Source organism: Lolium perenne, chromosome 5 (genome assembly GCF_019359855.2).
Source record: "Lolium perenne isolate Kyuss_39 chromosome 5, Kyuss_2.0, whole genome shotgun sequence".
NCBI lineage: Eukaryota > Viridiplantae > Streptophyta > Magnoliopsida > Poales > Poaceae > Lolium > Lolium perenne.
Window position 1 is genome coordinate 139240304 of NC_067248.2, and position 72089 is coordinate 139312392.

A 72089-nucleotide genomic window follows, 5' to 3' on the forward strand; every position below is an offset into this window, starting at 1 on the left:
GTGAACTGTGGACCCTGGTCCTTTCCTTTACACTGATAAATTCATGTACTGAAATCCTCTTCTTTTTTACTTACTACAATTCATGTTCTCTTTACTTACTGCAAACATCTCTTTCCACTCGATACATCTAATCCTTTGTGTTCAGCAAACTGGTGAGATTCACAACCTCACTGCAAGTTGGGGCAAAGTACTTTGGTTGTTGTGTGCAGGTTCCATGTTGTTGCTGACACTGGTAGTGCGTCCTGCCACTAGTCAGCTAGCAACACCTTCAGAAGTCACGCCTTTATCCTACTGGTCGATTAAACCTTGGTTTCGTACTGAAGGAAAATTTGCTGTTGTGCTCATCACACCTTTCTCTTGGGATTTCCCAACCGCTTCCATAACAACTGCCAACAAGATTGTCTGGCGCCATCACCGGAGTACCATCAAGATTTTCTGGCGCCGTTGCCGGGGAGAAAGAGGATTTCTGCATGGGAAGTCTCTCATCTCCAATCTCTTTACTTTGTTTGGTTGCTTTATTATATCAAAAACACACAAAAATTAGTTTCCTTTTATAGTCATCTTTATATCAAAAACAGAAAAAATTAGTTTCTTTTATAGTTGTTATTTTGTTTCTAGTTCATTATGTTGATCCCTAAGTACCATCCGAAGGACCTATCTGTAGGTAGTGGTTCTATAATTGAGAAATATAATATTGAAAATTCTTCAATCATGTTAGTAAGCATAAAGATATTGAGGATAAATCCCTCGTAGAACTAGCTCCTAATTATGAAACTGCTGCAACTTGTTTAGTTCAAATGCTGGAGGCTAGATTTGTTAGCCTTAATCCTATAATGCAGCAAATGTTTCTTAAACACCATGAAATTGAGGATGATGAAAAGACTTTATCCTAGAAACTTTGCTTAGAGAATTTAAGAATGTTGTTATAGAAGCTAGGACAGTTTTCGATCGGTTTGAGATGCTAGACTCATGTGTAGATATCTTTGGTACACTTGAAAAAATACACCAAACCAAAAATATGAGCGAAAGTGAAATACCAATACCTTTCAAATTAGTAGCAATGCATGAAGCTTGGGAAAAGAATTTTGATTGGATTGTTCCTGAAAATCCATTTGATGAAAGTAGTGAACCTAAAAGTGCGGAGAAAGGGTCTTCTAAAACTTATATTGATAAAATACAAATCCTTGTTGAAAAGACTTCTCGCATTGATCTTGATGCTTCTTCACTTGATAATACTTGATGCTCGCTCTTTTTCTGCGCCTAGCTGAAAGGCGTTAAAGAAAAGCACTCTTGGGAGATAACACATGTTTTATTTTCTGTAATTTTTCTTTTTGTTGAGTCTTGGAAGTTATTACATCTGTAATAATCTGTCCTTATTATTTTATTTTGTTTTTGTGCCAATAATGGCCTCTAATAGGAAGAAAGTAAGATTTGGGGAAGTTGCTGTCGTGAAAACAGATTCTGTGCTTTTACCATAAAAATTATTAAAAATAGCCAGAGTGGAATTTTGAGCTGCCATTTTTTATGCATATTACCTAGGTTATTATATAACTTTCGTTAGTTAGCCACGTTTCGAGATAAGCAACAGAGGATTTTATAAAAAATCGATCTATACCTGTTGTTCTGTTTTGACAGATTTCTGCCACTATTTGCATTTGCCTCTTAAATCTCTTCCTTTTTTAGTTCTTTTGATCAAATTGCTTTTTAAGAGTTGCTACAGTAGCTAATGCTTTAATAGATGTTTGATATATGTTATTGCTTATCCCAAGTGGATTTTTGTATTTTGATTGTACTAATGCTGCTAATAGAGAATTGTGTGAAGTTTTGTATGAAGGAAGTTTTCAAGTGTAGGGAGAGAACAATGATGTGATGAGATGAAGAATGGACAAAAGCTCAAGAGTGGGGATGCCCCTGCACCCCAATGAATATTCAAGAGGTACAAGCGTCAAAGCTTGGGGATGCCCAAGGCATCGCCTCTTCATCAATTGTCGAGGGTACTCCCCGGCAATGCCCTCCGGTTGGGGCTTAGAGTAGATAGAATCTTGTAGGCTGACACGAGAAATCGGTTATCAAACAAGCGGGGAGAGCAATTTATCCAGGTTCGGGGCCCTCGATGAGGTACACTCCTTATGTCATGCCTGTCTGATCTTGATTACTGAAATTATCGGGTTACAATGGGGTGCCGAAGGCTTCGACTATGGTTTCATCGAGAGGCTAAGTTCTACGATGACATAACCCTAGAATTACGATGGTTATGGCTATTATGATTGTGTGTCCCTCGACAGACCCTCTCCTGGCCCTTATATTGGGAGCCAGGTCTCGAGAGGTCTGTTCGGGTACGACTAGGCTACAAAGAGTCTTATGTCTAATCTTTCCTTGTTTTCTTCATCTTCTTGCCTTGCTTGCCAAGACTCCTTTCTTGGAACTTACGTAACGGCCCACCTTGGTCGACAGATATGCTTCATGGGCCCCTGGCTGGTCCGTAAGAGGTAGCGCAAGACTAGTTACCCGAAGGGTAATGCCCATATCAGTAGCCCCCGAGTGACTGGCCGAAGAAGCTTCAGGCAGGGACTAAAACTGTCTTCTGTCGAATGTTTACAACACCCGAAAAATCTTGATTCCCTTGTAATAACAATGCCTTCTATATCGGGTGCGCGTTCAGTGCTCCCGATGGGAGTAGCTCCCAAGTCCAGATACAGATGCTTGCAACCGTGTGTACACTCAAGTTGCACTACTCGAACGTTTTCTTCTGCCGATGTTTTCTGCAAACTCTCGGGGTCATCCTATATATTTTCATATATCGGGTCTTCAATCCTTCCGAGTAAGGTTATGCTTGTTGGTAAAACGTAAAGGATGTTGACTAACGTGCCCAGCTTTACTCGATAGATCGATGATGGTTAACTGCCGATGGTAAAACAACATTACTCTACTTAGAATCAAGTCCTCGGGCATGATTCTGGGCCGTGCGAAGTCTTCGAGTCCATAACTTTTATCGGGTACACGTTCAGCGCTCCCAATGGGAGTAGCCCCCGAGTCTAGTCGCGGATGCTTACAACCGTGTGTAGATTCAGACCAAGCCACTCGATTGTTTCAGTTTTCTTCGGATGCTTCATGCAGAGTCGATATTACATACGACATCATTGATGACGCAATCACGGCTGCGGTTTGATTGACAAGACACATCCTGACGGGTCCACCCTACTTCTGCGCAGTCAGTTTTAGAAATGACCAGTGCTTGCACAGCAAACAAGACGCCTCCTCGATTTCCGCGCGTAGTGGAAAAAAGGTTCCTTGGTAAAATAGACATAACGACACATGGTGACCTAGTTCCAAGTCTCCTTTGATTAAACTTTTAGTTTATAACCGTGAGGGACAAAATTTATCCTTTCCATTCTCTCTTTTCACGGTCCTTCTTTCTTGCTCATCCTTCTTCCTCAAAACCGCTGCGCCGCTACTGCTGTTCTTAGATCTCCCTCCGATTCTCTCTACGATGGTGAAGAAGAGGAACCTCACCCTCGTTGCCAGCGCCACGACCAGCGGCGCCGCCGCTAAAGCTACATCTAGCATGCCAAGAAAGAGTGCATCGGAAGTTTCCACCCCTACTCCTGCGCCGCCCGCGCCGGAGACCTCCGCCGCGGGACCTGCGCCCGGTGATTGGCCAGCTTCCAGGACGACCAAGCGCGACGAAAAAGAAGCTCGAATCCTTGGCATAATTTCGGCCGACGAGGGGACCGTCATTCTCCCAGGTTCGTCTTCACGCCCCAATCCTCCTGACGGCTTTACTGTGATGTTCATGTCTTTTTATATCGCAGGCATTCTCTCCCTGATCATGAGTTCCTCCGCTGTCTCCTCCATGTGTATGAGATACAATTATGGCAATTGACTCCCAACTCGATCCTTCATCTTGCTATTTTCATCACTTTGTGTGAGGATTTTTTGGGCATTGAGCCTTCTTCGTAAAATGCTATAACTGTAGTAGTGGTTCCTTCGTCACTGGCGGAGTTGGATTTATTGTCCGCAAGGAGGTGAATTACTCCAACTTTCCAATGAGAGAGTATGTTCAAGGGTGGAGGCTGAAGTGGTTCTACATCAAGGACTCAACTGCATCCAACATGCAATTGCCGAAATTTGTCAACGTCCTCGAGGTCGTGCCCAAAAGATCTTGGAAGAATATTCTGTCAGCCGAAGAGAAACCAGCAATCAGTAAGTTATTTGATAGAATTCTTTGAATCAAGGAATCCAATGGCCAAACTATGATGGGTACTGAATTAGCAGCCGTTTTCTTGAAACGCCGAATCCAACCAGTTATGTCCAGAGCCCACCCGATGTGGTTATATTCAGGCCCCATGGACGAAACCAGAGTAAACATCACCGAACTGTCTGAAAAAGAATTAAATGATGAAGTTTGGCATTTGACTCACTTCAGTCAAGAAGATTCGATTACACTTTTATCTCCTCAATCACCTTTCGATGTCGACCACCCGCCGAATGAGGTAACTTCTCTTTTACATTAAATGTTGCACTCGAGTTATACTTGTTTCTTCCTTTTTTTTATTAATCCTTTTAATTTCTTTGACACGTCCTGTTAGCTCCCGAGCATTTCTAGGATATGTTGAATGACAATCTTGAAGAGAGAAGTTCTGTTATTCCTGTAGAGTCCCGTACTGAAGAAAATGTAGATCCAGAAGATGAAGACAATGACCCTGCGAATCCCGAAGCTTTTTCTATAGATCCTAGATCTTTTGCCAATGATACAAGTGACACGGCGGAGTCAAATCACGACGATGATGCTAATCGTGCTGCCTTTGTTGATGCAGCTGTGGAGAAGGCCAATGTGCAGCCCTCAAAGAGACCGTCTGGCGGTTTTGCCGAAAAAGATGATCTGTACGATATGCAAGTCTCTTCTTCTGCTCCAAGATTTTCTCTCGTACCTAATTCTCATTTTGTCTGGTTTACATGCTTGCAGTGATGAGGGCTTCATAGAACCCCCTCCAAAGAAGGATAAGACAAGTTCCAACAAGCTAGCTCCTACAGCTTCAGAAGCTTCGGCTCCAGCGACAATTCCAGCGGCTCAACTTTCGACAGCTTCTTCCCTTTCTAAAGGGAAGGAGATCCCTTCGATTGCTGCTATTACAGCTTCTCCTCCTCCTGGAATACCTGTAAGCTTTTCTATTTTGATAATATGTCTGCTTCTAACAGCCCCCGAGTCTTTATTAAACTATAAACTTTTGACGAGAATTCTACTGCTGTTAATAGCTACTTCTTTTTTACTTCTTTAGGATTTTCGAACGGTCATTTCCACTTTGGAGGCTTTTGCCTCTCAATTCACTTCGCTCGAAGCTGAGAAGGTTCGGCTTCAAAAAGAAGTTGAATCTACTTCCTCGAAGCTTGATAATGCAGTTAAGATGGCTGCCGAAGCTTGCCAGAATGCTGATTCTTTGAAGGAAGAGCTCGAGCGGCTGAGGAACAAGCTGAAGGATGAAGAAGCTTTGAAGACCGCTGCCGAAGTTCAGAGGAGTGAAAAGGACAATCTTCTTCGCCAATCCATTTTGGCCCTGCTCAGTAATTCTCATCGATTTAACTTTTAGTTTCCCCTTCCTTGGTTTAATTGCAACTAACAAATTCGTCTTTTCGTTCTTCGCAGAAGCCACCAATATTCCTGTGGACTCCTTAGATAAGCTCCTAGATAATTCTCCTGTCGATGCTTTGTCAATAACTCTTGAATCCAGCAAGCTCATTCAAGCCCTTCTCCAGAAGAACAAAGGAGTCATGTCGAGGATGCACTCGATGATTTTCCCTAAGGCCGACCAAAACAAAACTCTGGAACAATTGATAGAGGCTTTTGCCGTCGACACTAAGGAGATTATCGAGGTATTCAAACGCACCTCACGCACCTACGACGCTCTTCTAGCTTTTCAACTTATGATGGGTCATGGCTTCAAAGCCGATATGGAACAAATGTCCAAAGAACTGCCAAAGGAGCAAGATGGGCAACTTATCGACTTGAGTCTCTATAAATCTTCAGCGCGCAAGTGTGGGCTTCAGCTTCTTGAGTTGGTCTCAGCAAAAAAGTAGGCTGCCGGCCCAAGCTTATCAACTCAAACCCAGGCTCCTTGATTCCTTTTTATTGGGTTGTAATCTTGTTTGTTTAAAACAATTCCTTGTCACAAGACCTTCTTATTGTAATGAATCCTGTATTGGAAATGTTGTCGATACCCTTTTACTCTAATACTTTCAATGTTTTGATTTTACGCTCCCGATGGGAGTAATTCCAACTGAAAGACTCACATATTCCTTCACATACTTAATGGTATATCTTTGCAGGTGTTTCATGTGCCCTCTTTTACCAAAGGTCCTTCGGATGGCTATTCTGAGAATGATCGGCTCCAACGTATGAAGACTTGAATTGCCCAGATGGAAAAGGTTATGCGTGGTATTCACGCTATGGCCACCATTATAAAGAAGAAGGGTGAGCTGGCCACTGACGCGGAATGATACGCCCTCACTGAGTTGCAGAAAGCAACAAAAAGTTTGAACTGTAAGTATCTTCTTACTCCTTAGCTTCTTGAACACAACCAAGTATATTCTTCTGATACCACCTATTTCATTACTTCTTATAGTCATAGCCTTGAACTTTCCGGAAGAAAACCAGCGTGTTCATGAACGCGTAAATGCCTTGACTCACGTTTCATCTTTTGATGAGGTGTTTTGGAGAAACCAATCGAAAGCTGTCACTGTCGCGAAGTTTCAAGATCGGGTACAACAGGTGCACCGATTTTTTAACAAGTGCTATACTGGCTTGAGGGTGATATGGAAGATAATGTTTCCCTTGAATGAAGTCCCTCCTACTTTATTGACTTTGATGTCAAAGTTCAGTAATATCAAGAAAATCCGGGGATTCATTCGTGCACAACTTATTGCTGGAGCTAAAGCTGCCTTTGCCCTTGTACTTTCGAGACATCCTTCCGTAAATTTGATGGCCATTGCAAATGCCAATGGTGATGTAGGACATCTTTTTGCCGAGGCAGAGATTCCTGCCACCATTGTAATTGAAAGGCTTGAAGATATTTCAAAGGCAGTCGAAGAAGCGGAGATTCGAGAAGAAAAGTCCTGAGAATGTTTATCCTCCTGCTGTAATGATTATACTTGATCATTCGACGTCTGTTGCAGCCGATTGTTCGGGTGCATTTATTCCTGTGAATCTATCGAAGGTGTTTATATGTACCTCCTTTTTACTATACATTTCCCTTTAATTGTATCGTAAGCCATTGGCAAAATTTAATAGAGCAAATCTTAAGTGCTCGTTTAACATCTGTATTATGATGCTTATGTATGTAAGTTTGTCGGCAGCAAATTACTTGAGTGATCAACTCATGTTGCAGGTTTGTGAAACCCGTTGTAAGTGCAACTTGGCTTTTTAACCGCCGATGTATGTTTTGGCGGTAGCCCCCGAACGAGTCGATGGAACTAAGCCCGCCGATGACTCCATCGCTCTTTAGTACGTCTGTAGTTTAAATTACCGGTCATGGGTCTTATTTGTAAGTGTGTAGGTTTTACCCTTGTTATCTGTAGCACTCGCGTAATCTTGAGGCTTTTAGCAAAGGATAAAAGTAAGATTCCCGTTGATTTTGCCTTGTAGCACTTGTATTTTCAGAGGCTTTAGATGGAAATCTCAGGTGTAATTTCAAGTAAACCAATGTTCGCTATAGTATACGAAAAGGTTCGGATGGACTTGTTCGGGTCCTGGTTGCCGATTGATCAAATAAGCCGCAAGGTTAGCGGTTGCTCCTTCAACGGTTTTTGGCCTCAACGTACCCGCAGTGTCTGTAGTCATAAAGGACTTGGATAAGTTTGATGTTATTTCTCTTGCGTCATCCTCTGACAGTCGAGATAGCCTTGAACAATGCCTACCTGCACCTTGACTACTTCGAGACGCGCTTCCATGTGAGGCCCTCCGACGCTCACTAGATTGATCTGCCGCAAGTAGACATCGATTGAGATTGGTATGCTCGTTCGATAATCGTACTCGATTCCTCTCCAAGATAGAGCGATACGTATTAAGAGTTCCAAACGAAGTTTCGGCGGGGAGAGGCATATTGTCGGCTATAGCGGCCCGAGCTGCTTCCCACTCTTCCTCCGCGATAGTGTAATCACTATCGTCGTTGCTGGCGCTGTTTTCTGAGTTATGACGCCTGCTGGCGCGTGGAGTGTGATCTCCTTCTTCTCCTCATGCGTTCCCTGCGTTCCATGCGTTGAGGATAGCATAGATCTGACAGTGCGCCATCCTCTAAGTGGCTGCCCTGGCGGTGATGTCGATGCTTTCCTCTCCTAACGAATATCTGGCGTTGCAGACGAACAGTGTATCGTTTGATCCCAATCAGTGTCTGGTATCGCAGTTTAAACAGTAATATGAGGTCATATTGGATGATTTAGAATCATTGGAACCGACCGACATGGTTGATATCGACCGAGGGGTTGATGGCGGAGAAGAGTTTGTTGAGGCCGTCAAACCAGCCGATAGATCGACTGATAACGACGCGGTCGATCTTGCAGTTTACGAAGATGGCTTCCTTGCTGATCTGGAGACGAACGGCTCAGGCAGCCGAAGGATCCCTTCCGTGTTGATGCTGTAGTGGACACTTCCAAACGTCATGCCCAAGCCTTCTTGTAGATCCGAAAAGGCCGGGCGGGACGAGTCATTGTGCGGTGTGAACTCGAAGGACCCGAATCGAATCGAGTTCCCCGAACTTGGTGACGAAGGAGCCGATGGAGCTGCCGGCGGTGTTGATGAAGCTGCTCACGACATGGTCAAAGCTGCCAATGCCGGGTCTTGTGCCGACAGGCTTCCCACAAACGGTGCCAATTGTCGAGGGTACTCCCAGGCAATGCCCTTCGTTTGGGGCTTAGGGTAGATGGAATCCTGTAGGCTGACACGAGACATCGGTTATCAAACAAGCGGGGAGAGCAATTTACCCAGGTTCGGGGCCCTCGATGAGGTAAAACCCTTACGCCATGCCTGCCTGATCTTGATTACTAAAACTATCGGGTTACAATGGGGTGTCGAAGGTTTCGACTATGATTTCATCGAGAGGCTAAGTTCTACGATGACCTAACTCTAGACTTACGGTGGTTATGGCTATTATGATTTTGTGTCCCTTGGCAGACTCTCTCCTGGCCCTTATATTGGGAGCCATGTCTCGAGAGGTCTGTTTGGATACGACTAGGTTACAAAGAGTCTTATGTCTAATCTTTCCTTATTTTCTTCATCTTCTTGCCTTGCTTGCCAATACTCCTTTCTTGGAACTGACGTAACGGCCCACCTTGGTCGGTAGATATCCTTCATGGGCCCCTGGTTGGGCCGTAAGAGGTAGCGCAAGACTACTTACCTGAAGGGTAATGCCCACATCATCAACAAAGCAACATGTCATCTTTCTATGCGCTATATTTTTATTGCTTCATACGCTATGTGTTGTTCTTGGAGCGTCTTTATTTCTAATTCAGTTTAGTTTTTTGTTTCTTTTCTGTAGCATATGTTGGATCCCGGCACATTTGTTTTGCAGAAAGACCCGCTCCTTTTAATTGCATAGAAAGCCCTAGTTTTCATTGTTATTGTTCTGCGAGTGTTCTAGTTTTCTAGTACCGGGTTTAGCTCTTGTTCTTTCACTTGAATTTTGTTCAGAGCTCGTTAGTATTCTTTATTTGTGTATGATTAGTCCTCTGGTCCATATTGAAAGATCGAGATGTCGCCTAGAGGGGGGTGAATAGGCAATTAAAAACTCTTACGGATTTGTCTTGTAATAATGCGGAATTAAACTATCGTTTAGTTTACAAGCACAAACCCTAAATATGCTAAGCTCAACTAAGTGTAACAATAGCAACTAGAGCTAAGCAAGATAGGCACAAGATATATGTAGCACAAGTGATAGCAAGATATATGTACTTCAAGCACGATGGCTATCACAAGGAAAGAGAGCTCGGGTATAGAAATAACCGAGGCACGCGGAGACGAGGATGTATTCCCGTGTTCCCTTCCTTTGCAAGAAGGTACGTCACGTTTGGAGGAGTGGAGGTCCCACGAAGGATTCCCCGCGCCACGAAGGCTCACCCTATTCTCCGAACCACACCCACGAAGGATAATGGCCCTTCCTTATGGTTAGCTTTTCCTCCGCTCCGGAGATGGCAAGCTCCACAACCACTTCACAAGCTCCACGAAGGAGAAGCCCGGGCCTCTTCACAATCTTCTTGAAGAGATCACCTGAGCACCAACCGCCAAGCCAACTAGGAGGTCTCCCTCCAAGAGTAACAAGCTCACGGTCTCTCACTCGAACTAATCATGGTGGAGAGCTCAACACTATACAATGATGCAAAGCAAGAACACTAGAGGTGTTCAAGTCCTTCACTCTCAAATCTCACCCAAGCAACAAATGCTAAGATGAGATTGGAGATGAAGAACAATGGGGAAAGTCAACAAAAGACTCCAAGATCTAGATCCCAAGAGTTCCCCTCACTTAGAGGAGAAATTGATTGGTGGGGATTGTAGATCTAGATCTCCTCTCTCAAATCCTCAAGAATGGGCAAGAATCAAGGGGGGAATCAAGAGGGGAAGCAAGTTCTTCCAAGAGCAACAATGGAGGTGAAGAAGGGGGAAGAACTAACTCAGCCCAAGGTAGAAGAAGGGCTATTTATAGCCCAAGAGCAAATATAACCGTTGGGGAAAGGTTGGGCTGAGTCAACCGTCGAGGAGGCCGGTCAACCGGTCCTGGGTCCGGGCCGTCCGGTCCAGGGCCCGGTCAGACCGGGCCACAGCCCGCACCAGCCGGTCCAAACCGGTCGGTAGGCCGGACCCCGACCGGGGTCACTTTGTGTCATCCAGGGGGTCATCCGGTTGGCGCCCGGTTGGCGCCTGGTTGGCGCCCGGTTGACCGGTCGGCACGCCGGGCCAGCCGGTTGGGAGGCCGGCTGACCGGAGCTAGTCCGGCGCATGGTTGGCGCCCAGCTGGCGCCCGGTTGACCGGTCGGCACGCCGGGCAGGCCGGTTGGGAGGCCGGATGACCGGGCGGCAGACCGGAACCGGCCGACGCATGGGCCGGTCCGACCGGGTCCCTGACCGGGTGAGCAGGAAAACATTTTATACAAAAACTGTGATAACTAATGCTCCCGAACTCCGATTGACATGAAACCAATTTTGTTGGAAAGATAACGATGAATAGAACCCCAAAAAAAACAGGAAATATGGAGACTCCTCACATAACATTTTAGATGATTTTAGAGAGGGAGTCTCCTACCGTCAAGAAACGGGTGAAGACGTCCAAACTTGAAAACGCAATAGAAGATGCATGCGGATTCCGTTTTCGATGAACTTGGGCTTGTTGTAAAGCTAGCAACGAGCTCAAGAACCTCACATAGAGAAACACCAAGAAGCTATAAGGATATGAAAAGTATGCAAAGGATTGTGCTCCCTAAGACGATGTGATCAAGTTACCGAACCAAAAGCCCCTCTTGATAGTGCGGCTATCTATCCTATAATCCGGTCTCCCAACATCCACCTTGAGACCGGTAAAAGGAAAACCTAGCAAGGCCATACCTTTGCCTTGCGCATCCCGCTTGATCTTGATGATAACTCTTCAAGCTTCATTCAAGCCGGAATGCCTCACTTGACCAATGTTGCTTCGTGAAGACTCACAAATGCTCCCCCATACACTATGATGGGAAATCTCCATTGATGCACATCTTCACATGTCCATTATCACCAAATGGACGACAAGTTTCAAGCATGTGATCCACTCAAGATGCTCATCTTGAACTTTCCCAACTCAACCTTGTATCTTCTCATACTCACTTAAGATAGAGCATGGCTAATTTTGAGTTCCACATAAGAACTCCATATTCATTTCATCTTCTTGATCATATCACATATGTATCTTTAAATCGATGATCTTGATGCCAATACACAAGGTGTATCTTTATATTCATGGCATCCATACTTGAATCCAACACATGGAATACAAGAAGTACCTATGGAATATTCCTTCATATAAACTCAATGAAAACATTAGTCCATAGGGGTTGTCATTAATTACCAAAACCACACATAGGGGCAATATACCCTTACACATATTGTATTTCATCTCTAAGAGCTATTTCAAATAAGTTGATTGGTGTTGGATACGAGTAAAATGTTTCATGACTATAGTGATGCAAAAGGAAGCTTGTCTAGACTGTGGCATCGACTTTGGCATGTCATGTTGGATGTTATTCTTGTGATATGCTTAGTATTTATTGTTGTATCATGACTTGTTTCAAATGGCTGAGAGTGCATAATGTGTCATTGAAATAATCATGTGTTGTTTCTATCATAAAAACATAATATTGTGGTATTCTCCTTTGATGCTTTATTGGGTTGACTTGGCACATGCTTATACCATGTTATGACTATAACTAGTCAACTAAAGCCTCTATGATCATTTAGTTTTTTTACTTGTAATATCACTTTATGCTTTGATTGATAATGTTTTGTCGCTATGCATGATTATGGCCATTATTGCTCTCTTAGTTGGTCGCTCCCAGTCTTTTGCTAGCTTTCGCCTGTACTGAGTATGAACTCTACTCGTGCATCCAACCACCATAAATCAAAGTTTGCCAATTGTTTCCACCATATCTACCTAGTATAATTATTGCTATTCCAAGTAATTAATCATGTTTTTTTATTTATCTTCCAAATTAAATTTTGGCATGGGAAAATTAGTTAGTAAAGCTCTCACGAACTTGATGGCACATTTACTTTCTTGCACTTAATAAATTTGATCATTATGCTTATCTTATGTAGTTTATATGGTTGCAAATTGCGAGTTGGGAGTTAGTATAACCATGCTTTCATGGGGAACACTTTCGACATTGCACTTAAATTTAGTTGATGTCATCTTTTGTTTACGGATGCCTAGCGGTGTGAAATAAATGGAAACTTGTAAGTCCATGGAGTTTGTATATGACTTAGGGAAACGCCTGGGCCGCTAATCTAAGCCATGCATCATTCAAGGTGGACATTTACAGGTAAACCATAGTGAGCATTTTATGAAGCATTTGCAATAAAAAGTTATACTCATAGTAAATAAAAAATGCTAAGATTCTCATTGTCTGTTTGTCTTGTCATTTTAGCAAGGGATTGCTCTTACAAGAGTACCTCCATATCATCGGGCAAGAGGTACCCCGTTGGCTGTTCTCAATGATACATGTATATACTTACAATGACAAGAACTTATTTAGGACATAAGTTGAGTAGCGTGAGGTTTAGGTACTCGCATTCAAGGGGCATGAGATTTTCAACTTGTGATTTGCAAGCATATATCTCATTTTTTACTCACATTAACTTTAACCATTCAAGATGCTTATGATAGGGGCAATGAGATCTCAAAGCTAATAAGTACCATACTATTTGGAAGGTTTATAAAATATGTTTATCTTGCTTACTCTCCAAAGAGTCTCTGTTTTTGCTATTATGTTCAGTCTTCATCTTCTACTTTATGCACCGATTAAGAGAGCATAGTTGTCATTCTTAGTGCAATGTGCATAGTCCCAAAATTATTATTGATTAATTCATGATTCTGAATGTTGCTTGTTCTTAAATTACTTGTACCTAGTCACCCTCTGAACTTTAAAGGTGTCCTAGCATTTATGTTTTGCTATTCCATAAAGGACATGTTGAGTACCACTTTGTTATGTTTTCTATGCTCATAAACAAACAGTTGCTTTCAATGCACTATTATTCATGATCCTTTGTTTGAGTTACTCTTCATGTTATAACATAGTTGCTAAGTTCTATTGAATTATATCTATCATGCCTATGTTTAGAGTACTTAGATCCCAACTCACAATGCTTTACATGCTTGATCAAGATTGTGTTGGCTTCATGTCACCTCAAAAATTATTTTTGTTATCACTTACCTACTCGAGGACAAGCAAGAGTTAAACTTGGGGATGCTTGATACGTCTGAAATTTATCAATAGTTTTTGATGCTCAATGCTTGTTTTACACCAATTCATATATGTTTTGCTTACACTTCGTTGCACTTTTATATGATTTAAGGCACTAACCTATTAACAAGATGCCACAATGCCCGTTCCCTGTTTTCTGCTGTTTTTGTATTTCAGAAAAGTTGTACAGGAAATATTCTCGGAATTGGATGAAACAAAAGCTGAAGTCAATATTTTACCAAAATGAAGACAGAGTCCAGAGGGGGGTCGAAGAGGTTCCATAGGCCCCCCAGGCACCCCACCGACCTAAATCCTCCGCCTATTTATACATCTTATCGGGAAAACCCTGGATACCCGAGCCTCCATCCACGAAAAGTTCTATCGCGGCCGCCATCGCAGAACCCATCATGGGGGGTTCTGAAGCTCTTCCCGGCACCCTGACGGAGGGAGAAATCATCGCCGAAGGCATCTACATCGCCATGCCCGCCTCCGAAGTGATGCAAGAGTAGTTCATCCCTGGACCATGGGTCCATAGCAGTAGCTAGATGGTTGTCTTCTCCAATTTGTGCTTCGTGTATAGATCTTGTGATCTGCCCTACATGATCAAGATCATCCTTATGTAATCCTACATGTTGTGTTTGCTGGGATCCGATGAATATTTTATACTATGTTGAGGTCGATTATATATTCATGTCATATGTTATTTGTGATCTTGCATGCTCTCCGTTGCTAGTAGATACTCTGGCCAAGTAGATGCTTGTGACTCCAAGAGGGGGTATTTATGCTCGATAGTAGGTTCATGCCTCTAGTTTTCTGGGAGAGTGACAATAACTTCTAAGATTGTAGATGTGCTGTTGCTACTAGGGAGAAAACAATAATGTTTTATCCGAGGGTAATTCTATTGTTTACTTTACACACATTGCTTAATGTGATAATCTGTTGCTTGCAACTTAATACTGAAAGGGGTTCAGACGATAACCGTAAGGTGGATTATTAGTGATAGACGCAGTTGGATTACGGTCTATGTATTATGTTGTAATGCCCAATCAAATCTCATAGTAATTATCTTGTCATATATGGTCGATATTCTATCAATTGCACAACTGTAATTTGTTCACCCAACATGCTATTTATCTTTATGGAGAGACACCTCTAGTGAACTGTGGACCCCGGTCCTTTCCTTTACACTGATAAATTCATCTACTGCAATCCTCTTCTGTTTACTTACTACAATTCATGTTCTCTTTACTTACTGCAAATATCACTTTCAACTCGATACGTCTAATCCTTTGTGTTCAGCAAACCGGTGAGATTGACAACCTCACTGCAAGTTGGGGCAAAGTACTTTGGTTGTGTTGTGTGCAGGTCCCACGTTGTTGCTGACGCCGGTAGTGCGCCCTGCCGCTAGTCAGCTAGCAACACCTTCATAAGTCACGCCTTTCTCCTACTGGTCGATTAAACCTTGGTTTCGTACTGAGGGAAAACTTGCTGATGTGCTCATCACACCTTCCTCTTGGGGTTTCCCAACCGCATCCACTACAACTGCCAACAATATTGTCTTGCGCCATCACCGGAGCACCATCAGGATCCCACGAAGGATTTCCCAACGCCACGAAGGCTCACCTTCTTCTCTGAGCCTATCCCACGAAGGAATAGCCCTTTCCTTATGGCTAGCTTTTCCTCCACTCCGGATATGGCAAGATCCACAAACACTTCACAAGCTCCACGAAGGACAAGCCCGGGTCCCTTCACAACCTTCCACGAAGAGGTCACTGGGATACCGACCAAACTAACTAGGAGGTCACCCTCCAAGAGATAAAACTCACGGCCTCTCACTCGAACTAGTTGTGGTGGAGAGCTCAACAAAGGTGTTGAAATCCTTCACACTCAAATCCCACCAAAGTAACAAATGCTAGGATGAGATTAGAGAGGAAGAACAATGGAGGAAATCAACAAATGACTCCAAGATCAAGATCCAAAGGGTTCCCCTCACTTAGAGGAGAAATGGATTGGTGGAGATTGTAGATCCAGATCTCCTCTTCCAAATCCCTCAATAATATGCAAGAATCATGGGAGGAATGGGAGGGGAAGCAAGCTCAAGAAGGTCAACAATGATGTCGAGGGTACTCCTCGGCAATGCCCTCCAATTGGGGCTTAGGGTTGATGGAATCCTGTAGGCTGACACGAGACATCGGTGAACAGACAAAGCGGGGAGAGCGATTTACCCAGGTTCGGGGCCCTCGATGAGGTAAAACCCTTACGTCCTGCCTGTCTGATCTTGATTATGAGAATATTGGGTTACAATGGGGTGCCGAAGGTTTCGGCTGCGTTCTCGTCGAGAGGCTAAGTGCTACGGCGACCTAGCTCTAGACTTCTGGTGGCTAAAGTTGCTATGACTGATTCTGTCCCTCGGCAGCCCCTCTCCTGGCCTTTATATAGGAGGCCAGGTCTCAAGAGATCTGTCCGGGTACGACTAGGTTTACAAAAGGTCTAGCTCTAAACTTTCCTTGTTCGGCTTCCCTCTTGCCTTGTTCTTCAAGGGATCTTCTCCTGCACCGTCCTAGTGGCCCACCTTGCCGTCGGGTATCTTCATGGGCCTCCAGTTGGGCCGCACAGGATAGGGCAATGTCAGTTACCCGAAGGGTAATGCCCACGTCAGTAGTCCCCGAGTGTCTAGCTGAAGATATTTCGGGTAGAGACTAAAGCATGCCTCCACCTAATGATCTTCTCCTTGATTGTTCTTTTCCATCTTGTAACAACATCATCTTCTTCTATCGGGTGCGCGTCCAGCACTCCCGTTGGGAGTAGCCCCCGAGTCTAAGTACGGATGCTTGCAATCCGTGCGTAGACTCAAGTTGTGCCACTCGACGTCTTCTTCTGCCGAAGTTTTCTGCAAGTCTTCATGGGTCATCCGATACATTTGCGCCAGGGCGTATTCTTCAGTAAGGTTTCAACACGTAAGGGATAATGAGTAACGTGCCCAGCTTTGCTGGTTAACTGCCGATGGCAAAACAACGTTACCCTACACAGAATCAAGTCCCCGGGCATGATCCTGGAGTGCAAAAAAGTTTTATCGGGTGCGCGCTCAGCGCTCCCGATGGGAGTAGTCCCCGAGTCTGGGCACGGGTGCTTGCGGCCGGGTGCAGACTCGAGCTGAGCATTCTATCCTTCTCTCCAAATATTTCTTCACAAGGGTAACTTCGAGGTCACATTTTATCGGGTGCACACTTAGTGCTCCCGATGCTTTTTGTATTTCTTCGGATGCTTCCGGAGGGCTTCATGGCGTCACTGATGATGTTACCACTGATATGGTCTGACTGACAAGACTTGACCTGACGGGCCCACCCTAGTTCTGCGCGGGCAGTTTTTAGGAAATGACTGTTGCGCGCGTGCTGACCGAGGCGTCTCCTCGATTTCCGCACATCGTGGGAATAATGGGCCACCGGTTACGTTCTCTTCTTGGGTGACACGTGTACGACCAATCTTATCCTTCTCCCACGATGTATATGGAGTTATGGCCACGATTTCCCATAAATCCAGTGGCATAAATAGGGAGCCTTCCCATTGTTTTTACTTTTACTTTTCCACACTGCTCATCTTCTCACCCATCCTTTCGTTTCACCTCTGTTCTTCTCTCAAGAGCTCCAGACGCCATGTGCAAGAAGAAGAGCACCAGCGCCTCAGACGCGGCCAAAGTCAGCCGTGACTGGAGCGCCTCCGCTATTTCCAACTGTGATGTGAACAAGCTGCGAGCTCTCGGTCTCATCTCCTCTTCTGACAACGACATTCGTCTCCCAGGTCCAGTTTCTCGCCCAAAGCCCCCGAAGGGCTTTACTGTTATGTTCGTCGCCTTTCTATTTCGAGGGCTCTCTCTTCCTGCCCACGAGTTTCTTCGCTCCCTTCTTTTCTTCTATGGGATCCAGCTTTGGCAGCTGACCCCAAATTCCATTCTCCATCTTTCTATCTTTATCACCGTCTGTGAAGCCTTCCTCGGAATTGATCCCCACTGGGGTCTTTGGAGGAAAATCTTATACATCAAGCGTCACAATGATAGCAATCCCCCCCCCCATCGTCGGTGGCGTTGGCTTTGTTGTCAGGAAAGAGGTTGACTACTTCGACTACCCGATGAAGGAGTCCGTCCAGGGCTGGCACAACAAGTGGTTCTATCTGTGAGATACCTCGGTGTCTAGGCGGCGCTCCAATCTCCCTCCATTCGAGGACGTCCTGGTAGCTCAGCCAAAGAAGTCCTGGCGAAACGCCCTTTCTCCTGAAGAGAGGGTAATAGCCGACAAGTTGTTCGACCAGGTCGTAGATCTGAAAAACAAGGGAGGCCTAACGATGTGTGACACCGAGGTAGTCTCAGTGTTCTTACAACGTCGGGTGCAGCCGCTGATGTCTCGGCCCCACCAGTTGTGGCTGTATATTGGCAAGGATGACAAGTCGAGGGTCAGCTCTGCCGACCTGTCGGCTGACGAACTTCGAGATGAAGTGCGTTGTCTGACGTGCCTCAGCATGAAGGACAATATTGTTCTGACCTCGGCTCGTCCCCCATACGATTTCCACCATCTTCCGGCTGAGGTAATTCCCACTGTTTCTTGCTCTTACTATTATCATTGTGGTGTTCTTTGACCTTTTGCTAATTTTGCTCCTATCGACAGGCTTCCACCGTGGCTCAATGTTATCCTCCTACACCCGAGAGTGGCGTGGAACCAGAGGATGATGATGATGACTCCGAGGAAACTGAGGACGCCCATCATATCCTTGAGGACAGTGACGTCCAGGAGGATGATACTCCCGAAGATGATGCCCTCACCAGGAGCAGGCGGTGCAAGAGGATAAATAAGGACCTTATTACAACGGCTGAATCAAGTCCTAGCGGACAAGATAATGATGCCGACGAAACCGCATCGCCTCCCCCTGCTGTGAGAAGCTCAACAGGTTTTTTTGCTGCCGAAGACGACCTGGACCTGTGAGTATCTACTTTTCCCTTCGTAGCTTATCCTTCTCCATTCTTCATGTTAATCATCCTCTTTTAAGCAGCTCTGATGATGACGATGAAGTTCCTCTTGCAAAGAGGGCTAAGTTGTTCTCCGGGAAGTCCAAGTTAGCCAAAGAGTCGAACCCTTCGCCTGCCAAACCAATGCCGCCCTCAAGGACGACCGTGGAAAAGGTTCCGGTGTCAAAGGTTATCCCTTCTGGCAACGCTCCCGCCTCGTCGACTGCTCGTGACCATGTAAGTGATTTATTTGGCTTGATTTCTTTCTTTCTTTGCTGAATTTCCTTGTTCGACTGAGTTTTCTTGGATTTCTCCCTTGCAGCCAATTTATGCCACAGTTGACGCTGTGGTAGATTTTGCCGAGCAATTTACCTGTCTAGAGTCTGAGAATGCTCATCTTCGGAAGGTCATCAAAACTTCGGCTGACCAGGTGCTGGAGGCCAACAGGCTTGCTGCCGATGCTAAAAATGAAAACACCTTGCTGAAGGATGAACTGAAAAAGCTGAAGCAACAAATGAAGGATGAGCAAGATGCCAGACGCGAGGCTGCAGTCGCAGCCAATAAAAAGGAAGGCATCCTCCGTGAATCCCTCGCGAATTTATTGGGTAAGTTCCTTGGCGCACAACTCTTCTTTAGTACTTTCCTCCAAGTTGCTTATCTGCCTTCTTCCAGGTGCTGCTGATATAACCGTCACTCGGGCTCGCATGTTTCGGGAGGACTCTACGTCTGATGCCCTGTCACTCGCCGCTGAGTCCAACGTCCAAGTTCTTGGACTTTTGCAAAGGACAAAAGGAGCGTTATCGAGGCTATACTCGATGATTTTCCCAAAGATGAAGCAAGACAAGACTCTTGGCGAGATGGCAGACGCTTTCCTCGTCAACCCTTCTGAACCTGTAGTGGTACTAAAGCGTCGTTCCCGTTTGTTTGGAGCGGTACTTACTTTCCAGCTGCTGATGGGTCATGGGATGGGCTCCGAACTAGTGAAGTTGTCTAAGGCATTGCTTGTAGATGACAATAATCGCCTAATCAACCTTGAGCCCTTCAAACAATCAGCAGTGACATGTGCTAATCAGCTCCTCAAGCTGGTTGATGAGGCAAAGACCAAAGCTGCGCCTGAAGATGCCCCTGGTTCATCGTTGGCTCTTCCTTGAATGAATGCTTGCTCTATCAGTTGTAATTAAGGCCTGATACAGTTTAACTCAACCCTGTTTTATTTTGGCTCTATTGCCAGTACCAACAATCTTTTGAATGTAATATATACACTCCTGCGCTCCTGATGGGAGCTTATATTAATGATGTTCTGAACTGAGGATTGTGCTGCAGATTCCTTCGTCCTCTTCCCGTGCCGATCCTTTTCTAAATCTTTCGGCTAGCGATGAATCTGATCTTGTTCGTCGTTTGCGTGATCAAATATCCCGTTTGAATAAATATATTACCACCCTTCATGCGATGGCGGCGTTGGTGAAAAGAAAGAGTGAGATAGCGACTGCCATTGAACAACATGCTCTTGATCGTCTCCATGTTGCTACTGAAAGCTTGAACTGTAAGTGCTTGCCCATCTGTTGATTTCTGACGAAGCTTGAATATTCTTTAACTGACATTTGTTTCTTGACAGTCGTAGCTTCCGATGAATCAGAGGAAAACAAGAGGATCCATGAAAAGATCGAAGCGATGACTGATGTCGCTCACCCGAAGCATGAGTTGTGGTCGCATCGACCAAAAGCTATTATCGTGGCGAAATTCAAGCATCGAGCAGACAAGGTGCACTACTATTTTGACAAGTTCCACGCTCATCTCACGATGGTCTGGAAGACATTGTTTCCTCTGGATCAAGCGCCCGAAACTCTGTCTGCTGTGTTTACCCGATTCAAGACCCCTGAGAGGATTCGACTGTTGGTGCGAAAAGAGCTCCTGGCCGGTGCTGAACTTGCCTTTGCTTCAGTGTTAGCATGTCATTCAACCTTAGATTTGGAGGCCATAGCAAACACCAAAAGAAGTTTAGACCAGTACTACGATATTGCTAGAGGTCCTGTGTATACCATCATCTCACAGATGGAGACATGTATTGAGAGGGATCTGAAGGCCCGAGAGAGCCAGGGAACATTGTCATGAATGTAATGTCCTTGTACCTGCAGGGGATAATCTTATGTAAATTCAACATGTGTTTTGCACATCATGTAGTTCTGACGAATTTGTTAATTCGATTAATGATTTATTGTCGGGGGCGGCCGAGTGATCAATTCAGCCTGCTCACCCGACGACTCCGTTGTAATTGCAAGTTTATTGTGGAGTCGATATGTAAGTTTTGTAGGACCGACACCCATCGAATAATCGAGGGATTTAGACGCTTGGCTTCGTCACGCGGTGCACCAGTTTGAGCCTTATTTTTTGATAGTACGTCCATCGACTGCAGCACTCGCATATTTTCTCAAGGCTTGGATGGGTTGTTTTGTATGTCATTAACCTTAGCTCCCGATAGGAGTATTTAATTAATGATACCGTGCGAGCGTGTTTTTGGCCAGCGCTCCCGATGGGAGTAAGAGCCAGTGACAGGGGCCCCGAACAATTTGTTCGGATGATGAGGCCTGGATCAATAAAAAGGTAGAAAACCTGATCAGAATTTTATTCATAATGTAAAAGCAAACTTAAGAGCTGCCGAATAATAGAAAATAATTGTATCCTATGCGTAGAACCGTCGCAAATGTGCGATGTTCCATGGATTCGAAGTTGGGTTTTTGAGCCGATAAGCTCCTCCTGGTATCACTTTAGTGATGATGAATGACCCTTCCCATGGAGATTCGAGCTTCAGGGGTCTCTCTTGCTTCAGCCGCAGTACCATATCTCCAACACTGAAGCTTCGATTGCGTATTCGCCGGCTGTGATAATTTCTTAACGCCTGCTGGTACACCGTTGTTCTTGCCAAAGCAATATCCCGAGCTTCATCAAGGAGATCCACGGCATCCTGCAGCGCGATGTTGGAGGTGGATTCTGTGTACGCTGTCACCCGAGGAGCTTCGAATCGAACGTCGGCTGACAAAACTGCTTCGGCTCCGTGTACCAGGAAGAACGGGGTGTACTGGGTCGACCTATTGGGTGTAGTACGCAAACTCCAAAGCACAGATGGTAATTCTTCGACCCAGGCTCCAGCCGCGCCCGTAAGGCGTTTCTTGAGGCCGTCCCCTATTAGATCATTGATCCTTTCCACCTGGCCGTTGGTCTGTGGGTGGGCCACCGATGCAAATTTTAGCTTAATTCCACTGTCGTCACAAAACTTTCGAAACTTTTTGGAGTCAAAGTTAGTTCCGTTGTCTGTGACGATGCTGTGAGGCATACCAAATCGACAAGTTATTCCCCTGAAGAACTGAACGTCGGTTTCGGCTTTCTGATTTCGAACAGGTACTGCCTCAATCCACTTGGTGAACTTGTCTACTGCGACCAGTAGATACGTGTGTCCTCCAGGCGACGATCTTGGCAGTGGTCCAACTTGGTCGAGTCCCCATTGAGCGAAGGGCCATGCCAGAGGTATTGTCATCAGATCTGTCGCAGGAGCGTGTGGTTTTGGTGAAAAACGCTGGCAGAGGTCGCACTTCATAACTAGATCTCGAGCATCCAATGCTGCCGTTGGCCAGTAAAATCCTGCCCTGAAGGCTTTTGCCACAAGGGCCCTGCTGGCTGCGTGGTGTCCGCAAGTTCCCTCGTGTATCTCGCGCAACGGTGCCTTTCCATCGTCAATGTTAATACACCTTTGAAAGATACCGGAGATGCTGCGCTTGTAGAGTTCTCCATTTACCACAATAAAGGCCTTTGACCGTCTGACGATTCGTCTTGCTTCTACCGGATCCTCTGGTAACTTCTGCTTCGTCAGGTATGCTAGGAATGGTTTGGTCCATAGTGGTTCGAGGAGGAGGACCTGTTCCACAGATCGAGGTGGAGATTCTTCGGCAGCCTGCTGCGGGTTTGCCTCTGATTCATCAGCCGACGATTTCGGAGGCGCCGATGCTTTCTCCTTTATCAATCCTTGAGTGATAACTTCATAAAACACTCCGTCTGGAATGGGGGAGCACATGGATCCGATATTCGCCAGAGTATCGGCTTCCTCGTTGTTGGCTCTGCCGATATGCTTAAGTTCGCACCCTTCAAATTTGGCTTCCATGTTTTGGTACAACTGTCGGTAGGCGATCATGTTGTCACTGACCGCGTCGCATAAATTCATCGACTGCTGTACCACCAGGTTCGAGTCTCCATAAATTTCCAGGCGAGTTACTCCACATGCCTTTGCCATCTTCATTCCATGCAACAGTGCTTCGTATTCTGCTTCATTATTTGTCGGCAGGGAGAAATTCATACGTAGTATGTACTTCATCTTGTCTCCTTGTGGCGATATTAGTATCACCCCTGCTCCTGCACCTGTGCTCCGCTTGGACCCGTCGAAGTACATTGTCCATGAACCCGACATGTCGGGTGCTGCCGGTGTTTGTGACTGGATCCAGTCTGCCACAAAATCTTGGAGGATTTGGGACTTTATCGCCGTTCAGCTGACGTAAGTTATGTCGTGTGGCGCTATCCATTGGGACACTCGACCCGTGGCCTCTGGGTTAGTGAGTATATTCTTCAGCGGTGCCTCGCTTACGACGATGATCGGGTGCTCCGTGAAATAATGCCGTAGCTTGCGAGCTGTTCTCCATACTGCATACGCCAGCTTATGGTGATGAGGGTATCTCTGTTTCGCAGGTGTGAGTACTTCACTAAGGTAGTAAACGGTTCTTTGCACGCCGTGAACTCTCCCTGCTTCTTCTCGCTCGACAACCAGGACGCAGTTGAATACTTGCACCGTTGCTGCTATGTACATAAGTAGTACTGGGGACGTTGATAAGATTTTCTTCAGATTATCAAAAGACTTGCGCCTCATTTGTCCACTCGAATTTTTCAGACTTTTTCATTAGGCTATAGAAGGGCAAAGCTTTCTCTCCTAGCTTGGCGATGAATCTGCTGAGCGATGCCAGTCGTCCTGCCAATTGCTGCACTTGGTGCAGATTCTTTGGCGGCTCCATGTCAAGAATAGCTTTGATCTTCAAGGGATTGGCTTCTATTCCGAAGAAACATTTCTTCGGGTTCGACTTGATTTTATACTTGTCGAGGTTGCCAAAGGTTTCCCGCAAATCGTCGATGAGAGTGGCGGCATGCTTCGTCTTTACCACGATATCATCAATGTAAACTTCGATATTCTTCCCGATCTGTTCTCCAAGACAGGCTTGCATGCACTGTTGATAAGTTTCCCCTGCATTTTTCAACCCGAAGGTCATGATGTTGTAGCAGAAAACACCGTGTGGGGTGATGAACGCGGTTAACTCCTAGTCTTCCTTCTTGAGCTTGATCTGGTTGTACCCGGAGTATGCATCGAGAAAGGAGAGACGGTCACATCCAGCTGTGGAGTCGACTATCTGATCGATACGAGGCAGTGGGAAGTGATCCTTTGGGAAATGCTTGTTAAGACTAGTGTAATCGATACACATGCGAAGAGCGGTCGTGTCTTTCTTTGGCACCATGACGGGATTGGCCAACCACTCGGCTTCCTTGAGCTCCCGAATGAATCCTGCCCTGCGGAGCCGACTAACTTCTTCGCCGATTGCTTTTCTCTTCGGCTCAGAAAATCGGCGCATCGACTGTTGTACTGGTTTGGCTTTTGGGTCAACATTGAGGGCGTGCTCAGCGAGTTCCCTGGGAATACCTGGCATGTCGGATGGTTCCCATGCAAATATTTCCCAGCACTCACGGAGAAACTCGATGAGTGCGCCTTCCTATGCGACAGTAAGGTCTGCCGATGTATTGACCGTTTTCTTTGGGTCGGAGGGGTGCACCTGCTGCTTCTTTGCTTCCTTCGTGACGTCAAACTCATCGGATCTTACGTTTCGATTGTCGGCTGGTGGCTTCGTGTGGTCCGTGATGGCATCGAATGCGTTAAGTTCTTCCCTGGTTCCGAATTTCGAGGCGATCTTTTGGAAATCTCTGTCGCAGTTTTCTGAATGGGAGAAGCTTCCATGGATGGTTATCGCTATCTCATTATTGCCTGGCATCTTCAGTTTCAAGTACGCGTAATGAGGTACAGCCATAAATTTGGCAAACGCAGGCCTGCCGAGGATGGCGTGGTACTGAGATTCCCAGTCAACTACTTCGAACTCGATTTTCTCCTTCCTGAAGTTGCTAGGCGTGCCGAAAACTATGTCTAGTAATATTTTACCGAGGGAATAAGCGGGTCGAGTCGGTATGATGCCGTGGAATCCTGTGTCGGACTCTCTTAGCATGTCGACTGTTAGGCCCATTGCTTTCATCGTGCTGGCAAACAACAGATTCAAGCCACTTCCTCCATCCATGAATACTTTGCTCATATTGTATCCTCCAATCTGCGCTTCAAGGACAAGGGCTGCATGACCAGGCCTTGGGACGGCCTTCAGGTGATCCGCCTTACTGAAAGAGATGCTCTGATCTGACTAGTCGATCAATTCGGGTGTATCGACCATGGCAACTTCCGCATACTTTACTTCTCGTGAGAACTTCTTGATTTCTCTCTTTGAAAAGCTGGTCTTATGGATCATGCTGACCTGCCCGCGTGGTTCTGGAAACACCTCAGTTGGTACGTACTTCTCTCGTCCTGCTGGCATGTACGGCTCTGGTACGTATGGTTCTGGCGGAGAACTGTAGGATCCTGCTCTTCTCTCCATCGTATGTGAAGGAGATATGCCCAAGAGGCAATAATAAAAGTGGTTATTATATATCTTTATGTTTATGATAAATGTTTATATACCATGCTATAATTGTATTAACCGAAACATTGATACATGTGTGATATGTAAACAACAAAGAGTCCCTAGTATGCCTCTTAACTAGCTTGTTGATTAATGGATGATTAGTTTCATAATCATGAACATTGGATGTTATTAATAACAAGGTTATATCATTGTATGAATGATGTAATGGACACACCCAATTAAGCGTAGCATAAGATCACGTCATTAAGTTATTTTCTATAAGCTTTCGATACATAGTTACCTAGTCCTTATGACCATGAGATCATATAAATCACTTATACCGGAAAGGTACTTTGATTACATCAAACGCCACTGCGTAAATGGGTGGTTATAAAGGTGGGATTAAGTATCCGGAAAGTATGAGTTGAGGCATATGGATCAACAGTGAGATTTGTCCATCCCGATGACGGATAGATATACTCTGGGCCCTCTCGGTGGAATGTCGTCTAATGTCTTGCAAGCATATGAATAAGTTCATAAGAGACCACATACCACGGTACGAGTAAAGAGTACTTGTCAGGAGACGAGGTTGAACAAGGTATAGAGTGATACCGATGATCAAACCTCGGACAAGTAAAATATCGCGTGACAAAGGGAATTGGTATCGTATGTGAATGGTTTATTCGATCACTAAAGTCATCGTTGAATATGTGGGAGCCATTATGGATCTCCAGATCCCGCTATTGGTTATTGGTCGGAGAGAGTACTCAACCATGTCCGCATAGTTCACGAACCGTAGGGTGACACACTTAAGGTTTGATGTTGAAATGGTAGAACTTGAATATGGAATGGAGTTCGAAGATTTGTTCGGAGTCCCGAATGAGATCCCGGACATCACGAGGAGTTCCGGAATGGTCCGGAGAATAAGATTCATATATAGGAAGTCATTTTATAAGATTTAAAATGATCCGGAAGGTTCTACGGAAGGTTCTAGAAGGTTCTAGAAAAGTCCGGAAGAAACCACTTTGGAAGGCGGAGTCCCAAAGGGACTCCACCACCATGGCCGGCCAACCCTAAGGGGGAGGAGTCCCAAGTGGACTCCCCTAAGGGGGCCGGCCACCCCCTCCCAAGGAAGGGTGGGAATCCCACCTCTAGTGGGAGTCCTAGCTTGGGTAGGTTTCATGTGATATGGAAGGTTTTGGTTTGGGGTCTTATTCGAAGACTTGTAGACCAACTCTTGGGTGTTCCACCTATATAATGAGGGCCAAGGGGAGGGGGCCGGCCACCCCAACACCACAAGGTGGCCGCACCCCAACACCATAAGGTGGCCGCACCCCTATAGTGGCCGGCGCCCCCCTCTCCCCAAACCCTAGCCGCCCCACTCCTCCTTCTTCCCCGCACGCTTAGCGAAGCTCCGCCGGGATTCTCCACCACCACCGACACCACGCTGTCGTGCTGTCAGATTCAAGAGGAGCTACTACTTCCGCTGACCGCTGGAACGGGGAGGTGGACGTCGTCTTCATCAACAATCGAACGTGTGACCGAGTACAGAGGTGCTGCCCGTTCGTGGCGCCGTGATCAAGATCTTCTACGCGCTTTTGCAAGCGGCAAGTGAACGTCTACCGCAGCAACAAGAGCCTCATCTTGTAGGCTTTGGAAATCTTCAAGGGTGAGTCTCGATCATCCCCTCGTTGCTACCGTCTTCTAGATTGCATCTTGGCTTGGATTGCGTGTTCGCGGTAGGAAAATTTTTGTTTTCTATGCAACGAATCCCTACAGTATGAACTCTTGCCATAGCTTCGGCCCTGAGGTCGTCGCAGAACTGCCGAATTTCGAGGAACTGCCGACAATTCCTTAGCAAATGACTAGATTTTTCATGGCCATCCTTTGGATCGATATAAGAGTGCAGATAACACGGTGCATCGAGCTGCTCCGTGGCCGATAGATAAGGTGCGCGAGAGCGGCCCTTGTTCGATTGTGTGTTGTGGCATCCTCGTTCGTACTGATGAGGACGAGTCGCGATCCGCTCTTCTTCTTCATGACGCAAGTCCCTTCGTCTATTCCTTTGCTCCCCCGCGACGTCGAAGCTGGCTCGGCTGCCCTCTTGCGTGCTCCTGGATGGGACTGCCGTGGTTGCTACTGGAGTGATACCTTCTAGAGCCGAAGTCCTTGGGCTTGACGCGTTTGACCTAGGGAGGCGAAGAAACCCTCCGGAGTCAATGAAGAAGTGGACACCACCGAAAGTAGTATCCATGTTGCCGCACGATTCTGCAGAGATCAAGCGCGATGCCTCGGTGTGTGGTACGAACTCGAAGGACCCGCAACAGACTGAATCTTTTGGATCTGACGGTGTTGGCGACTCGAGCACAAACGTTGCAGAATTGACTGGTACTGCCGATGACCTGCCTTGTGCCGACAGGGTTCCCAAAGACGGCGCCAATTGTCGAGGGTATTCCTCGGCAATGCCCTCCGATTGGGGCTTAGGGTTGATGGAATCCTGTAGGCTGACACAAGACATCGGTGAACAGACAAGCGGGGAGAGCGATTTACCCAGGTTCGGGGCCCTCGATGAGGTAAAACCCTTACGTCCTGCCTGTCTGATCTTGATTATGAGAATATTGGGTTACAATGGGGTGCCGAAGGTTTCGGCTGCGTTCTCGTCGAGAGGCTAAGTGCTACGGCGACCTAGCTCTAGACTTCTGGTGGCTAAAGTTGCTATGACTGATTCTGTCCCTCGGCAGCCCCTCTCCTGGCCTTTATATAGGAGGCCAGGTCTCAAGAGATCTGTCCGGGTACGACTAGGTTTACAAAAGGTCTAGCTCTAAACTTTCCTTGTTCGGCTTCCCTCTTGCCTTGTTCTTCAAGGGATCTTCTCCTGCACCGTCCTAGTGGCCCACCTTGCCGTCGGGTATCTTCATGGGCCTCCAGTTGGGCCGCACAGGATAGGTTAATGTTAGTTACCCGAAGGGTAATGCCCATGTCAAATGGTGTTCAAAAATGTGCCAAAGAACCCTAACAACAATGGTCCAGATACCGGGCTGCCCGGCAGCAGCACCCGGCCTGACGAGCCACACGCCGAAAATGCGATAACTTCTGCATCCAGAATCCGATTTTAATGATCTTGGGCTCGTTGGAATAACGAAAACGAGATCTACAACATTATGCGTAGAAACATCATAGTCCAACTATTGAGTAAGAACAATAATATAAAAGGTTTGTCCTATCTATAAAACATCAAACTGGTAAAACCTCAAAACATGAAAACGCATAGAAGATGCATACGAATTCCATTTTAGATGAACTTGGACTTGTTGTAAAGCTAGCAATAAGCTCAAGAACCTCTAATAAAGAAACATCATGAAGCAACACGATTTATGTTATCCAAATCATGAAAATGGTTGAGCTCCCTAAGACGACGTGATTAAGTTACCCAACCGAAAGCTCCTCTTGATAGTGCGGCTATCTATCCTATAACCCGGTCTCCCAACAACCACCTTGAGACCGGTAAAAGGAAAACCTAGCAAGGCAATACCTTTTCCTTGCGCATCCCGGTTGATCTTGGTGATAACTATTGAAGCTCCACTCAAGCCGGAATGCCTCACTTGATCATTGTTGCTTCGTGAAGACTCACAAATGCTCCCCCATACACCATGATGGGAAAACTCCATTGATGCACATCTTCACATGTCCATTATCACCAAATGGACGACAAAACTTCAAGCATATGATCCTTTTGATATGCTCATCTTGAACTTCCCCAACTCAACCTTGATGATAATCACCACTTGATCTCATCCTCTCATGGGCTATATTAAATCTCACTTTTGATGCATGCCCATAGATAGATACCTAGCCCACATAGACAACACAAGGGCACATAGATGATGGGTTAGTTCATAAAGCATAATTGACAAGGCTTACCATACCACATGACTTCACGTGACACATTCTTCATGCTTCATGTGTTGACCAAACTTGAATCTAATCTTCACTCTTTGTATTGGTCAACCTTGTATCTTCTCGTGCTCTATCATACTATCTTGAGGTGTATAAATAGCTCTTCATTTGTTTGCATGGTCTAAATCTTAGTCAACCATAGCTCAACTTATGAGACTATCATCACACCGACTTAGAGACATATCTTGAATTCTTCACTTGGAAACAAGCACTCAAGATATTGATCATTCATTGGTTAACACACAAGCTAGAGCATGGCTAATATTGAGTTCCACATAAGAACTCTATATTCATTTCTTATTCTTGATCATATCACATATATGTCTTCAAATCTATGATCTCGATGCCAATACTCAAGATATATCTTTATCTTCATGGCATCCATACTTGAATCCAACACATGGACTACAAGGTACCTATGTAATATTCCTTCATATAAAATCAATGAAAACATTAGTCCATAGGGGTTGTCATTAATTACCAAAACCACACATAGGGTCAATGTACCCTTACAAAACCCCGGGAAAATTTCACGCTTTAGTTTAAAACTTGACAAAGATATCGAGGTTTCTCTTACGTTGATGTAATTGACCTAGGTAATGGACGTGAGTGCGATAAACTTTGAAAAGATCTTTGCTAAACTTTATGTTTGAACACAATTGGGATAAATAAGGTGAATAGGATGAACACATCAACTTGATCACCACCACACATTGAATCAAATTTCACACTGGAATTTGATTTCCAAAAATAACAATATACATGATTCAATGGTATTTAACAACACCAAATTGAGGAGCAAAATCAATAGAAGTATTTCATACATTCTTTGAATACAAAATATGGAAACTCAAGTTTCCAACTTAATAATATGGAGTAATGTTCCATAATCCAATACAAGTTGATAAATATGAAGTAAAAGACAAATAGGAATATGAATCATATATTACACCTAATTATTACTCACTCAAATAATTTACAATCTTTCTTGAAATATTAAAATTTCCAAAAGAAATAGAAGATTAAAAATAATAAAGGAATTCCTAAATCTATATCTTCTCACACTTCAATCTTCATCTGCAAGAGAAACAAAAAGACCAAATAATTTGTTTGTTAGGATTAGAATACTTGCCTTCACCAATGGTGAGGCAAGTTGATATATGGAATAAGCCTTCCATTCCACGAAGAACTCCTCCAATGTGCAAATGGAATAGATGGATATTTCAACTAAGGCAAATAGAGAACCATCATGAAATGGATCGTGTACAAGATAACAAATGCATTGTATGGAAAATCTTGTTTGAAAGCAACAAGGGAGGAAGAGAGACAATAGGGCATGATCTCATCCAAGAAAATGTCATATGGAAACACTAGGAAACATAACCCTCTAGTCCATAATCGCATAAAGGAAAGGCCAACCAAAATCAATTAAAATCTATATTGACACTCACAATCAATAAGATTCAAAAATACACATGCAAATTTCATAGCCAGTTATCTAGAAGTCACTCACAATTTTTTTTAAAATCAGATAATTATCAGAGTCAAATTTAATCTATAGGAGCATCCAATAAGAATACTCCCTCTGATTCATATTACTTTCCACTAGTATGGGTGTATCTAGAACTAAAATATGTCTAGATACATCTACATTAGCGGAAAATATGGATCAGAGGAAGTAATACACTTGGAAGAATACAAGAGAAGGGCTAAAACATGGATAAACTTAGACTTTGAAGCTTGCATAAGAAGAAAAAGTAACTTGTCCATGCCATTGTCTGCTTGTGCTTGTGCTTGTCCATGCCATTGCCTGCTTGTGCTTGTCCATACCATTGCTTGATTGCCCATGCCATTGCCTGCTTGAGCTTCACATTGCTTCCTTGTGCTTGTGCAAAACTGGCCCTTCCTGGAATTCTTCTCGGACGGGCCCATACTGGACACTATCGACTATGCCGTCCGTGTGCAGCTGCGTGATCCCAACGTAGCGTTCATGGAAGCCCACCAGCATATCACAACGCTGAGGCTTCACGCCGGCCGTCCTACTGACCTGGGGCACACTGCCAATCCGCGTCTGCCGGCGTTCTTCGCCCAGGTGGAGAGCCACGACCTCCGTGCCCTTGTTGTCCCGCCGTACATGGAGCAGCCCCTGATCAGGAAGTACAAGCTCAAGAACAATGCCCCCCCCCCCCCCCCCCGGTGAAGGTGTGCTTGTACTTGGGCGACCGTTGCGAGTGGAAGGTGCAGCTGCAGTGGACAGGGCAGCGCGTCGGGTTCATCAAGTCCTGGAGCGAGTTCTGCGCCAGGATTTTGCTGCACGTCGACGACACGCTCGTATTCACCCCTCAAGACGACGGCTTCAAGGTCGCCGTCTTTAGGAAGGAGACGTCCTGCTCCAGCGTCTTCGGCTGCTAGAGGCACCGCGAGGGCCCTTTTGCTGATCCTCGCCATTAAGGTGTTGTTGTTCCATCGCTGCCTATATTTATGTCTGATCATGTTAGTTGTGCTGGCCTCTAGGAGGCTGATAAACACTACTTTTGTGCATATCTCACTGTTGTGCTGGCCTCTAGGAGACTTTTGAATACTGCTTTTGGACCTGGGGAGTCTGCCCCCAAGTTTAGGCAAGCGTCTTACCACTCTGACGCTAGATTAGGAACTGTGAAGTACTCTGTTCGATGTGTATAAGTGTTTGTTGTGCTTATGATCGTGTTTGAGCTGTTTGTGTGCCGTTATATGGTGGTAAGGTCACCATATTTGAATGTGGTGAGGAGAAGCTCTTGTCAGGGTGCCCAAAATGGCAACCAAACACATGTGATGTGGCTGAACAGAGATGAACGCTGTCTCCAGACATCCAAACAATTTACAACTCTGTTCGGACCGGTGCAGCACAGGCTACTAAACGATGGGCCAAAAGTGGCCGGCGGCCCGTTCGCAACGCGCAGGGGCGCCCATCTCGCTGCGCCAGACATGCACGATTTCGGTCCAGACAACCAAACGTGCCCTTGGTGTTGGGACGCCTCGTCCTGCTTGGTCGTTGTCGGATTGGGCGGTGACTCCAAATCCGCCGCTAGCGTCGATGGGGAAATTTCCAGCTCATGTTCATCTCCGTCCATTGGGGAAGAGGTCTTCGCTTCACGAGCGCAAAAGGCATGTGCACCAGCGCAGTGATGGGTATCTTCTATCTCCCCTACTTGTCTTCTGTGTTGTTTGTTCTTGTCATCGAGTATGCAGAGATGGGTATTTTTGCCGTTGTATTGGAGCCGTACGACATGTTTTGTTCACAATTCGTATGATGGGTCCTGCTAGATGCCATTTCTGTTACTCTCGTTGGAGTGACCTCACTGTTGTACAGATGTCATCATTTGATTGGTCCTAAAAAAGTGTGAATTGAAAAACAGCTAGCTGCGGTTTAGACACTCCCAAGAACAGCCACATTTGCGTCCCCTTGACATGCCAATGAGTTTGCGTCATACCGCTAGGTTGGGGTCAGACGTGTTTTTTGGCCGCAGGGACGCAACTTAAGTTTGGATCGAGCCACTAGAGATTCCCTTCGTGAGCCCTTCATGAGCAGAATCGACGACCCTATCTGTGACTGCCTAGTGTACATTGCTGATGAGTTCTGAAACTTCCTAGTGTACATTTTCAAGCCCAGCACTACAGACAAAAAAAACCTTATCCATCTGTCAGAATCAACAGATTGTTCGCTTACTCCTGCACCAAGCAAGAACGAATGCAATCTCAACAAAAGTATGGGACACATTCCACTCTGAGACTATCACCGTCAAGTACCATCCTTTACATGTACAAAATTTAATCTTGTCAGCAATTTCACAATGCCAGCGGAGTACCATCCTTTACATGTACAGACTGCACGTCGAATCAAGACACCAACAGAGCAACGTTATCTTCATTTACAAACTGAATTACACTATCACACCATCGGCAACAAAACACGGGCTGCCCCCAACGAGTTAGCGCTGTCACTACAGGTAAGAATGGCTGGACCTGGAAGACACAATGTCAAAGTAAATACTTGTCAGACGATGTTACTTACTGATTTAGCCTGTGAAATGCAGCAAGTGACAGCTGCAATAGTACCTTAACAATTAGCAGGTCACCGAAAAAAAACGAGCATGAATGTACAAGAATCTGGCAGTGATGGTCAAAGCAAGAATCTGCACTGATTCAGAACTAAATACAAGCTCAGTGATGGTTGAAGCAAGAACCTGCAATGAAAAAATTAGTTAGCATCTGCGACTTGGCTCACCATGCCAGTATAAAGCACTCAAAACCAACTCATTCTAAAACATGAACCCTATGTCTTATGTAACTCTAGAACACATAGCAGATGAAATCAACAGTGCCATTCGAAAAATGAATGGAAAATGTAAACCTTTTCTAGTATAATAAAATTCTACCATTAGTGAGTACTGTGAAAAATATCAGCTAGGTGTAAGGATGTTACAAAAATCCTGATACAGTTGAGTTGAATATTTTGAGAATTCCAGTGGGAGACGTACTAAGCCAGTACGGCAGTACAGTTGCTCGGTAATGGAGGGCATGACTAGTAATAGTACAGAACTACTAACATCGAAAGATCACTCTTAGAGTCAATATTTCCCAATATGGAAACAAAAGAGATTCATAGTGACCGTTTAGTATCATGGTGGGAGACGTACTAAGCCAGTACGGCAGTACAGTTGCTCGGTAATGGAGGCCATGACTAATAATAGTACAGAACTACTAACATCGAAAGATCACTCTTAGAGTCAATATTTCCCAATATGGAAACAAAAGAGATTCATAGTGACCGTTTAGTATCATGGTGCCGGAGATGTAAAACTCCACGCAAGAATACAATGCAAGATGCTATAAACATCACTACAAAAATATCACCACAGGAACTAATGAGTGCAAAAATATAGAAGTGAACATATCCTGCCTATGGTAGATAATTACTGTTCATTTTATTTCTGTGAGACAAGACAACATATTTCACAAATTGATAGTGTCCAACAAGATTTACATTTTGGGTCAGTGGTAGTACATTGGTAAGAAAAAATGAGTAATACTGTAAGTGCTACCTAAGTTCAAAACAGAGCAGCTAAATACACTACCAGTAAGCACAAGCAGTCTTACAAAGGTACAATCCATGTGAATGTGATCCAGCTAAAACTTAGGATTCGCAGTACGTGATAGTTGTTGATGATTAATCTTGTCGTCCAAGTTTAAGTGTTTTACAATTAGGAAATTTTCGTTTGATTTAGGAAAGATTGTGAAGAGTCTAAACCGTGTACGAGCTGTGTACCGGGTCACGTCGTGTTGGGTTCGTTTTTGCCGTTCCGTGTTGGGCGTGGAGTCCTATCTGTAAACGCCTATAAGAAGTAAAGAAAGAACCAGGAAAAGGTGCGATCATTGTGCACCACCAAATTCGTTTTTCCTCTGACGTGAAGTTTGCTTGAGTTCTTGTTTTGATCTAGTTTTCAGCTCGTAAAGATTCAGGGTAGAAACCAACAAGTGGTATCAGAGCCTGGGCGAGTTAGAAGCGCTAGTCGAACGAGAGAAGATGACGTCAAGCGACGACGAGGAATCTAAGAAGGCGGCGGCGTCGAAGAAGGCGGTGGTGGCGGCGGAAGCTAGCGCCAAGCCTCTCATGATGATGCCAAGATCAAGTTCAGTGCCGATTCAGTATCCAATGCTGACCGACACAAACTATGTGGTTTGGGCCACAAAGATGAAGTTTATTCTCAGGAACCTCCGCGTGTGGAAGGCCATAGAAGGCGCCGATGAGGTCGACGACGAGGTTGACGAGGGCGCCATGGCTGCTCTCTCGCAGTCTGTTCCAGACTCCATGGTGATGACTCTCGCAAATTATGATACGGCGAGGGAAGCATGGGAAGCAATAAGGGAGATGCGTGTAGGCGAAGATAAGGTGAAGCGTGCACGTGCTCAGGTGCTGAAACGTCAGCTTAACAAGATGGAGATGTCGCGAGGAGAGACGATCGCCGAGTACTCCGTGAAGATCACAAACTTAGTGAGCGAGATTAAATCTCTCGACGGGAAAGTCACGGATACGGAGGTCGTCGAAAAGTTGTTTTCATCGGTCACCGATAAATTCACAGATATTATCGGGATGATTGAGCAGTTCAGCGACATAACCAAGATGACGGTACCGGAAGCTATCGGTAGATTGCGGACACACGAAGAGAATCAGAAGGGGAGGAAAGAGGCTAAGGACAATGGTGAGAAGCTGTTGTACTCTCACGCTGATCTGGAAGCTCGAATTGCAAAAGAGCGGAAGAAGTTTGAAGGTTCCAGCAGCAAGAAACTCGACAGCCGCGATGGCGGAAAAGGCCGCGGACAAGATCGTTCGCAAGGTGCAGGTCGGGGCAAAGGTGATCGCTTCATCGACGAAAGGAGGCCACGCGATTATGACAAATCAAAAGTGAAGTGTTTTAATTGCAATGAAACTGGTCACTTTGCAAAGGAGTGCAAGCAGCCGGATAGAAGGTTGAAGGCAAATCTTGTAAAGAAAGGAGATGATGAAGACGTGCATCTGTTGCTGATGGAAAAGTGTATTTTAACACTAGATGCTCCAGATACGAAACCTAGGGTGTTCTTGAACGAGAGGAAGGTGATCCCAAAATTGAAAGGTAGCCAGAATATTGCTTGGTATCTTGACACAGGTGCGAGTAACCACATGACCGCTGCTGAGAGAAGTTCGCCGAGCTAGATACAAAGGTCACAGGCTCGGTTAAATTTGGCGATGGCTCCATAGTAGAAATCTGTGGAAGAGGATCTGTCCTGTTCGAGTGCCAAAACGGCGAGCACCGGATACTCACCGAGGTGTATTATATACCACGGTTGAAGAGCAACATCATAAGCATTGGGCAGCTAGATGAGTACGGCTGCAAAACGCTAGTTGTTGATGGTTTCATGACTCTCTGGGATAGAGCAAGAAAGGTGCTTGCAAGGGTGAGACGTTCTAGCAATCGTCTATATATTCTCAACATTGAGGAATCCAAGCCAGAGTGTTGGATAGCGAAATCAACGGAAGATGCGTGGTTGTGGCATGCCAGGTATGGTCATGTGAATTTCCATGCCCTTAAGAAGCTAGCAGACATGGAGATGGTACACGGCATGCCGCACATCGATCACATCGAGCGTGTGTGTGATGGTTGTCTCGTAGGAAAACAACACAGGGCGTCGTTTCCGGCCGTGTCGAGTTTCCGTGCTGCTGCACCTTTGGAGCTACTGCATGGTGATCTTTGTGGTCCGATCACACCGGCCACAAACGCAGGAAAGAAGTACTTTCTCCTAATTGTTGATGACTTCTCAAGGTTCATGTGGATTGTCTTGCTAAGAAGCAAAGATGAAGCTTTCGAGGCGTTCCGCAAGGTGAATGCAGCTACAGAGATGGAACTGAAGCTCCAAGTGCGTTCTCTACGTACTGACCGTGGAGGAGAATTCACATCAAGGGAGTTCAATGATTACTGTGAGGAGAAGGGTATAAAAAGGTTTATCACCGCTCCTTATTCACCGCAGCAGAACGGAGTAGTCGAGAGAAGGAACCAGACTGTTGTAGCAATGGCTCGCAGTTTGCTCAAGAGTAAGAACGTGCCTAATATATTTTGGGGAGAGGCGGTCACTACAGCGGTTTATCTCCTAAATAGGGCACCAACCAAAAGCTTGCCTGGAAAAACTCCATACGAGGCTTTCTATGGAAGGAAGCCAAACGTGGCACACCTTAGGACTTTTGGCTGTGTTGGGCATGTGAAGAAGCCCACACCTCACCTCACCAAGCTAGAAGATCGCAGCACGAAGATGGTTTTCATTGGATATGAAACAAGTGCTCACTCAAAGGCCTATCGTATGTATGATCCGGTGGCAAAGAAAGTACATATCTCTCGAGATGTGGTTTTCGAGGAAGAAAGAGCTTGGGCATGGGGCAACGAGCCCGTGGGTGCTAACACTACAAGTGAGCCGTTTGTTGTAGAGTTCTCAACTCATCTTGATGCAGGTGTTGAGGTGCTTGGGGATGGTCTGCAAGAAACGGAGGACGCTGATGACGCTGACCTGTTTGATACTCGCATCAATGATGGTCTGATCGAAGATGGTGATGGTTATGCAGACCACTATCCCGAGCTGGACGTTGGTGACCCTGAAGCCTCACCGGCGACGCCTGTACACGCAGCGCCGAACTCCCCAAGGACGCCGGATGCAACTGTATCAGCGGGTGCATCCTCGGAGAGCGAACCACTACGTCTACGCAACGTTTTCTCGATCTACAGGGACACTGTTCGTCTGTTCCTATAGACCTCGAGTACTCTGGGCTGTGCCTTCTCAGGATCGAGGAACCAACCAACTTCAATGAGGCAAATGGTGTGCCAAGCTGGAGACGTGCCATGGAAGAAGAGCTGTCATCAATCCATGACAATAAGACATGGACTTTGACCACGTTGCCTGCTGGTCACAAAGCAATTGGTTTAAAGTGGGTGTATAAACTGAAGGACAGTAAAGGAGAAGTTTTGAAACATAAGGCGCGGCATTGATTTTGAAGAAGTTTTTGCCCCTGTAGCTCGGCTTGAAACTGTGAGATTGCTGATAGCTATTGCAGCTCAAGAAGGATGGCAAGTCCATCATATGGATGTAAAGTCAGCGTTTCTAAACGGAGATCTAGTTGAGGAGGTGTACGTAGCTCAAGCGTCTGGTTTTGAAAAGAAAGGAGAAGAGCACAAGGTGCTGAAATTGCACAAGGCGTTGTATGGGCTCCGACAAGCGCCTAGAGCATGGAATTCTAAACTCGATAAATCACTCGTCGCTCTTGGTTTTGAGAAGTGTCCACTAGAGCATGCTGTGTACAAGAGAGGCCGACAAGGAGATAGACTCTTGGTTGGGGTATACGTAGATGATTTAATCATCACCGGAGGGAGTACTAGAGAGATTGAAGCCTTCAAAAATCAGATGAAGAATTTGTTTAGCATGAGCGATCTTGGCTTGCTCAGCTATTATCTTGGTATTGAAGTGCATCAAAACTCCGGCAAAATTTCTTTGAGTCAATCGGCATATGCAGCGAAGGTACTGGACAAGTGTGGGATGAAAGATTGTAACCCAACTCTAATTCCCATGGATCCAGGAACGAAGTTGAGCAAGGAGAGCTCAAATTCTCTTGTGGACAGTACTCAATACCGAAGCATTGTGGGAAGTCTACGCTACTTGATCCATACACGACCCGACATAGCTCACTCTGTTGGGATTGTGAGTCGCTTTATGGAGAAGCCGACTACCGAACATCTTGCTGCTGTGAAACAGGTGTTGCGGTATGTCAAAGGAACTTTGGATCATGGATGCGTGTACACGAAAGGAGAAGAAGGACTGAAGCTTCATGGTTACTCGGACAGTGACCATGCAGGTGATATAGATGATCGGAAAAGTACTTCAGGTATGGTATTCTACCTCGGATGCAATCCGATCAGTTGGTGCTCTCAAAAATAGAAGGTAGTGGCGCTCTCCTCTTGCGAGGCGGAGTATATTGCAGCAAGCACCGCGGCATGCCAAGGCCTGTGGTTAGGGAGACTATTAGCTGATCTGATGATGAAGACGGAGGTGGAACCGGTGGTGTTCCGAATTGATAACCAATCAGCTATTTCACTCTGCAAAAATCCGGTATTTCATGAGCGAAGCAAGCATCTTGATACTCGGTTTCATTTTATCCGGGACTACGTGGACGCTGGCAGCATTGACGTGCAGTATGTCTGCACAAACGAGCAACTCGCTGACATCTTGACAAAGCCATTGAGTCGGCCAAAGTTTCAGGAAATGCGAGACAAGGTTGGCGTTCAATGTGACGCCCCGAGATCCGGTACCATGAGGATTCCAGCGATCCCGCCGAAATCCGCACGATATCGATTCTGAGACGCCCTCCGACACGACGTGCGCGACGAATCACACACGTGATGCCAGAGGAATTAACACGAGCGGTAACATTACAACAGGATTACAATAGAGCCCACAAGATACATATATTACAACAACGACTCCAACGAGTCAAGATACAAATATACAATACAAAGACCCAAATCATACATAAGATCGAATACGTCCGAGTACGGACAAGATACAAATTGGACTAAGAGTCCTGAAGATAACCAGTGGCGTCCATAACCCTGCCCAGGCCAAGCCGGAAGGGTAACCTTGCTAACGTCGTCATCTCGTACCTGTTTGTCAAAAAGCGTGTTCCGGAAAAAGAGGAAGAAAAACGAGGGTAAGTACCAATGGCACGTACTTGCGAGACAAGACCAGCTATGCTTGCTGGTGGGCGGTGTAAACTTCGCCCGGCTATATGTGGAGTTTAGCGGCAGCAAAGCACTAACAAATAGAGACACGCTACAACTTCCGTCTAATAGAGAAGGTGAGAGAGCGCATAATCTAGCAGTTCTATACTCTGCAAACAAACCCTGCCATTGCGATCCCCCTTAGCCAAGAGGTACTAACAAGGCACTCACACGGTTGACAATTTTATATCCATTCCATTATAATAGGGCTAAATTACTACACAGGTAATTAGCAAGTTATTAGCGACATCATTAGGTGTAAGTTGTTCTATGATCGAGTTAAACAGCTCCAAGTCGTCCATAACCGCGGACACGGCTTATCGATAAGATGTACACCCTGCAGGGGTTGCCCAAATGTAACCATACGCATGCTCGACCCACTTACGACAGGTGGATGTCTCACAACAAGACCGTTCCCAAATCAACAAGAAAGTCTAGGGGGGCCACCCGCCTAAGCTACCCGTATCGAAGTTCGGCCGTACTCCGAGACGGACTCAGAGGTTTGCGCCGGCGGCTAGGCGTGCGAACCACACGCTTCGCTAAACGTCCCGCAAGGTACAAAGAGAATATAAACACCCGAAGGCAACAGGAAGTAAACACCCGAAGGCAACAGTAAGTAAAGCATGGCATACATGGCATAGGCAAATAAAACCAAGGTTGTGGCCCCCTTTTCAACAGACTTGAGAAATGGTAATGGGTGAGGGGGGGTCCCAATAATCGTCCCCACGCATGGGTAGAGCGCTCAATCTCGGAACAGATAACAAGAACTCAGGTCCTAGGGGACATTAGCAAGTCAAAGTTCCGATGCTTTCGCAAAGGGGCTCACAGATGCCTCTGCAATATTATTATCCCTTAGCAATTTTAGTTGTAGCAAAAGTTTTCATCATCATTTGGAAAAGGTAGTACATGTGTCAACATCCCAACAAGATATCCCGAACATTTCGAGATATCAACAGAAAACCCTAAACTCGCCTACGACTCGCAAAGCTGGCAAACAACAAACAATAGGTAGGGCGAGGAGGTGTATCTCGGACATATAGGTAACAGGTGGATAGGACACGTGACACAACAGAATCGCAACATAAGGATAGCAATAGATCAAAAGAGCATGTAAAAGTAAAATAGGTGAAGGGGTGGGCTCGCCTGTGAAAAGCTGCAGAAGAACTTGTCGGAGAACTCGTCGTATCTCACATCAACACTTCGTGATCCTATCCGGGAAGAAGCAAATGCTACAACAAACAACGGATGCAAATCTTACAACTATGGAGAAGAATTCGGCATGCTCAAGATGATATGCGTGGCATGGCAAATATGGTGCAATGCAATTATCCATATTAATCGGAGTCGGAACCCCGAACAAGCCAATTAGGTTGGAGTTGCATTTCTACCGTCAAAGTTAAATGTTGATTAGCATGGCAACACAAGGCATGGGTGAGCTACGCAAAGTTAAATGGAACCGGGACAACATATATATAATATCCCACATATTCCATATGTTCCATATTAGGTGATAATACAAACTATCACGAATTTATATGATGCATAAGGCAACAGCAAGCATGGATGGCATATTCAAATTTTATTGGATTTTCTGATCGAAATTGATATATAACATGATTGATTTTGAGCTGCAGATTAAAAGATATAAAATAACATGTTTTACAATTGAAATAGAAGAAACAAACTAGACAGAAGGGAACTGATGCTTTGTCTCACGAAAATTGAAGGGGAAAAAAAACAGAGTCATGCTCTGGAAGCAGCTAAGCATACACACAAGCAGCTGGGTCGATTGATTGTTGAAGCAAGCAGACAGCTTAATCGATTCCAGCCGTGACTAGCTAGCTTAAGCAAGCAGGCTAGCAGGTGGATCGTTTCAAGCCGGGAGCTAGTGCACTGTGCAGGAAACAGCGACGAGGAGACCAGTAACCAGCAGCCTGACGTGCGCGTGCAGAGATTTGCGTGTGCTTGCACGACCTGGAGGCAAACTGCGAAGTGTTAACTGAACCCGAAAACATGCAACATCTGGCTCTGGCGACAAGAAAAGAAAAGGCTATCCAGTGGAGCTATCTTCGATTGTTGTATAGAGAATGTGTTCGTGCAGTTTTGAACAGCAGAAGCTTAGAAGCAGGTTTTATGAAACTGAAAACTAGAACAACACGTGTTTTGGATCTGAAATAGAGAGACAGTAAAAGGAAAAGCAAAAAGGAAGGAGTGCGTTTCTTCTGGGATTTGATCTTCAGTCTCCTGGGAAGTAGATTCAGCAGCTAACCGGTGATGTAAAACATGTTGTGCAAAGATGGGCGGAACTAGATCGTAAGTGACCACGCAAACATGAGGCCACATGGGAGCAAGGCGATCTCGAGGACAAGCTACATGCCTCAGCGTCCATGGCAGGCACGACGCGGCCATGGTTGTAGAAGACATTGTCGTGACAAAAAGGAAGGGGCGAAGGGCCAGGATAGAAGAGGAGCTCACCGTGAGGCTGTTGGCGGCCGGAAAGGAATCCTTCAGGGACGAGCACGAGCAGCACGCAGGCCTGCCGCCGACCATGGTGGAGATGCGCTCGGACAGACACATACGACAGATTCGTCAGATAAAGGCGACGGCGAACAGTGAGCAAACAGGGCGAGGAAGATGGGGAAAAGGAGCACCATCTCACCAGGAAGTTGATGGACACCTCGGCTGGGGTGGAAGAGGTCGGAGGCGGCCGGAAGGATGGGATTTCTGCCGGCGGCGAAGATGGAGAAGTGGTCCCTGTCGACGATTTCGAGCTCGATTCGCTGTGTGCGTCTGTCGAAGAGATTCAGAATGACGAGGAGAAGCTCTTGGTGGCCTTGGCTTGGTGAGGGGAGGCCAGAGTCGACGGCGCGCCGATGTTCTGTAGTTGGGCAAAACCCTCTCCGGTTTCTTTCGTGGAGAAGGGAAAAAGGAAGGGAGCCTGGGTGATGCAGATGCGTGAGTGTGTGTGTGGAGAGGAGAGCTCCACGTCCAGGGAGAAGGGCAGAGAGGAGAGAGCACTAGGGTTCCAGGACTCTAAGAGGAAAAAAAAAAGGAGTGGTTGGGGAGATTGAGATGTGCAGCTGGCTCACGCTCAAGGAAAGGAACTAGGCTGAAGGTGTGCCCAACGTTTTTCTTTTAGAAATTTTCTGGAAGAATTGGAAATATGAAATTGCTGGGAGATAAAGAGATACACGACAGAAATTTAGAGACCAAGAAGATGACAGAAAGAAAATAAGAAGAGAGATCCAAGCACACTTTGAAAAGATTTATTATTGATCCAAACAATTTGCAAGATTTTTAAAATATATATATTTTAGGGGTTTGCTAAATAAGAAGAGACACCATGGCTGTTTAATAAACCATTTGAGAGAAGAAAAGAAATTTATTTTGTCAAGACATGTACATGATATGCATGATGATGAAACGTTGGAACGACGCGGAAAACAAGCAACGGAAAAAAAAATCTATTGTTAGGGTTTTCCGGATCGTTACATTCAAGCAATGAAGAAACGAAAGGAACGACAAGCTTAAGGAGGTGATTGTTGATGATTAATCTTGTCGTCCAAGTTTAAGTGTTTTACGATTAGGAAATTTTCGTTTGATTTAGGAAAGATTGTGAAGAGTCTAAACCGTGTACGAGCTGTGTACCGGGTCACGTCGTGTTGGGTTCGTTTTTGCCGTTCCGTGTTGGGCGTGGAGTCCTATCTGTAAACGCCTATAAGAAGTAAAGAAAGAACCAGGAAAAGGTGCGATCATTGTGCACCACCAAATTCGTTTTTCCTCTGACGTGAAGTTTGCTTGAGTTCTTGTTTTGATCTAGTTTTCAGCTCGTAAAGATTCAGGGTAGAAACCAACAATAGTTGGGGTTGGGTAGAAAGTAAAAAACAGGCCTAGTACCTTTGGATTGAACTAATTTTCTTTCCCATCTGAAGGGATTGGCTGTAAATAGCCACACTAACCCTAAATTTTATAACCCCAGCACACAAGCAAGCAGCGTTTACTTGCTTTAACCGTTGACCCAAACAGTCACTGAAGTTCATCTAATAATCAAGTATATTGAGCTTATACAGTTGCCTCCTAAGCTAGGCCAAAGAGGCTTTTAAACTACCAGTAGGAGCCTCTTTGGTATTCAGCTGAATCTCAACCAGTTGCATTGCTACAAGGAATCTCAACCAGTTTCCACAGCTCAAAACTTACAAGGAATAGAAATTCAAATGGGAAAGGGAGTGCATTGTACAGCTCTATTAGCTTCTAAGCATTTGATCAAACGAAATATAACATAGACATACAGGTTCCTAACGCATAACATGATAAAAATAAATTTACTATTAGTTGGTCAATTAAATCTTCTAAAACTTAATTCCAAGAACTAAACGGAAGAAAGCTTTAGATGATTATTTACCTTTAACACCAGAAGTTTCAGACTTTCGAATATGAATAGACACTTGGTGATGGAACCTCTGGCGAACCATGTTAATACTCTTCTTTACGTTCTGAATCAGATCTAGAGGAAGATCAATATCGAACTCGAGTGTTAAGAATTGTATTGATGGCGAGTGTTCAAGAATTGCACAAGCCAGTGAAGATTCCAGAGCACCCCCTTTGAATTCTTCAAGTGTAAACGTATGAAAATGTTGCAAAGACACTTAACTTATGTAAAGAGTTGCTCCGTCTTTCCCGGGCGATTAGGGTTTCCCCGCGCCGCCATGGGAGACGGGAGTAGTATGGCTTCTCGGCCAATACCACGGCCGGAGAGCTCGGATCGGAGACCTTCCAAGTCTCCTGCTTCGCGGGACGGAGGGACTCCGCGTGGCGCACGACCGCGAGAGACCAGGATTGACCCTGGGAATATAAGTGCTTCCCCAGATCGGGAACGGGACCCCCTGCAGGAACATCCGGCGACACCCATGGCGGCGGCAGCAGGGGACAGTGGTGTGCCAATGTCTGGAGTTCGTGGGACGGGGAACGCTGACGATCTGAGGAGGAGTACGGATCGGGCTGCTTCTGATGATCCATCCGGTGGAGAGGAGGATGTGATCCTTGAAGAGGCTGATTGGGTCCGGCCGGTGGAAATTGAGGAGGACGACGAGGACGAAGCGGACCTCGACGCTACTATTGGGAGATGGACGGCGCTTGCGCGGTATGTGTCGCGCCGCCGGTACAGTGCCCGCACCATGTTTGACGAATTGGGGTCGGTTTGGCGGACGGAGCAGAAGATGACATACAAAGATCTCGGAGACAATCTGTTCCAGTTGGATTTTTACGGAGAAGCTGACTACAGATTCGTTATCAAAGGAGGAACCTGGCACCATCGCCATGATGCTGTGATCGTCGTTCCGTTTGGACGGGAGGAGTGTGCGGCGGAGGCTAGACCCCAAGCTTTCCCTGTATGGGTTAGGGTTTATGATCTTCCAAGGAAGCTGATGACAAGGAAGAGGGGTACGGCTTTGCTGGAGCAATTTGGAGAGATCCTGGAGGTTGACACGGATGACGGCGAGCAAGCTAGCGGCCCTTTTCTGCGAGTGCGACTGTGCTGGCCAATTAGGCAGCCTCTGGTGTACACGCTCCCTGTCTCCATGAAGGAGAAGGTGACTCGACACAACATCCGCTATGAGAGGGTTCCAAACTTCTGTTTCTTCTGTGGGCGCATAGGCCATGCTCGCAAGGAGTGCAAGCTCGAGGTTGTTCCTCACCCTGGCCGTCGATATGGACCTGAACTGCGAGTCTCGCCTTTCAAGAAGTTTGATGCTCGACGCTTTACGGTCAAAGGCAAGAAACCAGAGGCGGCTCGTAAACTATTTGATGATGAGGATGAAAGCAGCTTCGGAGGCGCGAGCCGGTCTTCCGTCCCGCACTCACCTGCCGTTTCTCGGGCTCATTCTCCGGAGCGCTCTCGGCGAAACTGGCGGGCTTCGCCGCCAACACATGAAGCAAAGGAGGATGACAGCGGTCAGGATCGTACGGCGATGGATCAGCCCATGCAGGAGGACCTTGCACGTGATCTCAAGGATAGACTGCGCGTCCATGTATCACCGGTGAAGAGCGCGCCTACACCGCATACGCATAATGCAATGGAGTCTGATCGAGCTGCTAGGATGCAGGAGGCCACGGGGAACCTCAAACGCACCTTTGATGGGGTGCGCGAGCTGCGGAAGCAGTGGGAAGAGAGGGCTGCCAAGCAAACTCCCATGCCATCAAATAACAAGGAAACAGAGGACCATACGGAGCAGGAACCATCGGTGAACTCACCTTTGGTTAAGCCGAAAGAATGTGTGCAGGAGGTTCCGTCTGATCACCACACGGAATCGAAGCGCTTCTGCGAGGTTACGGGCGTCAATTATAGGATTTACAAAAACCGCAAGGGCACGGTCAATCAACTTAAGATCCGTGAGCTCTTTGGGAACAAGGGTGCGGCTGAGCTTCGCGCAAACAGCCTGCTGGGGAAGAGGCTGGCGGACTTTGAGGCTCTTCATGCTCATGAGGAAGAGGAATCCAGTTTTGAGATCCTTCTTGGTCCCAAACGTATCAGAAGGGAGGAAGTATCAACAGCTAACAACTTAAACATGTCGGGTCCTCGTGGAGAGGCCCGACATGAGCAATGAGTATCTTAGGCTGGAACTGTCGGGGGGCGGGGCAATCCCCGACAGTTCAAGAGCTTGTCTGCCTTGTGCAGACGCATAACCCCAGTCTCGTTTTCTTATGCGAGACCAGACAACATCCTGATCGTGTACGGAACTTGAAATATCGCCTCGGCATGAAGGGTTGTTTTACTGTCAAAGGAGATGGATCGGGTGGAGGCTTGGCCCTCTTTCATTCAGAAGATATTGTGGTTGACTTACTGTCTTTCAGTCACCGGCATATTGATGTACATATCCAGGGAGGGCAGTTTGGAGCTAGGTGGAGAGGGACGTTTGTCTATGGCGAACCAAAACCGGCGGAGCGGCATCATATGTGGACACTGCTACGTCGGATCAAATCTGAATCCCCTGAGCCATGGATGTTACTTGGTGACTTCAATGAAGCGATGTGGCAGGCTGAGCACTTCTCAAACACGAAGAGGTCTGAACGTCAGATGACAGACTTCAGGAATGCGCTCTCTTTCTGTGATGTGCACGATTTGGGTTTCAGTGGAGTTCCCTGGACTTTCGATAATAAACAGAAGGGAGCACGTAATGTTAAGGTCAGACTTGATAGAGCGGTGGCGTCGCCGGCCTGGTCGTCAAGATTTCCAGAGGCTAGGGTGCAACACCTGGTATCCTCCCGGTCAGACCACTGTCCACTTAAGCTGTCTCTGTTCCAGGCCCGGGAGACACAACGGCAGCCTGTCATCAGGAGATATGAAATTATGTGGGAGCGCGAGCCGTCGCTCACGGCCACTGTTGAGGAAGCATGGTCTAGGCGAGTAGGGGTACGCGATTTGGGCGATATCTGCTCTTCGCTTCGTCATGTCATGGGATCCTTGTATGATTGGCGGAAACAACATTTCAAACCTGTGACTAAGGAGCTCGAACGCAAACGCAAGAGGTTGGAAGCTCTCATGGCTTTATCTGATGATGAGAGTGCACGTGCCAGACGACAGCTCCAGGGTGAGATGGATGAGTTGCTCTATAGGGAAGAATTAATGTGGCTGCAAAGGTCGCGAGTGGCTTGGCTGAGAGAGGGCGATAGGAATACCCGATTTTTTCACCGAAAGGCGTCTTGGCGTCGGAAGAAAAATAGAATCAGTAAGCTGCGGCGTGAGGATGGTTCTTGGACTGATGATCCAGAGGAAATGGGGGCCCAGGCGACGTCTTTTTTCCATCAGCTGTACACACAACAGGATGACGTTGACCCATCTGATCTCCTGGAGCTCTTCACACAGCATGTCACTGATGATATGAACGCTTCCTTGTGTGCCCCGTTCTCTGAACAGGAAATCAGCGACGCATTGTTCCAGATCGGCCCTTTGAAAGCACCGGGACCCGACGGTTTTCCCGCGCGGTTCCTTCAGCGAAATTGGGATATCCTCAAGGAGGACATAGTCAAGGCAGTGCAAGTTTTCTTCAGTTCTGGGGTTCTGCCGGAGGTAGTGAACGAAACGGCCATTGTTCTCATTCCAAAGAAGGACAACCCGGAGGAGCTCAAGGATTTCCGTCCTATAAGCTTATGCAATGTAGTGTTCAAAATTATCTCCAAATGTTTGGTTAATCGCCTCCGACCCCTTCTGCAGGACATCATATCTCCGATGCAGAGTGCGTTTATCCCAGGCAGGCTCATTTCTGATAACGCTTTCATGGCGTTCGAGTGTTTCCATGCAATACAAAGTAAGTCGACGGAGCGAGGGAATTTTTGTGCATACAAGCTGGATATGGCCAAGACCTATGACCGCGTGGATTGGCGCTATTTGGAGGGTGTAATGACGAAACTGGGCTTTCATAGCACATGGATACGGTGGATTATGCAATGTGTGACTACCGTGCGATATTCGGTTCGTCTCAATGGACATGCGTTGGACACCTTCACGCCTACACGGGGGCTACGCCAAGGCGATCCTCTATCCCCATATTTGTTTCTCCTCGTCGCTGATGGTCTATCTCGTCTGGTGCAGCGAGAGGTTGAGGTTGGCAGGTTAAAAGAACTAAGGATCTGCAGGCGTGCTCCTGGAATGTCGCATCTCCTCTTTGCGGACGATAGCCTCCTCTTCTTCGAGGGATCGGTTCAACAAGCCAGGGTGGTCAAGGGCATCCTCGATCGCTATGAGCAGGCTACGGGGCAGCTTGTCAGCCTGGGTAAGTGCTCAATTATGTACGGACGGCGAGTACCTGATCATGTGCAAGCTGAAATCAAACAACTGTTGCGTTATGACACCGAGAGTTTCGAGGAGAAATATCTGGGCCTCCCTGTACCTGAAGGCCAGATGCGGAAAGGGAAATTTAAATCCCTAAAGGAGCGTTTCCAAAAGAGGTTGAGTGATTGGGTGGAGAAATATCTGTCAAGCGGAGGCAAGGAAGTACTCATCAAAGCAATTCTGCAAGCCCTGCCAGTTTACGCGATGAGCGTTTTTCAGTTCCCGGCTGGCCTAATTGAAGAGCTGAACCAGATGATCCGGGACTTCCACTGGGGAGATGAACATGAGAGGAGGCGTATGCATTGGCTCTCGTGGGATAAACTAACGCAGGCCAAGCTAAATGGAGGCATGGGGTTTCGAGATTTCCGAGTTTATAACCAGGCCCTCCTAGCTCGACAGTCTTGGCGTTTGCTGCATTTCCCTGATAGTCCTTGCGCTCGACTTCTAAAAGCGAAATACTATCCTTCGGGCCACCTTCTCGACACTGCCTTTATCCAGGATGTGTCAGCAACTTGGAAGGGCGTGATGCATGGGCTGGAACTCTTGAAGCAGGGAGCTATTTGGCGCATTGGCTCAGGTACTATGGTGAAAATCTGGAGGGACAATTGGCTGCCCCGGGCAGATAATATGAAGCTGTCAGGTATGAGAGGAAGGTGCAGATTGAAATGGGTCTCCCAGCTGATTGATCCGGTGACACATACATGGGATGAAGGTGTTATCCGGCGATACTGCCTCCAACACGATGCGGATGTTATTTTGCAGATCAAGTTGCCTCAGCGGAGGATGGAGGATTTTGTGGCCTGGCTTCCTGAACCTACTGGTGTATTCTCTGTCCGCAGCGCATACCGCCTAGGCATGCAACCAAAGTCGCTCGAGCTTAGCAGGGGTCAAAGTAGCTCAGAGCCCAATGGGGAGCGTGGTATTTGGAATCTAGTTTGGAAGACGCCTGTACCACAGAAAATTCGCATCTTCGCTTGGCGACTGGCGACCGATTCCCTGGCAGTAACCTCGAGCTTGCATCGGCGCATACCCCGTGTCCTACCAACGTGCGCTGTTTGTGGAGTTGAAGATGAAGACGCGCATCATTGCATGGTCCGCTGCACGCTTGCCCGCGCGCTGCGCGATGGTATGCGAACGGTATGGCCACTCCCGCCGGAGACTGACTTCAGATACACGGGCAGCAGCTGGTTTCTTCTTATGCTGGATGGCGCCTCGAAGGATATGCGAGTTAAACTCCTCTTCCTGTTCTGGCGGACTTGGCACCATCGGAACAATGTCATCCATGGTGATGGTAAGGCCTCTATTGCTGCCTCAGTTCCCTTCCTACAGAGCTACGTTTCTTCATTGCATGCAGATGCTCCAGAGCCGGATAGGAAAGGAAAGGCCGCGATGTTTCCTTCGCACATCCCAGGCCATACAATGGCGACTGAAGAACCGTCCCAGTGGGCTGCTCCTGCGACGGGGTGGATCAAAGTTAACACTGATGCTGGGTGGATGGCATCCGATGCTACTGGAGGTATTGGGGTGGTGGTGCGTGACGAGAAGGGCGATGTTTTATACTCGGCATGGAAGACCTTGGCGTGCTGCGCCAGTGCGGAGGAGGCTGAAGTACTGGCCTGCCTCGAGGGCATTCGCTACTTGGCAGCTCACCCACAGCAGCGGGGAATTCTTGAAACTGATTGTGCCAGGGTTGTGGCCGTCCTCTCCTCGACAGATGAAGATCGATCGGCGCATTGGAGTCTCTTCCAGGAGGCCAGGGGTTTGATGAATATGCTTCTGGAGTTCAAAGTGGGCAAGGTAGCTAGGGTGAGTAATAGAGTGGCTCATGAGTTAGCACAATTAGGCAAGCGTGAGTGTGGTGTGTTGCATGGGGCGGTCCCTCCCTGCGTGTTGGGTCCGCTTCTGCGTGATTGTAATAACAATGTTGCCTAATTAATAAAGCTCACCCAGTTTCAAAAAAAAAAAAAAGAAAATGTTGCAAGCAACCAGGAACTCCAAGCCTCTGTGACCAATCTTGAGAAGAAGAGAGTGAATCCTCTATCCGAGATGAATTATCAATTCTCTGTAAGAAATATTATTTTTTCTGTGAGACAAGACAACATATTGCACAAATTGATAGTGTCCAACTAGATTTACATTTTGGGTCGGAGGTAGTACATTGTTCAGAACAAATGAGTAACTGTAGGTACTACCTAAGTTCAAAACAGTGCAGTTAAATACGCTACCAGTATGCACAAGCAGTCTTACAAAGTTACAGTCCATGTGATCTAGCTAAAACTTAGGATTCCCAGCACAGGATAGTTGGGGTGGGTAGAAACTAGGCCCAATAGCTTTCGATCGAACTAATTTTCTTTCCCGTCTGAAGGGATTGGCTGTAATAACCACACTAACCTAAATTTTATAACCCCAGCACACAAGCAAGTAGCCTTTACTTGCTTTAACCGTTGACTCAAGCACTCACTAAAGTTCATCTATTAAGCAAATATATTGAGCTTACACAGCTGCTTTCTAAGCTAGGCCAAAGAGGCTCTTTAACTACCCGTAGGAGCCTCTTTGGTATTCAGCTGAATATCCTATGGATATGAAACCCTATAGCAACACAAGATGCTGTGAAGGCTGATGTCACCCACTTTTGCTGTTATACCCTGTATTTTTCCTGCACATGTATAAGGAACTATACAGCCTGATTCTAGCTAATTCACCTATCACATGTTTTGCTCTCATTCTCAACTTGTCAACAAGCGCAAAATCTTACAAGAAGTGCAACACCACATGTTGATAACAATTCGAGGGAGCAAGTTGCTGCTAAATCTTGAATCATTTGTTTTAGTCAGCACAAGTTCAGCTGGACATTGTATGCTAACCATAAGATCAACCACAAAACTAGACAGAGTATCAGATGTGATTAATTGGTCTCTTTGTAACAGAGATTTACAACTGTTTTCACCACATATAGATTGTAAAAGGGCAGCTTTAATGTTCTAGTAGTCCAAGAAAAAGATAACTATGATACATGTAGCCCTGCTCTCTCTCTCTCTCTCTCTCACGACTTAGCACACAAGAGAAACAAGAACAAAGATGAACACGATGGGTTTTGCCTGCGTTCAACCTCGCAGTTTTTCTGCTTGTCTTTCCTTCCTTTTATTATGCAAAGGGAACGATCGTGTCTGGTACCACGATCCCCATTTTCCGAACGTGCCATCCCACGCTCAGGAGACCAAGTATACAGTGCAGGATCGGGTCTACTACCTATCTGAAAGATCCTAGGAAATAGCTGATCCTAACTGAATTTAACTGACGAAAAAACAAAGACACTACTAAACTGACAATTATTCAGAGACACACTAGATTAACCAACAAACTCCTCCAAATCTAGCCCTTCACCTCAACGATGCCAATTCGATGGCGCAGCTCCTGGAACTGCACAAGACCAAGTGCCTTCGTCATGATGTCGGTCAATGTCTTTGTTGTCGACACACTGACGGATGAAATGATACCTGATCTCGATGTGCTTGCGTCGGTCATGGAAGACCGGATTCTTCATCAGCGCAATCGCTGACTTGTTGTCGACGCGTAGCTCTACCGCGCCGTGCTCGTGGCCAAGCAGCTCGCCGTGGAGCCGCCTGAGCCAAATTCCTTTGCAAGGCGCTGCGGTTGCAGCGACGTACTCCGCCTCGCAGGATGAGAGCGCGACGATCTTCTGCTTTGCGGACTGCCAGGAGATGGGACTGTCGCCGAGGAAGTAGAGAACTCCGCTCGTGCTCTTGCGATCGTCGACGTCGTCGGCCTAGTCTGCATCGCTGAACCCGGCAAGCTTGGCCTTCGTGCCCTGGCGTGCATAGGTGCACCCAAGGTCCTTCGTGCCGGCGATGTAGCGCAGTAGATGCTTCACCGCGCTCCAGTGTTCGCTCGTGGGCGCCTCCATGTATCTGCTCAGGTAGCCAACGGCGAAGCAAATGTCGAGGCGCGTGTGGACGAAGTAGCGGAGGCCCCCAACGATGTTGCGGTAGAGGGACGGATCAACTGCGTCTCCGCTCCCCTTCTTGGTCAGCTTCAGTCGGTGCTCCATGGGCGTGGAGACAGCGTTGCAGCTGGCCATGCCCATTTTGTCGAGCAGCTTGTCTGCGTAGGCAGATTGCTTCATCTTTATGCACCCAGGCTGTTGAATCACCTTGATCCCGAGGTAGTAGGACAACAGCCCCAGGTCGCTCATCCTGAAGAGCCCCATCATCTCCTTTTTAAACTCACCGATTGCCGTCGTCGACGCGCCGGTGACGATCATGTCATCGACATAGACCCCGAGCAGGAGCCGCTCACCACTCTTGCCGCGGGTGTACATCGCGTGCTCAGAGGTGCACTTGGCGGGGTCATAGACTCTGTACGCCTTTGTCCCGGGCTCGTACCCGATGAACACCATCGGGGTGCTCCTGTCATCGAGCTTGCGGAGGAAGGGGCGTGCAGACTTGACGTGCGCGACGCACCCGAGGAAGCGGAGGTGCTCGACAGAAGGCTTCTTCCTGTACCATGCCTCATATGATGTCTTGCCGTCGACGCTGCGACTGTAGGAGCGATTGAGCAGGTATACTACGTGGTCACCGCCTCGCCCCAGAAGAAGTTGGGAAGTTTCTTTGCCTTCATCATGCTCCGCGCCATGCCAACAACTGTCTGGTTGCGCCGCTCGACGACACTGTTCTGCTGTGCCGTGTACGGTGTTGTCAGGTGACGCCTGACGCCAGTGTTGGCGAAGTGCGCAGCGAGAGCGCTGGAGGTGAACTCACCACCACGGTCCGTGCGCAGGGTGCACAGTGGGCGGCGCGCCTCCGTCTGCGACTCGGCCTGGAAGCGCTTGAGTTCCGCAGCAGCTTCGTCCTTCGTCGACAGCAATACGAGCCACATGAAACGGCTGTAGGCGTCGACGAGCAGGAGGAAGTACCAGCGCCCTCCTAGCGTGGGTGGCGTGATCGCCCCACACAGATCCGCATGCACGAGTTTGAGCGGCTCCTCCGCTCTGAACTTGGCCTGCGGTGGAAACGGCGCACGTCGTTGCTTCCCGGCCAGGCACGCCTCGCACAGCTCGCCGGCGTGCTCAATGCTGGCGGGCCGCACACCAGGCCCTCGCGCGCCATCCTCTGCATTGCCTCGAAGTGTAGGTGGCTGAGGCGTCCGTGCCAGCGCCACGTCGCCGTGTCGTGGCGGACGGTGAGGCAGACGCGCTGCACATGGCGATGGTGAGCTTGTAGAGGCGGTTGGGAGCGCGCTTTACCTTGACGACGAGGTTTGTTGCGTCTGTCATGGATCGTCAGCTAGCCGTGCATGATCCTGATGTCGCAGGCGTGCTCGTCTAGCTGCCCGAGGCTGACCACGCTGCTCCGCAGCTTAGGGATGTAGTACACGTCCTTGGAGGCGCGCTGCGGTCCTCCATCGATGCTGAAGCCGATGGTGCCGCGCCCCATGATCTGTAGTACGGGGCCGTCGCCGAAGCGCACGTTGCCGCGCACCGCCTCGTCCAGCTCCGCGAACGCCGCTCGATCTCCCGTCATGTGGTTTGACGCCCCTGTGTCGAGGTACCAGGTGGAGTCGAGCGGGTCGGCCTCCGGACCTGGGACGATCTTCGCGTTCTCCTCGTTGAGGAAGATGAGCGCCCGCTCCGGCGCGGGCAGCGGCACGGCATGTGCAGATGGTGCAGGTGTGATGGAGGCAGGCGCAGCAGTTGGTGACGCGGTTTCGAGCTCGACCTCAGCGAGCAACATCGCGGGATCGGCATCGTCATCGATCTTGGCCAGGTGCGCCTCCTCCCTCTTCTTCTTGCGACACTCATGGGCCCAGTGTCCCTTCTTGCCGCAGTAGCGGCAGGTGTCGTCCTTCTTGGACCCGCCAGAGGCGTTGGAGCCTTCCCCTGTAGATCGCTTGTCGTCGCGGTCCTTGCCGCGGTTTCTGCCCTGACGGTGATCACCGCCTGAGCCGCTGATGTTCCCGCCGTGGGCGCCGCGCGCAAAGCGTGCGCGCCACTCCTCCTCCGTGAGGAGCAGCTTGCCGGAGTCATCCTCTCCGTCCACGGCTTCGTTCTCCTCCACCAAGAGCAGCCGCCCGCTCAACTCCTCGATCGACATCGTCTTGATATCTAGCAGGGATTCAATATACGATGCCATCTGACGGAACTTACGTGGGAGGACGCGCATGAACTTCCTCACGGCCTTGGGCTCGTCCTCCGGGTCGCCGAGCATCTCCAGATCACTGAGGATCGTGGAGAGGCGCAGCGCGAAGGTCTCCACCGTCTTGCCATCCTTGAACGCGAGGCGATCATAGTCGCGGCGGCGCGTCTGGGCCTTGGCGTCTGATGACGCGTAAAGCACACGCCCGTTGGGAACCCCAAGTGGAAGGTGTGATGCGTACAACAGCAAGTTTCCCTCAGTAAGAAACCAAGGTTTATCGAACCAGTAGGAGATGAAGGCCACGTGAAGGTTGTTGGCGGAGGAGTGTAGTGCGGCGCAACACCAGAGATTCCGGCGCCAACGTGGAACCTGCACAACACAATCAAAATACTTTGCCCCAACGTAACAGTGAGGTTGTCAATCTCACCGGCTTGCTGTAAACAAAGGATTAAATGTATGGTGTGGAAAATGATGTTTGTTTGCAATGAGTAGCAGAGAACAATAATTGCAGTAGATTGTATTCAGATGTAAAAGAATGGACCGGGGTCCACAATTCACTAGTGGTATCTCTCCAATAAGAAATAGCATGTTGGGTGAGCAAATTACAGTTGGACAATTGACAAATAGAGAGGGCATAACAATGCACATACATATCATGATGACTAATATGAAATTTACTTAGGGCATTACGACAAAGTAGATAGACCGCTATCCAGCATGCATCTATGCCTAAAAAGTCCACCTTCGGGTTAGCATCCGCACCCCTTCCAGTATTAAGTTGCAAGCAACAGACAATTGCATTAAGTATGGTGCGTAATGTAATCAACACAAATATCCTTAGACAAAGCATTGATGTTTTATCCCTAGTGGCAACAGCACATCCACAACCTTAGAACTTTCTGTCACTGTCCCAGATTCAATGGAGGCATGAACCCACTATCGAGCATAAATACTCCCTCTTGGAGTCACAAGTATCAACTTGGCCAGAGCCTCTACTAGCAATGGAGAGCATGTAAGATCATAAACAACACATATATGATAGATCAATAATCAACTTGACATAGTATTCCATATTCATCGGATCCCAACAAACACAACATGTAGCATTACAAATAGATGATCTTGATCATGATAGGCAGCTCACAAGATCTAACATGATAGCACAATGAGGAGAATACAACCATCTAGCTACTGCTATGGACCCATAGTCCAAGGATGAACTACTCACACATCAGTCCGGAGGCGATCATGGTGATGTAGAGTCCTCCGGGTGATGATTCCCCTCTCCGGTAGGGTGCCGGAGGCGATCTCCTGAATCCCCCGAGATGGGATTGGCGGCGGCGGCGTCTCTGGAACTTTTTCCGTATCGTGGCTCTCGGTAATAGGGTTTTCGCGACTGAGAGTTTAAGTAGGCGGAAGGGCAGAGTCGGAGGAGGCACGGGGGCCCCACACCATAGGCCGGCGCGGGCCCCATGCTGGCCGCGCCGCCCTATGGTCTGGGCGCCTCGTGGCCCCACTTCGTATCCTCTTCGGTCTTCTGGAAGCTCCATGAAAAAATAAGACCCTGGGCGTTCGTTTCGTCCAATTCCGAGAATATTTCCTGTGTAGGATTTCTGAAACCAAAAACAGCACAAAACAGGAATTGGCGCTTCGGCATCTCGTTAGTAGGTTAGTGCCGGAAAATGCATATAAATGATGGGAAGTGTATATAAAACATGTGAGTATTGTCATAAAACTAGCATGGAACATAAGAAATTATAGATACGTCTGAGACGTATCAAGCATCCCCAAGCTTAGTTCCTACTCGCCCTCGAGTAGGTAAACGATAACAAGGATAATTTCTGAAGTGACATGCTATCATAATCTTAATCAATACTATTGTAAAGCATATGAGATGAATGAAGTAATTCGAAGCAATGGTAAATACAATGACTAAACAACTGAACCATATAGCAAAGACTTTTCATGAATAGTACTTCAAGACAAGCATCAATAAGACTTGCATAGGAGTTAACTCATAAAGCAATAAATTCTTAGTAGAAAGTTTTGAAGCAACACAAAGGAAGATATAAGTTTCAGCAGTTGCTTTCAACTTCAACATGTATATCTCATGGATAATTGTCAACACAAAGTAATATGATGAATGCAAATAAGCAAGTATGTAGGAATCAATGCACACAATTGACACAAGTGTTTGCTTCTAAGATAGAAAGTAGGTAGACTGACTCAACATAAAGTAAAAGAAAGACCCTTCGCAGAGGAAAGCATGGATTACTATTTTTGTGCTAGAGCTTTTATTTTGAAAACATAGAAACAATTTTGTCAACGGTAGTAATAATTCATATGTGTTATGCATAAGACATCCTATTAGTTGCAAGCCTCATGCAAAGAATACCAATAGTGCTCGCACCTTGTCCTAATTAGCTTGGATTTCCATGGATTATCATTGCATTACATATGTTTCAACCAAGTGTCACAAAGGGGTACCTCTATGCCGCCTGTACAAAGATCCAAGGAGATAGATCGCATTTGATTTCTCGTTTTTGATAGATCTCAACTAAGGACATCCATACCGGGACAACATAGAAAACAGATAATGGACTCCTCTTTAATGCATAAGCATTCAACAACAGATAATATTCTCATAAGAGATTGAGGATTAATGTCCAAACTGAAACTTCCACCATGATTCATGGCTTTAGTTAGCGGCCCAATGTTCTTCTCTAACAATATGCATACTCAAACCATTTGATCATGATAAATCACCCTTACTTCAGACAAGACGAACAAGCATATCAACTCACATGATATTCAACAAAGGTGTAATAGTTGATGGCGTCCCCAGAAACATGGTTACCGCTCAACAAGCAAATTATAAGAAGTAAGATACATAAGCTACATATTCTTTACCACAATAGTTTTTAAGGCTATTTTCCCATGAGCTATATTGCAAAGACAAGGAATGAAGTTTTAAAGGTAGCACTCAAGCAATTTACTTTGGAATGGCAGAGAAATACCACATAGTAGGTAGGTATGGTGGACACAAATGGCATAGGTTTTGGCTCAAGGATTTGGATGCACGAGAAGAATTCCCTCTCAGTACAAGGCTTTGGCTAACAAGGTTGTTTGAAGCAAACACAAGTATGAACCGGTACAACAAAACTTACATAAGAACATATTGCAAGCATTATAAGACTCTACACTGTCTTCCTTGTTGTTCAAACACTTCACCAGAAAATATCTAGACTTTAGAGAGACCAATCATGCAAACCAAATTTCAACAAGCTCTATGGTAGTTCTTCATTAATAGGTGCAAAGTACATGATGCAAGAGCTTAAACATGATCTATTGAGCAAAACAATTGCCAAGTATCAAATTATTCAAGACCATATACCAATTACCACATGAAGCATTTTCTGTTGCCAACCAAATAACAATGAACGAAGCAGTTTCAACCTTCGCCATGAACATTAAAAGTAAAGCTAAGAACACCAGTGTTCATATGAACGAGCGGAGCGTTTCTCTCTCCCACACAAAGAATGCTAGGATCCGATTTTATTCAAACACAAACAAAAATAAAAACTTACATACGCTCCAAGTAAAGCACATAAGATGTGACGGAATAAAAATATAGTTTCACTAGAGGTGACCTGATAAGTTGTCGATGAAGAAGGGGATGCCTTGGGCATCCCCAAGCTTAGATGCTTGAGTCTTCTTGAAATATGCAGGAATGAACCACGGGGGCATCCCCAAGCTTAGACTTTTCACTCTTCTTGATCATATTGTATCATCCTCCTCTCTTGATCCTTGAAAACTTCCTCCACACCAAACTCAAAACAAACTCATTAGAGGGTTAGTGCATAATAAAAAATTCACATATTCAGAGGTGAAACAATAATTCTTAACACTTCTGGACATTGCTCAAAGCTACTGAAAGTTAATGGAACAAAGAAATCCATCCAACATAGCAAAAGAGGCAATGCGAAATAAAAGGCAGAATCTATCAAAACAGAACAGTCCGTAAAGACGAATTTTTTAGGGGCACTTAACTTTCTCAAATGAAAAAGCATAAATTGAATGAAAGTTGCGTACATATCTGAGGATCACACACAAAAATTGGCAGATTTGTCTGAGTTGCCTACAGAGAGGGCTACTCAAATTCGTGACAGCAAGAAATTTGTTTCTGCGCAGTAATCCAAATCTAGTATCAACCTTACTATCAAAGACTTTACTTGGCACAACAATGCAATAAAATAAAGATAAGGAGAGTTTGCTACAGTAGTAACAACTTTCAAGACTCAAATATAAAACAAAAGTGCAGAAGTAAAATAATGGGTTGTCTCCCATAAGCGCTTTTCTTTAACGCCTTTCAGCTAGGCGCAGAAAGTGTGAATCAAGTATTATCAAGAGATGAAACATCAACATCATAATTTTCACAACTTTTCATAATAGGTATCCTAGATGCTCCATCATCCATAGTGGTTCTAAGGGCTTTGTAAATTTTAGGCCTATAATTGTTTTTTTTTTGGCTTAGGCACCTTAGAGACATACATGAACTTTTGCTCCTTACCCACATAAGCTTTCTCCTTAAACTTAAGAGAAGAAAAAGTTGAACCCAAGGTTCCCATAACTTCTTCAAGTTCACTAATCCTATGGGTTTGATTATCATGAGTAGCACAAGTTTCTAAGAAGGCAATTCTCTCATTAATTCCACTTAGAGACTTATCAAGTTTATCAGTGTTATCAAGTAATATTCCCAATTTAGTCTCAACACTTGGAAGATTTTTCTCTATGGCCTCCAACTTTTTCATGACATCTTCAAGAGAAATTTCAATTTTAGCTTCATTAACAGGTGGTATTCCAACTAGACTCTCAATAATGCAACTAGCTTCTAAAGCAGGAGTGCCTAGGAAATTACCTCCCGCAAGAGTATCAAGAACATACCTATTCCAGCTAGAGATACCAACATAAAAATTCCTGAGTAGGATAATAGTGGAGTGTTTTTTAGTGCACCTATGATGAGCATCACTAATCCTATACCAAGCATCTTCAAAACATTCTCCCCCTTGTTGCTTAAACGAACGAACTTCAAATTCAGGATTACTCATTTTAGCAATAGTAAATAAAGCAAACTAAATAAAGTAAATGCAAGTAACTAATTTTTTTGTGTTTTTGATATAAGGAAAGCAAACAAGACAGTAAATAAAGTAATGCAAGTAACTATTTTTTTTGTATTTTTGATGTAGAGAAAGCAAACAAAGCAGTAAATAAAGTAAAGTAAAGCAAGACAAAAACAAAGTAAAGAGATTGGATGTGAGAGACTCCCCTTGCAGCGTGTCTTGATCTCCCCGGCAACGGCGCCAGAAATTTAGCTTGATGACGCGTAAAGCACACGCCCGTTGGGAACCCCAAGTGGAAGGTGTGATGCGTACAACAGCAAGTTTCCCTTAGTAAGAAACCAAGGTTTATCGAACCAGTAGGAGATGAAGGCCACGTAAAGGTTGTTGGCGAAGGAGTGTAGTGCGGCGCAACACCAGGGATTCCGGCGCCAACGTGGAACCTCCACAACACAATCAAAATACTTTGCCCCAACGTAACAGTGAGGTTGTCAATCTCACCGGCTTGCTGTAAACAATGGATTAAATATATGGTGTGGAAAATGATGCTTTTTGCAATGAGTAGCAGAGAACAATGATTGCAGTAAATTATATTCAGATGTAAAAGAATGGACCGGGGTCCACAGTTCACTAGTGGTGTCTCTCCAATAATAAATAGCATGTTGGGTGAACAAATTACAGTTGGGCAATTGACAAATAGAGAGGGCATAACAATGCACATACATATCATGATGACTAATATGAGATTTACTTAGGGCACTACGACAAAGTACATAGACCGCTATCCAGCATGCATCTATGCCTAAAAAGTCCACCTTCGGGTTAGCATCCGCACCCCTTCCAGTACTAAGTTGCAAGCAACAGACAATTGCATTAAGTATGGTGCGTAATGTAATCAACACAAATATCCTTAGACAGAGCATTGATGTTTTATCCCTAGTGGCAACATCACATCCACAATCTTAGAACTTTCTGTCACTGTCCCAGATTCAATGGAGGCATGAACCCACTATCGAGCATAAATACTCCCTCTTGGAGTCACAAGTATCAACTTGGCCAGAGCCTCTAGTAGCAACGGAGAGCATGCAAGATCATAAACAACACATATATGATAGATCAATAATCAACTTGACATAGTATTCCATATTCATCGGATCCCAACAAACACAACATGTAGCATTACAAATAGATGATCCTGATCATGATAGGCATCTCACAAGATCTAACATGATAGCACAATGAGGAGAAGACAACCATCTAGCTACTGCTATGGACCCATAGTCCAAGGATGAACTACTCACACATCAGTCCGGAGGCGATCATGATGATGTAGAGTCCTCCGGGTGATGATTCCCCTCTCCGGCAGGGTGCCGGAGGCGATCTCCTGAATCCCCCGAGATGGGATTGGCGGCGGCGGCGTCTCTGAAATTTTTTCCGTATCGTGACTCTCGGTAATAGGGTTTTCGCGACGGAGAGTTTAAGTAGGCGGAAGGGCAGAGTCGGAGGAGGCACGGGGGCCCCACACCATAGGCCGGCGCGGGCCCCATGCTGGCCGCGCCGCCCTATGGTCTGGGCGCCTCGTGGCCCCACTTCGTATCCTCTTCGGTCTTCTGGAAGCTCCGTGGAAAAATAAGACCCTGGGCGTTTGTTTCGTCCAATTCCGAGAATATTTCCTGTGTAGGATTTCTGAAACCAAAAACAGCACAAAACAGGAACTGGCGCTTCGGCATCTCGTTAGTAGGTTAGTGCCGGAAAATGCATATAAATGATGTGAAGTGTATATAAAACATGTGAGTATTGTCATAAAACTAGCATGGAACATAAGAAATTATAGATACGTTTGAGACGTATCAGCGTCGTGCATGCGCTCCGCACCGACGCGCAGCGTCTTGATCGTGTCCCACGCCGCTTTTGCGTTGTCCTTGGCGGTGAGAATGGGCACCAGCTCTTGCGGCATGGCTCGGAGTAGAGCCGACAAAGCGGCGTGATCGTCGTGCTCGTCGCAGTCCCCTTCGTTCACGGCTTCCCAGAGCCCGTGGACTTGCAGTTGGACGCGCATGAGCACGGACCCATCCGCGTAGTTGGTGCGCGTCAGCGTTGGCCACTGCGAGCCGCCGGTGACGTCGCACACCACCCTCTCCCTCAGCGCCAGCTCGCGCCCATGGTGCTGCCCGCGACCACGGCGAACCGGAGAGAGAGAGAGGTGCACCTCGGAGACTTTGATCCCGACCCGGACGCCGTGTTCGTGGGCTTCTTCTTCCCCGCCGACGCATCCCTCTTTGGCGGCGGCGTCTTGGATCCTACCATGATCGGCAGGCTCTGATACCACTTGTAGCCCTGCTATCTCTCTCTCACGACGTAGCACACAAGAGAAACAAGAACAGAGATGAACACGATGGATTTTACCTCCGTTCAACCTCGCAGCTTTTCTTCTTATCTTTCCTTCCTTTTATTATGCAAAGGAACGACCACGATCCCCATTTTCCGAACGTGCCATCCCACGCCAAGGAGACCGAGTATACAGGGCAGGATCGGGTCTACTACCTATCTGAAAGATCCTAGGAAATAGCTGATCCTAACTGAATTTAACTGACAAAAAAACAAAGACACTACTAACTGAAAACTCTGACACTTATTCAGAGACACGCTAGATTAACCAATAATACATGTGGTTGCTATTTGAGACATGAGATTATAACCAGATCAAATATAAGATAACTATCAATTCCCACACCTTTGCTCAGTTCAGCGTTTCCAAATGATGGATATCTACATGAATGCGCTGGAACTTGTAGGTATGCAGATCACAAAGACTAAACTCAGAATCATACAGTACGGAAATAGACTTTTTCTAAAAGATGAAATTTACTATGAAATCTACATGGCTAGCAATATCAGGAGCATAGCGTAAAAAAATCCTAAAACTCCACACCAGATGGATGGCCTTAAGTTCATAGTTGCATTTCTAACAAAGATCTTACCCACATGGTTAATCGCTCCAACTGCGATAAACAAGTCAAGCTGCTGATAAGATATCTTCTTTGTCTATCTACCAAGAACTCCACAGCAACAGATAGTTCTCTGAGACATAAAATGGTCCTTTTATTGTCCTACAATCAGACGGTGTGCATATTTATAAAGTTAACATAAGGATAGATTATTAGCGATTTAAATTTAAAACGGTGCAGAAAAGACACACAATGGTTACCATTCTTATATCAATCTTGTTTATAGTTAGGTGCTCTATTGGAAATATAGTTCATAATATCCTACAAAGTTTATAACAAATATTTTTACTTTTCATAACTATTTTAGGAAAGCTTACCTAATTTTCTAGTTATAGCTTTTTGCCATAATCTAATAGTTTAATTTCATTACAATAAATGAATTAAAACAGGTAAGTTCTTAAGTGGTATTGTGGAACTTATTTTATTTATTTTAAAATTTGAATTGAATTATCTTATATATGTGTATAAATCTTAGCAAACTATACAAAGACAACCTAATAAAATTAATCTATGGAGTAATTTGAGTGACTTAGATGAATAATATCATGTATGTATATATGTATGTGTTATACATTTATTTGTCTTGGTAGCAGGTTCTACAATCCGCGTGTGCACTAAATATCCCAAAACAACCTCGTTGAGTACATTCTATTTTTTGAGTTAGTACTAGCGAGAAGCCTTGAAATGTATGAGTTATGAATCTAACTCATACATTTCTACCATTAAAACATCTAGCATTAAAAACTACTATTTATATTTTTAAATATATTGCAAATCTAAAAAAAATGGGTCGCCCGCTCCTCCTCGCCGGTGGTGGAGGTGGAGCCCCCCATGCCGGTGGTGGAGGTGGAGCCACACACAGATTGTACGGCTGAGGTGGAGGCGGCGGTTGCGGGGCCGACTCCTCGAGCGCCCGTCGTAGGGCCTCTTCCTCAGTGAGGCCCAGCAGCACGATGCCGGTGGCGTACCGGGGCAGCGGTCGATACACCTCCGAGACGAGGATACCAAGCCTCTCGATCTCGTCGTCCGTCATCGTCACCGGGAACTTGAACTTCCGGCCCTCCGCCATGGTCGGCTCCCATTCGTGGAAAATGCGGGCGATGAAGTCGTCGCTATCGTCCTTGGCCTCCTCGTTGTGGTCGTCGTCCTCCTCGTCGTCATCGTCGTCCTGTGGAGGCGCCGGCGGCTGCCGTGTTGGACGACGAGGCGGCGGTGGCCAGTCAAACGGGAAGTCCATTTCACCGAGGAAGCCCGCCTTTCTCCTCGGATTGTGGTCTATCTTGGGCCAGGTGCGCCAGGTGTTGCAGTCGACGACAAAGGTGGGATCGGCGTGGAGGTCCGTCGGTAGGTACCGCCACCTACGCCGGATCTCGGCGCTCCTGGCTGGCTCACGCAGAGGCACGGGCGGGACATGCACCCGGAGGTGGCGAGCCGCCAGCCGCCGCCAGGCAGGTGCATGTCCCGCTAGCCGTCACCAGAAGCGGTGCGCCCAATACAGTCGTATAGCTCACTACCAGGCGGGCCCGTTGGAAAAATGAGTGGTCACTTTGCGCGTCCACGCAGCGTCCGCCGCGACGCATCCCAGACGTAAATTTTGCCGTGTTTGCTTCTCTGCGGACGGCAACTATGTGTCGTCCTGCTAGAGCAGGTGCAGACGTATTTTTCAATTGCGCAACTCAAACGGTCACTCAACTTTCGTTTTGCGTTGCTCCGTTGGAGATGTGTTATAATGCACTCAACGTACCCTGGCTAGCAGTGCCCATTCGTTCCGTCCGCTTTGAATGCAAGGGGAACGATGGATGTCTTGCCGCCAATGCCGGTGGCGGCATGGCCCACTACCTCAATGCTGGCTAACGGAGTGGACTGGCTTTCTAACGTGCCGCCAGGCACAGTGGCGGCAGGCTCTGCCGCCAACATCAGCGGCGGCATGCACCACGTGTTGCTTGGCACGCCTTGCCGCCATAGGAAGGTGGTTCTTTTTGGCAATGTTTTTTGCAGGTGGTCATTTTTGGCAATTCATTGAAGCAAGTGGTCCTTTTCGTCAAAAAATCCCATGTTGTGAGCGCTAGCCGAAGGGCCACTTGTTTTCGACTCAGCTGCTTCTTGGAGAAGCACACCCACCAGCTTCTTCTAGAGGCCCGAACCCCAAATTTTTTTTCTTATAATCTAGTTTGGTCCAAATTAAATTATAAGGCGGAACAAATTCAGGATCCGGATTTCTAGGAGAAAGTTCTCTCGATGGGCATGTTTGGATGAATGTAATTCAATGCAAGGATAAGAAAGAGATCACTAGAGAATCTCCACCCGCGCCCCATGATACGTCTCAAACGTATCTATAATTTCTTATGTTCCATGCTACTTTTATGATGATACTCACATGTTTTATACACACTTTATGTCATATTTATGCATTTTCCGGCACTAACCTATTGACGAGATGCCGAAGAGCCAGTTGCTGTTTTCTGCTGTTTTTGGTTTCAGAAATCCTAGAAAGGAAATATTCTCGGAATTGGACGAAATCAACGCCCAGGGTCTTATTTTTCCACGAAGCTTCCAGAAGACCGAGGGAGATACGAAGTGGGGCCACGAGGTGGCGCCACACTAAGGCGGCGCGGCCAAGGAGGGGCCCGCGCCACCCTGGCGTGTGGGCCCCTCGCGTCGCCCCCTGACCTACCCTTCCGCCTATTTAAAGCCTTCGTCGAGAATACCCCAGTACCGAGAGCCACGATACGGAAAACCTTCCAGAGACGCCGCCGCCGCCAATCCCATCTCGGGGGATTCAGGAGATCGCCTCCGGCACCCTGCCGGAGAGGGAATCATCTCCCGGAGGATTCTTCATCGCCATGATCGCCTCCAGAGTGATGTGTGAGTAGTTCACCCCTGGACTATGGGTCCATAGCAGTAGCTAGATGGTTGTCTTCTCCTCATGTGCTATCATTGTTCGATCTTGTGAGCTGCCTAACATGATCAAGATCATCTATTTGTAATGCTACATGTTGCGTTTGTTGGGATCCGATGAATATGGAATACTATGTTATGTTGATTATCAATCTATCTATGTGTTGTTTATGATCTTGCATGCTCTCCGTTGCTAGTAGAGGCTCTGGCCAAGTTGATAGTTGTAACTCCAAGAGGGAGTATTTATGCTCGATAGTGGGTTTATGTCTCCATTAAATCTGGGGGAGTGACAGCAACCCCTAAGGTTGTGGATGTGCTGTTGCCACTAGGGATAAAACATCAATGCTATGTCTAAGGATATTTGTGTTGATTACATTACGCACCATACTTAATGCAATTGTCTGTTGTTTGCAACTTAATACTGGAAGGGGTGCAGACGCTAACCTGAAGGTGGACTTTTTAGGCATAGATGCATGCTGGATAGAGGTCTATGTACTTTGTCGTAATGCCCAATTGAATTTCACACTACTCATCATAATATGTATGTGCATTGTTATGCCCTCTTTATTTGTCAATTGCCCAACTGTAATTTGTTCACCCAACATGCTATTTCTTATTGGAGAGACACCACTAGTGAACTGTGGACCCCGCTCCATTCTTTACATCGAATACAATCTACTGCAATACTCGTTCTTACTGTTCTTCGCAAACATCATCATCCACACTATACATCTAATCCTTTGTTACAGCAAGCCGGTGAGATTGACAACCTCACTGTTACGTTGGGGCAAAGTACTTTGGTTGTGTTGTGCAGGTTCCACGTTGGCGCCGGAATCCCTAGTGTTGCGCCGCACTACACTCCGCCATCATCAACATTCAACGTGCTTCTTGGCTCCTACTGGTTCGATAAACCTTGGTTTCTTACTGAGGGAAACTTACTGCTGTACGCATCACACCTTCCACTTGGGGTTCCCAACGTACGCGTGCTGTACGCGTATCAAGCTAAATTTCTGGCGCCGTTGCCGGGGACATGAAGGAAAATTACACCACAGAGATTTCTAACTCCCACGTCAACTGCACGCCAGCAAATAAGTTTCTGGCGCCGTAGCCGGGGAGATCAAGACACGCTGCAAGGGGAGTCTCCACTTCCAATCTCTTTACTTTGTTTTTATCTTGCTTTACTTTACTTTATTTACTGCTTTGTTTGCTCATTATATCAAAAATACAAAAAAAATTAGTTACTTGCATTACTTTATTTATTATCTTGTTTGCGTTCTCAATATTAAAAACACAAAAAATTTAGTTACTTGCATTTACTTTATCTAGTTTGCTTTATTTACTATTGCTAAAATGGGTACTCCTAAAAATACTAAGTTGTGTGACTTCACTAGCACAAATAATAATTATTTCTTATGCACACCTATTGCTTTACCTGCTACTACATCAGAATTCTTTGAAATTAAACCTGCTTTACTGAATCTTGTTATGAGAGAGCAATTTTCTGGTGTTAGTTCTGATGATGCTGCTGCCCATCTTAATAATTTTGTTGAACTATGTGAAATGCAAAAGTATAAGGATGTAGATGGTGACATTATAAAATTAAAATTGTTTCCTTTCTCATTAAGAGGAAGAGCTAAAGATTGGTTGCTATCTTTGCCTAAGAATAGTATTGATTCATGGACTAAATGTAAGGATGCTTTCATTGGTAGATATTATCCTCCTGCTAAAATTATATCTTTGAGAAGTAGCATAATAAATTTTAAGCAATTGGATAATGAGCATATTGCTCAAGCATGGGAAAGAATGAAATCTTTGGTTAAAAATTACCCAACCCATGGACTGACTACTTGGATGATCATCCAAACCTTTTATGCATGATTGAATTTTTCTTCACGGAACTTATTGGATTCAGCTGCTGGAGGTACTTTTATGTCCATCACTCTAGTCGCCGTAACAAAGCTTCTTGATAATATGATGATTAATTACTCTGAATGGCACACGGAAAGAGCACCACAAGGTAAGAAGGTAAATTCTGTTGAAGAAACCTCCTCCTTGAGTGATAAGATTGATGCTATTATGTCTATGCTTGTGAATGATAGGACTAATATTGATCCTAATAATGTTCCGTTAGCTTCATTGGTTGCTCAAGAAGAACATGTTGATGTGAACTTCATTAAAAATAATAATTTCAACAACAATGCTTATCGGAATAATTCTAGTAACAACTATAGGCCATATCCTTATAATAATGGTAATAGTTATGGTAATTCTTATGGTAATTCTTACAACAACAATAGGAATGTACCCCCTGGTCTTGAAGCCATGCTTAAAGAATTTATTAGTACACAAACTGCTTTTAACAAAACTGTTGAAGAAAAGCTTGGGAAAATTGATATTCTTTCTTCTAAAGTTGATAGTCTTGCTGCTGATGTTGATCTTTTAAAATTGAAAGTTATGCCTAATGAAAATGAAGATATTAAGTCATTTGCTACAGCAAACGCCATCCAATTTAGAATTAATGAGAATATTAGATTGATGGCTGAATTGCGTGCTAGGTGGGAAAAAGAAGAAAATGCTAAAGAGAATAATATAGCTAAAGTTTGGACTATTACCACCACTAGTAATGATAATGCTTCACATGTTGCTACACCTCCTACTATCAATGATAAAATAATTGGTGTTGGCAATGTTTCTACTCCTAATGCAAAGCGTGCAAAACTGCCCGAAACTGCTAAAACTGCTGAAACTGCTTGTGATAAAACTGCTGAATTTTTTTCAAATTTTGGGGACAATGATCCCATTGCTGTAGATCATAATGGTTTAGATTTTGCTGATTGTCACATCCCTAAAGTTATAAAGTTCTTACAAAAACTTGCTAAAAATCCCAATGCTAGTGCTATAAATTTGGCCTTTACAAAACATATTACAAATGCTCTCATAAAAGCTAGAGAAGACAAACTAAAACTTGAAACTTCTATTCCTAGGAAGTTCGAAGATGGTTGGGAGCCCATCATTAAGATGAAGGTCAATGATTTTGATTGTAATGCTTTATTTGATCTTGGTGCAAGTATTTCTGTTATGCCTAAGAAAATCTATGATATGCTTGACTTGCCACCATTGAAAAATTGTTATTTGGATGTTAATCTTGCTGATAATTCTACAAAGTAACCTTTGGGGAGGATTGATAATGTTCGCATTACGGTTAATAATAACCTTTTCCCCGTTGATTTTGTTGTCTTGGATATTGAATGCAATGCATCTTGTTCCATTATATTGGGAAGACCTTTTCTTCGAACTGTTGGTGCTATTATTGATATGAAGGAAGACAATATTAAATATCAATTTCCTCTCAAGAAAGGTATGGAAAACTTCCCTAGAAAGAAAATGAATTTACCTTTTGATTCTATCATTAGAACAAATTATGATGTTGATGCTTCATCTCTTGATGTTACTTGATTCACACTTTCTGCGCCTAGCTGAAAGGCGTTAAAGAAAAACGCTTATGGGAGACAACCCATGATTTCACTTCTGCACTTTTATTTTATATTTGAGTCTTGGAAGTTGTTACTACTGTAGCAACCTCTCCTTATCTTTATTTTATTGCATTTTTGTGCCAAGTAAAGTCTTTGATAGTAAGGTTCATACTAGATTTGGATTACTGCGCAGAAACAGATTTCTTGCTGTCACGAATTTGAGTAGTATTCTCTGTAGGTAACTCAGAAAAATCTTCCAATTTACGTGAGTAATCCTCAGATATGTACGCAACTTTCATTCTATTTGAGCATTTTCATCTGAGCAAGTCTGGTGCCTCTAAAAAATTCGTCTTTACGGACTGTTCTGTTTTGACAGATTCTGCCTTTTATTTCGCATTGCATGTTTTGCTATGTTTGATGGATTTCTTTATTCCATTAACTTTCAGTAGCTTTGTGCAATGTCTAGAAGTGTTAAGAATGATTATGTCACCTCTGAACACGTGAATTTTTGATTATGCACTAACCCTCTAATGAGTTTGTTTCGAGTTTGGTGTGGATGAAGTTTTCAAGGGTCAAGAGAGGAGGATGATACAATATGATCAAGGAGATTGAAAGCTCTAAGCTTGGGGATGCCCCCGTGGTTCATCCCTGCATATTTCAAGAAGAATCAAGCATCTAAGCTTGGGGATGCCCAAGGCATCCCCTTCTTCATCGATAAAATTATCAGGTCACCTCTAGTGAAAATATATTTTTATTCCGTCACATCTTATGTGCTTTACTTGGAGCGTCTGTTTGTTTTTTTTGTTTTTGTTTGAATAAATTGGATCCTAGCATTCATTTTGTGGGAGAGAGACACGCTCCGCTGTTGCATATGAACACATATGTTCTTAGCTTTATTCTTAATGTTCATGGCAAAGGTTGAAACTGCTTCGTTCATCATTATTATGGTTGGAAACGGAAAATGCTTCATGTGGTAAATGGTATAATGTCTTGAATAACTTGATACTTGGCAATTGTTGCGCTCATGTTTACGCTCTTGCATCATATACTTTGCACCTATTAATGAAGAACTACATAGAGCTTCTTAAAATTTGGTTTGCATGATTGGTCTCTCTAGAGTCTAGATATTTTCTGATGAGGTGTTTGAACAACAAGGAAGACAATGTATAGTCTTATAATGCTTGCAAAATGTTCTTATGTAAGTTTTGATGTACTGGTTCATACTTGTGTTTGCTTCAAACAACCTTGCTAGCCTAAGCCTTGAATTGAGAGGGAATACTTCTCGTGCATCCAAATCCTTGAGCCAAAAAACTATGCCATTTGTATCCACCATACCTACCTACTACATGGTATTTCTCCGCCATTCCAAAGTAAATTACTTGAGTGCTACCTTTAAAATTCTATTCTTTGTCCTTACAATATATAGCTCATGGGAAAAATAGCTTAAAAACTATTGTGGTATTGAATATGTACTTATGTATCTTATTTCTTAATAAGTTGCTTGTTGAGCGGTAACCATGTTTCTGGGGACGCCATCAACTATTACCTTTGTTGAATATCATGTGAGTTGCTATGCATGTTTGTCTTGTCTAAAGTAAGGGTGATTTATCATGATCAATGGTTTGACTATGCATATTGTTAGAGAAGAACATTGGGCCGCTAACTAAAGCCATGATCCATGGTGGAAGTTTCAGTTTGGACAATTTATCCTCAATCTCTTATGAGAATATTATTTGTTGTTGAATGCTTATGCATTAAAGAGGAGTCCATTATCTGTTGTCTATGTTGTCCCGGTATGGATGTCTAAGTTGAGAATAATCAAAAGCGAGAAATCCAATGCGAGCTTTCTCCTTAGACCTTTTTACAGGCGGCATAGAGGTACCCCTTTGTGACACTTGGTTAAAACATATGCTATGCAATAATAATCCATGTAAATCCAAACTAATTAGGACAAGGTGCGAGCACTATTGGTAATCTATGCATGAGGCTTGCAACTTATAGGATATCTTATACATAACACATATGCTTTATTACTACCGTTGACAAAATTGTTTCTTGTTTTCAAAATAAAAGCTCTAGCACAAATATAGTAATCCATGCTTCCCTCTGCGAAGGGCCATTCTTCTACTTTTATGTTAAGTCAGTTTACCTACTTATTTCTATCTTAGAAGCAAACACTTGTGTCAACTGTGCATTGATTCTTACATGATTACCTATTGCACTTGTTATATTGCTTTATGTTGACAAATATCCATGAGATATACATGTTGAAGTTGAAAACAACCGCTGAAACTTATATCTTCCTTTATGTTGCTTCAAAGCTTTCTACTATGAATTTATTGCTTTATGAGTTAACTCTTATGCAAGTCTTATTGATGCTTGTCTCGAAAGTACTATTCATGAAAAGTCTTTGCTATATGGTTCAATTGTCTACTCATTGTCTTTACCATTGCTTCGAATTGATGCATTCATCTCATGTGCTTTACAATAGTATTGATCAAGATTATGATAGCATGTCACTTCAGAAATTATCTTTGTTATCGTTCACCTACTCGGGGACGAGTAGGAACTAAGCTTGGGGATGCTTGATACGTCTCAAACGTATCTATAATT

At 45.6% G+C, this 72089-nt stretch overlaps 1 protein-coding gene and 1 long non-coding RNA gene across 8 annotated transcripts; one reads left to right on the forward strand and one right to left on the reverse strand.

Annotated features, from left to right (window-relative positions):
- Positions 1 to 39670: 39670 nt before the first annotated feature.
- LOC127300055 (uncharacterized) lies at positions 39671 to 42910 on the reverse strand. Of its 7 annotated transcripts, XR_011745038.1 has the most exons (5): positions 42661 to 42910; positions 42477 to 42537; positions 41772 to 41986; positions 41145 to 41230; positions 39671 to 39884 (listed from the first exon to the last, which is right to left on the reverse strand). It is a non-coding gene; the product is annotated as an uncharacterized lncRNA (long non-coding RNA). The 7 variants fall into 7 exon arrangements; XR_007850898.2 differs by lacking the exon at positions 41772 to 41986 and having other exon boundaries at positions 42661 to 42884; XR_011745040.1 differs by lacking the exon at positions 42661 to 42910 and having other exon boundaries at positions 41772 to 41975; positions 42477 to 42652.
- Positions 42911 to 47025: 4115 nt separating this feature from the next.
- LOC139831610 (uncharacterized) lies at positions 47026 to 52513 on the forward strand. Its single transcript, XM_071820911.1, has 2 exons — positions 47026 to 50625; positions 52406 to 52513. The coding sequence occupies exons 1-2, from the start codon at positions 47026 to 47028 to the stop codon at positions 52511 to 52513; spliced, it is 3708 nt and encodes a 1235-aa protein (XP_071677012.1).
- Positions 52514 to 72089: the final 19576 nt, after the last annotated feature.

Coding starts and splice junctions, on each gene's coding strand:
- LOC139831610 (XM_071820911.1), top strand. CDS start 47,026: ATGTGGCAGGCTGAGCACTTCTCAAACACGAAGAGGTCTGAACGTCAG. Junction 50,626..52,405: donor TGGAGTTCAAAGTGGGCAAG/GTAGCTAGGGTG, acceptor GTCGACGCGTAG/CTCTACCGCGCCGTGCTCGT.